The following is a 70,913-nucleotide window of genomic DNA, read 5'->3' as shown; positions in this document are numbered from 1 at the left end:
TAATTAGAAATAAGATTGTCTACCATAACTTCTCTCAAATCCCCCACATTAGTGGGAGATTTGTGTATTGGGTACAATGTGAAATTGGTTATAAAAACGGTTATGTCCGTAGCATTGCCCTTCTATTTTCTGAGAGGATTCTCCACTTTAGGTTGGACTTCTCAACTATTCTAAAATACCCTTACATACAGATCTTAAAACTCTAAAAAATGTTGAGCCTAAAATATTGTTTTGGTCTCTAAACTTTAGTAACTTTTGATGAAGTTTAGGGATGTAAGGGATTATGTTCGAGGTAAGGAATTGTCTAGCAAAGAATGAAGTCATGAATACTATCCTTTGGATCCAAAGCTCCCTTAAAGGCTTAGCATTGGGGAGTTTTACAACCCCCCCCCCCCCCCCCCCCCACCCCCCCCAAAAAAATTCTATTTTGGCCACTCAAACATCAAACGCCATTCATTATTCAGGTTCTTAAACCTAAAAAAATTTACAATCTTGCTACAATAAATTCCTACTTTTAAACATTGAGAAATGCTATGTCCACAACATTTTCACAATACTTTCACAACAAATTTTAAGTAACAGGTTGTTATTGGCTATTATTAGAGGGTAAAAAGGTAATTTAAGCGATGAATTCAAATTAGAACCAGTAACAATTTATCACCTATGATTTGTTGTAAAAAAGTTGTAGATGTAGCACTTCTATTAAACATTACAATTTCTAAAACTAAAAAAATTATATTTTATTATCTTCTCTCTCCTCATACACTCTCTCTCCCTGTCTCTACCTCTTTCATCTCTATCCCTCTCAGCCCTTTCTCTCCTTTCCATCTCAGCCTCCCTCCCACTCTCCTCTATCTCTCTCTCTTCTCTGCTTCCCTCTCACTCATCTCCGCCTCCATCTCTCTCCAACTCCCACTTATCTACGGTGGATTTGTGGGTTTGGATTTGTGGGTTTCACAGTAGATCTAACTTTTTTGTGAGTATTTGCGGTAATGATGGTAGTTGATGGCTATGGTGTGTGGGCAATGGTAGTGTGTTTGGTAGCGGTGGTTGCTGTGTTTTTTGTGATTGGTGGTAGTGGCCTTTGATTTCAATTTGGTTTTTGTTTTGTTTTTGTTTTTTATTATTCATTTAGGTTTGTAGGTATGGATATGTGATTTTGGTGGTGGTGGTGGTGGTGGTGGTGGGCGTTGTGGTTTAGTTTAGTTTAGTTTTTTTTTTTTTTTTTTTGGCTACGGGGTTTGATTTTGGGATGGGGATTGGTTGTTGTGGTGGTGGTTGGTTTTGATTGTGGGGTGAGGGTTGGTTTTATTTGTGGGTGAAGAGAGAAAGAGACAAAGAGGAAGAGAGAGAAATTGCTATGGGTGAAGAGAGAGACGATGAGGAAGATAAAGAGAGTGAAACGAATAAAAAAATTAATAGTATTAGATTTAATGTGAGGAAAAAAAAATATTAGGTAAATTGTAAAATAGTATTGTAAAATAGATAAAGTAACTTCTGGTTGTTAAAATATATTTTTATTTTAACAAACATATCTATGAATACTCTTTACTTCCTACCCAGATCCCACAAATACAATCTTGGACATAAAAGGATTTCGCTTCGATATGTAAATGTAACAACCTAAGATGAAATTGCAATTAACCAAAAAAATAAAATGAGCTATTGAGTTGAGGTTTTTTACCTTCTGGAATGGTTCCAAACTTGCGCGGATCATACGTATTTTTGTGTTTCTAGCATTATTCAAATTGAGCTTATTACTAATAGTACAATATAAACTAATAATTTTCCTTAAATATAAACCATTTTATAAAAAGTTAATGAAAATTAAAAGATTTTCCCCTTCCAAATCAATCCTCCTTTTGTACATCTACCCCAGAAAAGGCAAACTTGGGAAAGTTTCTTTGTTCAAAATTCCTAAAAGTTGTGCAGTCAATCAGAAGAGCAGGACAGAAGAGTCATGCCGTAAAGGAGTTTAACTTCCTATGTAACAAAACATTGTCCGTTGTGGTGAAGCCCTCCTTCTTGTTCGTAACATTTAAGTCAACGCCGTCAACACCTCTTATCATATTTTAAATAGGATGAAAGCTCAAGCTGATCATTGATGGCCGCCAAATGCACAAGCGTATTTCCTTCTTTATCTTGCTCGTCGAAGAAACCCTTAAACATGAAGAGCCGTCCTACCCCTGTTGTCCAACAACTCGTAGATATCTGGACATGCTTCCACGAGTTCTTCCTTTACTGCACGATTTCCTTCCTTGGCCGCAATGTGAAAAGCACATAAACCTTCCTTGTTTCTTTAAATATACAAGGGAATTGCCCTTTTCTAAAAGCAGCTTCACAAATTCCCGATTACCCATATGCGCGGCAATGTGTAAAGGGGTCCATCCTGAGTCATCACCTTGTTCAATTGTAGTCGTAGATGGACATTTTTCCATCACTTCCTTCACAAAATCTAAGAAGATAGGGAAACCATATCGCTCAAGTAAGTATATGTTTAGAGGTCTTTTTTTTTTTTTTTTTTTTTTTTTAATTTTTAGGTTACCGTTGTTGGAGAAGAGAGTGGGGTTTGCACCCATTTTCTCTCTATGTTACTTAATACCAAGATGGTAGTGCTGGACCCAAGATTATGGATGGGAACAAGATTAAAGTGTTTGTTTAGGATACACTTATAAACTAATTTATTGTTTATTTTCTTACTATTTGCAGATCTCACATAATACACTTATAAACTAGTTTATTGTTTATTTTTTATTATTTGTAGATCCTACATAAGTTACATACTTATTTTATTTAACTTTTATAGTTATTTTACTTTAAGCAAAATACTAGAATAAATCACGCCAAAAACAAAGCAGAACTTTAGGTTTGGGGGGCCAACATTACACAGCATAGCCAAAAAAAAGTTTCCTATAGGACCAAATTAATTATAAAAAATTCTTTAAAAAAAAATCCTTCATGAAGTACATGTAATCAATACAAAACCAAACAATTAAAGTGAATTTCCTACTCATGCTACTATTTATAAATATAAATACATCATAAAAGAGCATGTAACAATAATTTAATTTAACTTTTTTTTTTTGAGAAACTAATTTAATTTAACTACTCATACCACTATTATCATATATATTAAAATAATAACACTTAAAATGTAAATAAGCTCACCAAAAGTCATACATCTTTAGTTTTATATATACTAGTTTATAATTTGTGCATATGTAAGATGCAACACGCGCGCGCATACACACACGTGTATACATCTAATCAAAAGTTACATCCACTAGCAGAGCCAAGATTTCCCTTATGAGTGGCAAGGTTCAAAGACATGCAAAATAAAAAGTAAAATTAATTTGACAAATATTAATTGATAACAATAACAAAATAAATGAACAATTATATGCTAATATAATTGTCATTCACAATCTAATATAAATGTAAAAACTGATTTTATTTTTTCGTACCTAGAAATTGATATAGACTCGTTATTATGATTCTTTTCTCCATAAGCTAAATTAACTACAAATACATATTTCTTACTAGTTAAAATTTGGGTTTACAATAAGAAAAAATATAAAGTTTAAAAGTGTGAGAAAAAAAAAAAAAAAAAAAGAGCAAAGAAACGAAAAATTTTATTGGAGGGGCTACTTTCAGTGTTGTATAAAGTATAAGGACAAAGGTCGAACCTTGGTACAATGGTAAGTGTCATCCACCAAAAGTGACAGATCGTGATTTTAATCTGAGAATTAGCATTTCTAATTAATTAGGAATAAGTTTGCCTACCATAACTTATCTCAAATCCCCCACATTAGTGGGAGATTTGTGTACTAGGTACGATGTGAAATTGGTTATGAAAACTAGGGGTGTCAATATTCGACCCAACTCGCGAACACGACACGAACCCAACACGGTTTTTTCCGGGTTAGGGTTGGGCCTTAATGGGTTTGGGTCATAAACGGGTCGACCTGAAATCGACAAGATAAGAAACATGTCATAAGCAGGTCAACTCGCGTAACCCACAATACACACGTTTGACACGCCAATTTATTTGTGTCAAACCCAAAATGACCCACTTAACACAACCCGTTTAACTCGTATAACAAATAAATAATTATTTTATTTTATATTTGTCAAATACCTTTTATATCCAACATATATTTTAAAAATTAAAAATTCACAAATCCTAAATCTCTAAACCCTACAAACCCTAAACCTCTAAAATTGGATGAGCTTGTGGAAGATGTTATGAACTTGGACATCAACAAAGAATCTATGGATGATAATCGTGGTCATAGTCAAGATTAGTCTACTGTTTGCTCAAATTCTTTCAATATTGATACTTAGCATTTGGCGAGTTCCAAGAATATTATATTTTTGTTGAACTATGTTATTTTATTTTTATTAAACTATGTTATTTTGAATTTGGGTTGAAGTGTTGCACTTCTTTTGGAGTGTAAAGAACTTATTTCTAGATGAATGTTATATTTTTATTGAACTATATTATTTTGAATGTGGGTCGAAGACTTAAAGTGTATGCATTGGTTTTTGGGATGTAAAAAAATAATAATTTATAAATGGATGTTATATTTAATATTATACAGGTTGAAATGAGTTGTGTTACATTCGGGTCAACCCAACACGACTCGCTTATTAAACGTGTCAAATGGGTTGGGTCAGGTCAACCCGCCTTATTAACAGGCCGGGTTAGGGTTGAAGGATCCTGACACGATTATTAAATGGGTCGGGTTAGGGTTGAGCCATTTAGTCTAATACCCCTACCTCGACACGACACGAACCCGACACGCTAACACGAATTGACACCCCTAATGAAAACTGTTATGTCCGTAGCATTGCTCTTCTATTTTCTAAGAGGATTCTCCACTTTAGGATGGACTTTTCAACTATTCTAAAATACCCTTACATATAGATCTTAAAACTCTAAAAAATGTTGAGGCTAAAATATTGTTTTAGTTCCTAAACTTTAGTAAAGTTTGATGAAGTTTAGGGATGTAAGGGATTTTGTTCAAGGTAAGGATTGTCCAGCAAAGAACGAAGTCATGAACCATACTATCCTTTGGATCCAGAGCTCCCTTAAAGCATTAGCACTGGGGTGTTTTACACCCCTCCCCCCCCCCCTCCCAAAATTCTATTTTGGCCACTCAAACATCAAACGCCATTCATTATTCAGGTTCTTAAACCTAAAAAGATTTACAATCTTGCTACAATCAATTCCTACTTTTAAACATTGAAAAATGTTATGTCCACAACATTTTCACAACACTTTCATAACAAATTTTAAGTGACAGTTTGTCATTGGCTATTATTAAAGGGTAAAAAGGTAATTTAAGCGATGAATTCAAATTAGAACTAGTAACAACTTATCACCTATGATTTGTTGTAAAAAAGTTGTGGACATAGCACTTCTATTAAACATTACAACTAAAACTAAAAAAATTATATTTTATTATATTCTCTCTCCTCACACGCTCTCTCTCCCAGTCTCTGCCTCTTTCATCTATATCCCTTTCAGCCCTTTCTCTTCTCTCCATCTTAGCCTCCCTCTCACTCTCCTCTGTCTCCCTCTCTTCTTTGCTTCCCTCTCACTCATCTCTGCCTCCATCTCTCTCCACCTCCCATTTATCTCCGATGGATTTGTGGGTTTGGATTTGGGTTTGTGGGTTTTTATGGGTTTGGATTTGTGGGTTTTGTGGGTTTCATAGTGGAATTGAATTTTTTGTGAGTATTTGCGGTAATGATGGTAGTTGATGGCTATGGTGTGTGGGCAATGGTAGTGTGTTTGGTAGTGGTGGTTGCTGTGTTTTTTGTGATTGGTGGTAGTGGGCTTTGATTTCGATTTTTTTTTTTTTTTTTTTTTTCATTTAGGTTGTAGGTATGAATATGTGATTTTGGTTGTTGTGGTTTAGTTTAGTTTAGTTTTTTTTTTTTTTTTGTTTTTTTTTTTTGTGCTATGGGGTTTGATTTTGGGATGGGGATTGGTTGTAGTGGTGGTGGTTGGTTTTATTTATGAGTGAAGAGAGAAAGAAACAGAGAGGAAGGGAGAGAAATTGCTATGGGTGAAGAGAGAGACGATGAGGAAGATAAAGAGATTGAAACAAATAAAAAATTTAAGAGTGTTGGATTTAATGTAAGAAATAGAAAATGGGATATTAGGTAAATTGTAAAATGGTATTGTAAAGTAGATAAAGTAACTTTTGGGTGTTAAAATATATTTTTATTTTTACAAACCTATCAATGATTACTCGTTACTTCCTACCCAGAGCCCACAAATACACTATTGGACAAATATGTAAATGTAACAACCTAAGATGAAATTGCAGTTAACCAAAAAAATAAAATGAGCTATTGAGTTGAGGTTTTTTACCTTCTGGAATGGTTCCAAATGGGCGCAGAAGTCTACGATTAATTATTTCATCTTTGCACATAGCGGATTCCCACAAAGTGTGGAGAAATAGCATATTGACGACCCAAGTGATAGTTATTATGGCATGACCATATCTAGTTGCTTTTCCATATGTATCTATTTTCTTTGGGTAGAGCAAATGTTCCTTGTTAATGTCTGCATTGGATAAATCAAAATTAGTAGCTTTAGAAAATAATAATAATAATAATAATAATAATCATACTAGAGAAATAAGTTTTATACACCTGACCAGACATTACATCTAAACTCATTTTGATTCTTCTAATATATATTGTAGGGTCTCTCTTTGGCGCCCAGGCCCAACAAGTAGGTGATTCTGGCCCAAGGAGCCTTAGACAATGAATTTGTAGAGAGCGGGTTACAGAACTAGGCCCTAACGAAGTGAGTGTTAGTTAACTTTGGGTCATGCAATGATTGAACGTAAGAATATCTCCTTCATGTCCACTGGATACTCGGTCCGAGGAGACGTGTGGGTGCCCTTCTGTTCCTGATCAAAGGCTATGGTCTTTCTCTCTCTCTTCCATTCTTTCTTCCACTTTTTCTTGTCCCCTTCTTCATGGGGACTCCTTTCTCTTATATGGCCCCCTTTAAGTTATCAGGACCTTACACTTGTTGATCATCTGGACCTTCACTTGAGTGTCCATCCCATCGGACATTTCCCCTGTCTTTCTATGAGTTGTAGCGGCCAGAAAAGTAGCTGCCCTGCATTTAATGTGGCAGCTGTAGTCTCTCCCTTGACATCCTAGACTCTCCTCCCTCTCCCGGGCTTCTGGGACTTATCCCTGCCAATAATACTCGTTGGAGCAATTCTTTATTGTTAGTAGGATGCATGTCTAAGCCGTACCTGGCACGTCCAAGGAGACATTCCTCCTCGGACCGACTTTTAAATAAGTTTGGGCCTATAAGAATTGGGCCAGGGGCCCTTTTTGGCACCCACACTTTCTCCTCGGACTGGGTTGAACCCTATAGAGGGCCTAAGGCCCATTATTTGATCTGGGGACTTTACCCCTACAATAGCCCCTCAAAATTCCGGTTCTTTCCCTCTCGTCCAAGGAGAAAAGGCGGGATTTTGACATTTATGGGGTCATTTATTGTAAATTATTGTTTCACCCGTGTGGAGGTACGGCCCCACGTGCCTCGCTACTGTTAATGGCGTTTCGTAACTCACGAGGCGCTAATTATTGCACCGACAGCTTTATGTCTTTCTAATCCAACGGTGGGGCGCTACATCAACGGTTGATATTTTTCCCATTTCTCTGGGCGAGAGTGAGCCCGTTCAGTTTCTCCCTGCTATATAAGATTTTCGGAGAGACTTGCTTCCATTTTTTGAAAGAACACTCAAGCGTCCCAGAGCACTCCGGCATCCCTTTTTACACAGCATTTGAAACTCTACATACACTCCCTCGAAGATTCCTAGCGAGTTCCTCACCCGTAAGTGCTCATTTCCCTTCCATTGTCTTTCCCGGCATTCTTCCTTAAGTAAATCTTCTTCGCATCACCTAGGGTTAGTGGGATGGGTAAGCTTGAGAAACTAGTAGACTCTCCGGCCGGCATGGAAGGCTTCAGGGCTAAATACCGTATGAGTAGGCCTAGAGTATGGCTCTTTGGAAGAAATCTTAATCAAGAGAAAGACGGGGCAGGTCGCCATTCCAATGATAGCCTTTGTGGAGGGAGGAATGACGATTCCTATGGGGAGAATAACTAGGAATTATTTGCGTGGTCATAGGTTGGCCCCCCATCAGTACGCCGCGAACATGTTCCGAATCTTGGGGTGCATAGATGCTCTAAACAAACAGATGAACCTCGGCCTCTCATGGCACGACGTAGCTCACCTATATGAATGTCATAGCCTCAACGAGTCGTATTACCTGAAATCCAAGTCCGACAAGGTGAGGCTGATATCCTGCCTTCCCAAGTCCAACAAAGGCTTGAAGGACGACCTTTTGATCATCTTCAAAGCATGGCACGACGGTATTCACTGCCCAGTTAGGGTAGGAACACCAGGTGGGGCATTGTAGGGTCAGATTCCTTGGAGGGGATCTTAGTCTCGAGTTTTCCTTTCTTTGTTTCAGTTTTGGTTTTGCTTATTTGCCTCCTCAGACTAACGTAACCCTTCCTTTGGGCTTTGCAGACAAGGAGCAAACAACTCCTAGGCTAAGTTTGGTCAACGTCCAAGCACTCAATTTCCTCCTAAGGTCTGAAATCTTTGTGAGCGAGGACAAGCAACTGTGTGTTGCTCCTCTAATCTTGGACTACGAGCCCCTTTCGCTCGCTCTAGTGGACGCTGGTCAAGCCATCAAGGCTGGAAGTCCCCGATTAGCACGCATTGATGTCTCTATACCAGGTTTTCTTACTCGGAGAGACCTACCTCCCGTCCAGCTGCCTGCTCAGCGTGTTCTTCCTGCGAAAGTTGCCCCAAGAGAAGGAGCTGATTCCTCGCACTCATCCCTTGAGGTTCAGATTGACCAATTCCACTTCTCCAAGGAGGGAGAGGCGTCGGCCAAGCTTATAGAGCTCTCAGACTCTGATTCGGACATAAACCATGCCTCGGTGGCTCCCAACCTTGGTTTGGTAATTGCACAAGTTGATACTAGCCAAGAGATCGAGGAAAAAGGCATGGATCTGAAGCCAAGGTCTGGTTTCAGGGGCTTCTTGTCTAACAGAAATAAGGGGCAGTCTTCCAGGGATGCCCCAAAGGAATAGGCTACATCCAAGCCCCCTCCTCCTCTTCCTCCCACAACTGATCCAACACTACAGCCTCTTCCCAATTTGAGGCGGAAGAGGCCCGTGGAAGAATTAGAGGAGGGTGAGGTAGGCCCTCAAAAGGCTAAGCACCAGAAAAAGGGCAAAGAGCCCAAGGAGAAAAGAACTAGGTCCGTTGACAGCCGAGACGAGGTGGCTATAAGGAGGGAGCAGCGGACCTGGTCCCCGTGCCTCGAGTTGGATGGCGCCCTGATTTCATGGGACGCGACTCTGTGGGAGTCCCAACGAGGACAGGCGTCCTACCTGGCTGAGGCCCTGTAGCAGCCCCTTCTCTTGCCTCGCGATATGGAGGAACTTCGGGCTACTCAGCAACCGGACCTCTTTATGTCACTAAAGAGAGACATAGCTATGGTAAGCAAAGACTTCCATTATTCAGTTTCCTTATTCTGTATCTGTCTATTCTGTATATTCATTATTTTCTTTTAGTTAAACCTCCATTACTCCGATGCAGGTCACTCAACAAATTTTTGTCGCTGAGGAGTGGGCCAAGAAGGCTCGCGAAGATCTGAACACTAAGGCTCAGTCCCGCCTCGCTGCTGAGAAAGCTGCCGACGCCTTTAGGCTGGAAAAGGATCGCCTGAATAGCGAAGTGAAGGATGCACAAAAGGCTCGCGCTAGTGCCGAGGCCGGACTCAAGACCACAACCAAGCAGGCTGAGGATCTGCGCCAACAGCTTCATCTGTCCGAGATAAACCTCGCGACTGAGAAGCAGATGGTCTCAGACCTCAAGGCTGAGCTATTAAAGGCCAAGGAGGCGGCTCGCGTGGCCAGGGAGGCGACCGAGGCTGCGGTGGCAACCTCATATGAATTTGGAGTAAGGGATACTGAGGTTAGGCTGACCGAGGAGGTGGCTACCATATGTAGGGATTACATTACTATGTCTTGGGGGGTAGCCTTGGATCGGGCGGCAGTTCCAGCGGACTTCAATCTCAAGAAAGTTGAGAATATCTTCTTTCCAGAAGATATTCGTGAGATTCCGGACTCGGTTCCTCCTGAGGAGCCCCTCCCTGTGAAGGTCACAACCTCGAATCCCCATATAAATGAAGCTGAGGAGATGCAACCGATTGCAAAGGACAAGTCGCCTGAGGATACTCTCACAATTAGGGATGTTGTCGCGCAAGCCAAGGAGGCTGTTCCCGAGCCCAAGGCTGCAGATGATCAACCTGAGCCATCAGCCCCTGCAAAGAGTTCTACTCAGGACCAGGCCTTAGGACATTAGTGTAGGACTTTATTTGTAGCTGCCTTTTTTATCTTTTACATTTTGTTCTGCTAAAGTTTGTAAAAGAACGCTTTTTGGACTTCAATGAATGATGTCATTTTTCTTTGAATTTTGTTGCACTGCTTCCTTTTCTGCTTTCACCATGAATGAATTTCTGTTATGCTACTAACTGTTGAGAACCAAACGTTATTTGAGTTTTAAACAATGTGGTCAAGCATGAATGAATGTGTAAGAAAAATGATAGTCAATAATTAGATAAGACTGCTTCGAGGTTAATTTCCCCCAAGCCTGTGGTCCGAGGAACTAGGTAGGACTTAGGTTCTGTTTAACACTTAGAGAAAATTGCACAGTTGTTAATTTCCCCCAAGCCTGTGGTCCGAGGAGCCAGGCAGGACTTGGGTTCTGTTTAACACTTAGTTGAAGTTGCATTCTAGTTAATTTCCCCCAAGTCTGTGGTCCGAGGAGCTAAGCAGGACTTGGGTTCTGTTTAACACTTAGTTGAAGTTGCATTCTAGTTAATTTCCCCCAAGTCTGTGGTCCGGGGACCCAGGCAAGACTTGGGTTCTGTTTAACACTTAGAGAAAATTGCACAGTTGTTAATTTCCCCTAACCCTGTGGTCCGAGGAGCCAGTCAGGACTTGGGTTCTGTTTAACACTTAGTTGAAGTTGATTTCTAGTTAATTTCCCCCAAGTCTGTGGTCTGGGAAGCTAGGCAAGACTTGGGTTCTGTTTAATACTTAGAAAAAATTGCACAGTTGTTAATTTCCCCTAACCCTGTGGTCCGAGGAGCCAGTCAGGACTTGGGTTCTGTTTAACACTTAGTTGAAGTTGCATTCTAGTTAATTTCCCCCAAGTCTGTGGTCCAGAGAGCCAGGCAGGACTTGGGTTCTGTTTAACACTTAGTTGAAGTTGCATTCTAGTTAATTTCCCTCAAGTTTGTGGTCTGGGGTGCGAGGCAGGATTTGAGTTTTGTTTAACATTTAGAAGAAGTAGTTGCACAGTTGTGTGGCGCCAAGAATTACGTCTTTTATTAATAATAGTACATTTTCAGGTTATTTACATTCCAAGGGCGTGGCACTACACGTTCATCCAAATCTTCTAAAAAGTAGGCCTCTAGGCCGGCTATGGAGGTGATACGATATGGGCCTTCCCAATTTGGTCCAAGTTTTCCCCACGCAGGATTTCTCGCAGTGCCTAGGATCTTCCTCAATACCAGATCCCCGGGTGCCAGGGGCCTTAGCTTCACCTTGGCATCGTAACCTTACTTGAGCTTTTGCTAATAGTAGGTAAGTTGGACCATTGCACTTTCCCTTCTTTCCTCGATGAGGTCCAAGCTCTTTTCCAGAAGTCCGTTATTAGTACTGGGGGCAAAATGCGCTGGTCCTCTGTGTTGGGAAGTTTATCTCCAGAGGAATAACAACCTCGACCCCATAGGTCATCGAAAAGGGGGTTTCCCCTATGGACCTACGAGGGGTGGTGCGGTACGTCCACAAGACGTGGGGCAACTCTTCTACCCATCTTCCCTTCGCGTCGTCTAACCTCTTTTTTAACCCATTCACAATGGTTTTGTTGATGACTTCATCCTGCCCATTACCCTGCAGGTAAGCCGATGTGGAGTATCTATTGGCAATTCCCAACTCGCTACAATATCTTCTGAAAGTTTTACTATCAAATTGGAGACCTTTGTCCAAGATCAAGGTGTGAGGGATTCCGAATCTAGTGACGATGTTTTTCCAAAAAAATTTCTTGGCATCAATGTCTCTAATGTTTGCCAGCGGCTCAGCTTTGACCCATTTTGTGAAATAATCCATGCCGACAAGAAGAAATCTTTTGTTCCTCGCTGCTTTAGGAAATGGTCCTAGGATGTCTAGGCCCCACTGTGCGAATGGCCAAGGGCTGGACAGCGGATTAAGGGTTTTTCCTGGCTGATGTATATTCGGGGCGAACCTTTGGCACTGGTCGCACTTCTTTACAAATTCTTGCGCCTCTTTCTACATGCTCAGCCACCAATAACCTTGCGTTATGACCCTATGGGACAGGGATCTACCCCCCGTATGACTTCCGCAAATCCCTTCATGTAATTCCTCCAGGATGAGTTCAGTGGCATTTGGGTGCACACACAGCAAGTATGGTCCTGAGAATGAGCGCCTGTACAGTTTGGAGTCCTCGGACAGCCAGAATCGAGAAGCCTTTCTTCTAATCTTGTCGGCCTCGTTCTTATCTTCTGGTAAGGTGTCATGCTTTAAGAATTGTACTAGAGGATCCATCCAGCTAGGCCCTGCCCTAATGCTATGAACCCGTACTGAGTTGGTGCTCGCCATCATTGGGTGGTAGAGATCTTCTACGAGAATAACCTGAGGAAGTGGCTGTGTCGAGGAGGTGGCAAGCGTTGCAAGAGAGTCAGCATGGGTGTTCCCGCTCCTGGACACGTGCACTAGATTGAAGTGACAGAAATGGGCCCGCAACCGCTTGACTTGGACTAGGTACTCTTGTATTCTTTCATCCCTCTCCTCCAATTCCCCATTTACTTGTCCCACAACAAGTCTTGAGTCCGAGAACATGTTCACGGATTTTCCACCCAGTTTTTGGATCATTGACATTCCTTCCAATAGTGCCTCATACTCTGCTTCGTTATTCGTGGCCGAGAAAGACAACCTCAAAGATTTTTCGATAGTGATCCCCTCAGGGGAGACCAAAACGAGCCCCACCCCTGAACCCCTTTGGTTGGCCGAGCTGTCAATGTGTGCTTTCCACCAACTGGGCTCTTGCTGAGAGATTGCGTTGATCAGTTTCCCGTCAGGGTTTAGTGTCCCTCCCTCTCCTTCTGGTGTTGGCTCTGCAAATTCAGCTAATAGGTCCACGAGAACCTGACCCTTCACAGCGGTGCGAGGCATGTACCTAATGTCGAAGGCGCCCAGAATCGTCCCCCATTTTGCTATTCTACCCATGTAGTCGGCACTCCGGAATATGGATCCCAGCGGAAGTTGGGTTAGTATAACAACAATATGTGCCTGGAAATAGTGGGGGAGCTTTCGCGTGGCTTGTACGATTGCCAAAACGGCCTTTTCGAGGGGGAGGTAACGAATCTCTGCCTCGTGCAGCGATTTGCTTACGTAGTAGACGGGCCGTTGTGTGCCATTGTCTTCTCGGATCAGCACTAAGCTTACTACGTGAAGGGCTACAGCAATGTAGGCAAATAGCATCTTGTCGGCCTTAGGACTGGACATAATTGGTGGCCGGGTCAGGTATTCCTTAAGCTGCTGGAACTCTAAAGCGCACTCTTCCGTCCACTCGAAGCCTTTCCACTTATTTAATAGGAGGAAGAAAGGCCTGCATGTGTCCGCCGAGCGGGAAATGAAACGGTTTAAAGCAGCAATCATGCCAGTGAGCTTTTGGACCTCTTTGGGGTTCCGAGGAGGCTGCAGGCTATGGATAGCTCTAATTTGGTCGGGGCTGACTTCGATGCCTCTGTGGGTCACCATGTAACCTAAGAATTTCCCTGATCCCATCCTAAATGAACACTTGGACGCGTTTAGGCGCAGCCTGTACTTTCTCAGAATTCGAAAGACATCACAAAGATCTCTAACGTGGTCGGGCACTAATTTGCTTTTTACCACCATGTCGTCTATATAAACTTCGATGCTCTTACCTATCTGCTGTTCAAACATCCTGGTCATCATCTTTTGGTAGGTTGACCCAACATTCTTTAAGCTAAAGGGCATTACTTTATAATGATAATTTCCGACGGGGGTGACAAAAGCCGTTTTTTCTTGGTCCTCAGCAGCCAGGGGTATCTGATGGTAGCCTTGGAAGGCGTCTAAAAAACTCATTCGAGGGTGTCCCACGGTCAAATCCACCAATCGGTCTATCCGCGGCATGGGGAAAGGATCCTTCAGGCAGGCCTTATTTAGGTCCGTGAAGTCTACGCAGACCCGCCATTTCCCACTCTTCTTTTTCACCACAACTGTGTTAGCCAATCATTCGGGGTAGAATACCTCCTTGATAGCTCCTGCTTTCTTCAACTTTGTAACCTCCTCTCTCATGGCATCTGCATGCTTTTTCGACGGTCGCCGAGGAGGCTGCTTCTTAGGCGTTACGGCAGGGCTAACATTAAGGTGATGACAAATGAAATATGGGTCAATCCCAGGGGCCTCATAGGCGTCCCAGGCAAACACGTCCACATTCTGTCTGAGAAAATCAATTAGCATCTCCTTCTCTTAGGGCGGTAATTCTGAGCCAACCTGAAAAAACCTCTATAGGTCTGATCCGACAAGAACTTTCTCCAAATCCTCGCAACTCGCTTCCATGGTTGGTCCCCCACTACCCGAGGCTGGGCCAAGGTCATTAATTGCTATAAGTCGTTCTCGGCTGAGGTGAAGGGCTCACTATTCGGTCGTCACGAGATTGCTGACACTATGCATTGTCGGGCCATCACCTGGTTTCCTATTACTTCTTTCACTTGAGCTTCTGACGGATACTTCACCTTTTGGTGTAAGGTTGATGACACAGCCCCTAGGGCATGAAGCCACGGTCGGGCCACGATGGCAGTATAGGGGGAGTATGCATCTACCACAATGAAGTCCACCCCCACCACGTCCGAGTCTGCTTGTATAGGCAGCCTAATGATGCCCTTTAGGGTGACGGTTTTTCCTTCAAAGCTGACCAAAGGGGAGTCATATGCCGTCAGGTCCTCTAGCTTCAGCTTCAATCCCTTATACAAGTCGGGATACATTACTTCCACGGCGCTGCATTGGTCAACTAGCACCCTCTTCACATCGTATCCCCCAATTCTGAGCGTGACAACTAAGGCGTCGTCGTGGGGTTGAAGGGTTCCCTGTTTGGCCTCATCCGAGAATCCGATTAGGGACGTGGCCATCCCTCTAGCCCTCTTGGATTCCCTGTTGTCAGTTTCAGCTAGGAGCCTGCCCTCCGACATTACTTTGAAATGATTGGAGCCGGTCCTTCCTAGTGCAGCGAGGATGACATTTATTGTGCCAATAGGTGGCCTCAATGTGCTTTGCCTGGTTTCAACGTTTGACTGCTCTTGCCATCCAACAGGGTGATGCAATAGATGTCTCAACTTCCCCTCTCGGACAAGTCGGTCCAAGTGGTTTTTCAGATTCCTCCAATCGTCGGTAGTATGGCTCGACTCTTGGTAATATGCGCAATACAGATTCTGGTTACGTTTCGAGGGGTCACCTGCCATCCTGCTTGACCATTGAAAGAACGGTTCATTCTTCACCTTCTCTAGGACCTTAAGTAATGGTTCTCGGAACATAGCATGGATTGCCTGTACCGCAGTGGATCCAGACTGCTCCGAGTAATCCCTTCTCGGCCTATTACTGTTGTTAAAGCAATCCGACCTGAAGTCCCTCCTCTCCTGAGGGACAAACTTCGCTTTGCCTTTCCTCGTCTGTTGGTCTTCCTCGACCTTTTTGTACTTGTCAATTCTGTCCATGAGTTGGCGCACATTAGTGACTGGTTTCCCGGTTAGGGACTTTCTTAAACCATGCTCTGTCGACAGGCCCCTCTCGAATGTGCTAATGGTGACGTCATCGTAATTTCCCTCTATCTCATTATACATTTCCCAATACCTGTCCGAATAGGCCTTCAGTGTTTCTCCTTCTCGCATGGACAAGGATATGAGGGAATCTAGGGGCCGAGGGACTCTACTGCTGGTGATGAAGCGGGAACCAAAAGCTTGTGTCAGCTACTTAAAGGAATTTATGGAGTTTGGCTTGAGGCCATCAAACCATCTCATCGCCATAGGTCCCAAGTTGGACGGAAACACTTTGCACATCAACACCTCATCCCTAGAATGGACGGCCATCCTCTGGTTAAATTGGCTTACGTGCTCTACTGGGTCCGTCCGACCATTATATATGGCAAAGGTTGGTTAGTGGAATCACCGAGGAAGCTCAGCCCCCTCTATCCTACGCGTGAAAGGTGACTGGGAGATGCAGTCCAGGGCTTTACTAATGGCATCGTTTGCTAGGCCTTGGTAAGATGGGCTTTTGTGGCTGCGTTTGTGAGGTTGCTCTTCCTCATAGGAAAAGGTTTCACTTGGAGGGGTTCTTAATCTCCGCCTGTACTCATTGTCCTCCTCATCACTAGTATCCGAGCCGGGTGAAGTATGTTTTCGTTGCGCTCAGCGTAACTTCTTCTTCAAGTTGTCGATTTCTTGCTGTAGAACCCTGTGATCGTTTCGCTTATGGGATGCGTGACCTTTCCCTTTCGAGCGACTTCTGCTCGTGTGGGAAGTGTTTACACTACCCTCTCGCTGCTTATCTTGATCTTTCTCCCATTTGAGGTTCAAAAAGTTGTCTTGCTGTTGGGAGTCTGTGTGTTCGGTTTGGCGCGGACCTGATCCTTCCATTTCTAACAGTTTCACTTGTCGAGGCACGAGTTCTCTCCACAGACGGCGCCAATTGTAGGGTCTCTCTTTGGGGCCTAAGCCCAACAGGTAGGTGATTCTGGCCCAAGGAGCTTTAGACAATGAATTTGTAGAGAACGGGTTACAAAACTAGGCCCTAACAAAGTGAGTGTTAGTTAACTTTGGGCCATGCAACGATTGAACGTAAGAATATCTCCTTCATGTCCACTGGATACCCGATCCGAGGAGACGTGTGGGTGCCTTTCTGTTCCTGATCAAAGGCTATGGTCTTTCTCTCTCTCTTCCGTTCTTTCTTCCACTTTTTCTCGTCCCTTTCTTCATGGGGACTCCTTTCTCTTATATAACCCCCTTTAAGTCATCAGGACCTTACACTTGTAGATCATCTGAGCCTTCACTTGAGTGCCCATCCCATCGAACATTTCCCCTGTCTTTCTGTGAGTTGTAGTGGCCAAGGTAACACTGTTCGTCTGTCTTCTCCACATTAATGTGGCCAGAAAAGTAGTTGCCCTGCATCTAATGTTGCAGCTGTAGTATCTCCCTTGACATCTTAGACTCTCCTCCCTCTCTTGGGCTTGTGGGACTCGTCCCTGCCACTAATACTCGTTGGAGCGATTCTTTATTGTTAGTAGGATGCATGTTTAAGCCGTATCTGGCATGTCCGAGGAGACATTCCTCCTCAAACCGACTTTTAAATAAGTTTGGGCCCATAAGAATTGGGCTGGGGGCCCCTTTTGGCGCCCACACTTTCGCCTCGGACTGGTTTGAACCCTATAGAGGGCCTAAGGCCCATTATTTGATCTGGGGACTTTACCCCTATATATATATATATATATATCTCTGTGTGTGTCTATATTTTTTATTACTTTATTTATTTAAAAATAACTTATATAAAATCAACCATATCTATTAAAAAAAACCGTATATAACCAAAAGTTTGATTCTTTCTAGATTTTCAGAGGTGCCAAGGATATTAACCATTGAATTCTTTTAGAACCATAATTTTTGTTTAACAAACGTTTGCAACAACTCTGACATGATAAATTATGAATGAATACTTATCGTTTTTTCTCTACAATTTACTGTTAGCTATATCAAAACTGTGGAAAAAGTTGTGATTCAAGAGTTGTGCCCAAAATTTTCTCTTAGCCATTTGGTTTAATCTTTGCCCGGCTTTTTCCCATTTTCGTGGGGTAGCATGCCAAAGGCATTTGTGACTAATAGACAAAACTTTTTAGATTGAGTAATCTTAAAAAGATTAAAAAAAAAAAAAAAAAATCAGTCTCTTTAAAAATGGTTAAAATGATATATTATGATTGATGTTGATAAAAATGAAATAAAAGGACACATACTTTATTAAACACTTTGCCACAACTTGTATACGTGTTAAGTGGTAAGTAAATTCCTTTTCTGAGTTTTATCTAAGTACCAGTAGTTGACCTATGTGTAAGTAATGTACTCTAATCACAAGTTGACACATGTATAAGTTAAGATAAAATATGCGATCGTGAAAGAAAAGTAATAAAATTTTAATTGTAGGTTTATATATTTAACAAAAACGAAATTGTTTATATGAAAGTAATGAAAATTTTTTTGTACCCAGATAATTATTTTAGCGTTTGCTTTTCTTTGTACTTATGTCAATTTATGCCCGATAAGGCTTATAAAAACTAGGTGTCCGTCTAATATCCCGTTTTGAATCTAATTAAGTACAAACTTTTCCAAGATATAGGTTTTTCTTTCTTTCTTTCTTTTTTTTTTTTTTTTTTTTTTGGGGGGGGGGGGGGGGTTAAAAGAATCTAAGTACAAGCTTTTCGAATAGTTCATTTTTAAAGAATTCAAATAAATAAAAAAATAAGTTGTACCAAATGGCCACTATATAAGCTTGGCTTTTTTTTGTTTTCTTTTTTCTTTTTTTTTTTTCAAGTTTTAAACTTGGGCCAAACCTAGTCTGGCTTGGCTTCGTTTTTTCTTTTTTCTTTTTTTAATTTAGCTTCAAAATTAATCCAGCTTCCTTATTTTGGGTTCTTTCCAAGTTTCGAACTTGGACCGAACCTTGCCTTGGTCCGCTTTCAGAAATCTCCAACGGCCCAAGAACAGTTGGGCGTTGGTGAGGTTATGTATTGCCAATCCGTTGCCCCTACGTTGAACAGTGGTTGCCACTTGCCACGCATGATATGCAACATATTTTGTAAAGTGTAATGATAAGAATATTATAAATTTTTTTATTTTTTATAATAAAATAGATAATAGTCATTTTTCTTTTGTAAAATGGAAACGTTAGGGATATAATTTATTATGGTTAAAATGGTTGGAACACCATAATTTTCATATGGAAAAAAATTATAAAAAATTTGTATCACCCTACTTATTATTTGTAAAATTGATTTGCTAAGATATACTATCCACATAAGGATTTTCCTCAGTAATAAAAGTGGTTTTTTTTTTTTTTTTGGTTAGATTTAGAGTGCGTTTGGCATAGATTATTGTAGGGCCGAGAAGCTTATGATCTGGCCCACGCTCTATCCGGGCTCAGGGCCCGTACCGAGGAGGTAGTGTGCCGAGGACGAGTGATCAAAGGCCAATGGGTTAAGGGGAACAGCTGAGGACGACCCTGTCCTCGGCACTCCGAGACTTTGATGAGAAGAGCAACGTCTTAGTGAAGGCTATCCCCAAATAGTCCCCTGAAGGGGATGCGAGTGGAATAGGGCCCACATGGAGGTACGGTGCGAAATAGGTTCAAGGAAAATACGTCCCCTCCACATTAAATGCACAGGCCAACGTCCTGATCATGTTAATGAGAAAAGACGCTTGGACGGTGTAATTTCGATCCTCGCGACTAAACAGAAAAGTAAGAGGGGACAGCTGATGGGACAGGTACAGAAGTAAGCACCTGCCTGACCAACAAATGGAGGGATAGGATCAACCAAGAAGGACTATATAATGTAAAAGTTAGTGCGCCATTAGAAAGGCTGGGAAAAATGGCCAAAAACCAGAGCCTCCCAGCCCGCCTCCAGGAGAAAGACTCCAGGGGCGAAGACGACTTAACCATGTATGAACACCACGAAAAACCCACCGTCTGGTGACTGAAGCCTAACCTTTCAAACCCACGCTCTACAAATGATATTGTTTGGGCCTTTTTACGTGCGAACCCGACACAGTTACGGTTCTTTACGAAACGTGTCCTTACAATTGGCACCGTCTGTGGGGAAGGTTTGTGTGTTGGCATAGGCGGTAGGTCGAGAGAGTTCCTTTGTCATTTCTAACAGCTGGTTATAGAGTTCTAGTGTAAAGTTCCGCTAGGGGCTATGATTCTTGATTAGGGGCTACGCTTGATAGCGTCAATCACATGGATGGTTCTAGAGGCTTGGCCGAGGAGCTAATTCCCCTAAAGCCAAGGTCCCACGCCAAAAAACTGAGTTTTGGACAGAACCAAGGTATTGTATGATCCTCGGACTCAAACCTATGGGGAAACCAACTACGTAAAAGAGAAAACTGAGTTTTGGACAGAACCAAGGTATTGTATGGTCCTCGAACTCAAACCTATGGGGAAACCAACTACTTAGATGAGAAAACTGAGTTTTGGACAGAACTAAGGTATTGTATGGTCCTCGGACTCAAACCTATGGGGAAACCAACTACTTAGATGAGAAAACTGAGTTTTGGACAGAACTAAGGTATTGTATGGTCCTCGGACTCAAACCTATGGGGAAACCAACTACTTGGATGAGAAAACTGAGTTTTGGACAGAACTAAGGTATTGTATGGTCCTCGGACTCAAACCTATGGGGAAACCAACTACTTGGATGAGAAAACTGAGTTTTGGACAGAACCAAGGTATTGTATGGTCCTCGGACTCAAACCTATGGGGAAACCAACTACTTGGATGAGAAAACTGAGTTTGGACAAAACCAAGGTATTGTATGGTCCTCGGACTCAAACCTATGGGGAAACCAACTACTTAGACGAGAAAACTGAGTTTTGGACAGAACAAGGTATTGTATGGTCCTCGGACTCAAACCTATGGGGAAACCAACTACTTGGACGAGAAAACTGAGTTTTGGATTATTGACTTATGGGGAAACCAACTACTTGACTGTTTTTGGACAGAACAAGGTATTGTATGGTCCTCGGACTCAAACCTATGGGGAAACCAACTACTTAGACGAGAAAACTGAGTTTTGGACAAAACCAAGGTATTGTATGGTCCTCGGACTCAAACCTATGGGGAAACCAACTACTTAGACGAGAAAACTGAGTTTTGGACAGAACCAAGGTATTGTATGGTCCTCGGACTCAAACCTATGGGGAAACCAACTACTTAGATGAGAAAACTGAGTTTTTGACAGAACCAAGGTATTGTATGGTCCTCGGCCTCAAACCTATGGGGAAACCAACTACTTAGACGAGAAAGCTGAGTTTTTGGACAGAACCAAGGTATTGTATGGTCCTCAGACTCAAACCTATGGGGAAACCAACTACTTGGATGAGAAAACTGAATTTTGAACAGAACCAAGGTATTGTGACTCAAACCTATGGGGAAACCAACTACTTGGATAAGAAAACTGAGTTTTGGACAGAACTAAGGTATTGTATGGTCCTCGGACTCAAACCTATGGGGAAACCAACTACTTAGATGAGAAAACTGAGTTTTGGACAGAACTAAGGTATTGTATGGTCCTCGGACTCAAACCTGTGGGGAAACCAACTACTCGGATGAGAAAATTGAGTTTTGGACAAAACCAAGGTATTGTATGGTCATCGGACTCAAACCTATGGGGAACCCAATTACTTTAAAGGAACCTGGGCTCTAAGCAGGACTTAGCTACTACGCATGACATCTAAAATGGTGCCTATGTCTTCATTGAACAAGAGTTAGAAATGAATCCGAAGCTCTGCGGGTGCAGGTAAGCTAGGGTTTTGAAACATGATGTTAAAATGTATCGCATGCGCAAATATTCAAACATATTAAGATAAATTAGTTCAGAATTCATAAACAATAGTAAGTCTCGACAAGGGCAACTGACAAGTAACTAGAAAGAAAAAGGAAGAAAAAGATTTCATATATACATATTCAACAGGTTCAAACTACCAATAGATTACAAAGTTTTCAAAATGAAAAAGAGACAGGTTAATTGTTAAACTGAAAACAAGTACGGAGCCTAGCCAAGGGTTCTATTTCTTTAGTTTTGCGTCGGCCACGTCCTGGGAAGGCGAAGCGGAATCAGCTTTGGCACCCTGGAGGATAGCCCCTTTTGGGGAAGGCTGAACAGGGTCAGTATCGGTATTCTGGAGGACCACAGCAATGGGAATTGCCTGTGGGGGCTGGGCAAGTGTGGCTGGCTCCTCAGCACTAGACATCTGAGAGCCAACCACGGGCTCAGCAACCTCTTTAGGTGCCTCAGGATCCGTATGCTGAGATGTTTTTTTCACATCCTGAAATTCTCCCTCTTTGAGCATCTTGCCAGGAGAGTCGCTGACCTGTAAGTCCTCCGACTGAGTGACCCCTTCCTCGGGTTGGTCACCCGTAGCCATGGAGCTGGAGGAAGTGGCCTTGCGGATGGCTGTAGGGTAGAATATGTTTTCCGCCTTCCACAGATTAGATGAAGCATCCACCTCAACTCGCTTCAATGCCTTTTCCCAAACCTGGGAGCAATAAAACCTGCATACTCTAGGAATCTGGGCTTTAAGGGTGGCTTGGGTTTCGACCACCCCCGCATTATAACCATCATCCTCGGCCGTTTCCTTGGCAACCTCTGCCTCATTTTGGGCAAACTCGGCCTCTTGCTTGACCCTTAGGGCTTCATCATGGGCATATTCCGCCACCCCTTTGTCGTGCTCGGCCGCGGCCAGCTTCTTATTTAAACCCTCGATCAGATCTTTGGCTATTCGCAACTGATCCTCGGCTTCAAATAGACGCTTTGTTTGGTCCTCGGCCTATTTTTGAGTGCTAGCTAGGCCCGACGAAGCGTTATCCCTTTCGCGAATAGCAGCTGTTAGGTCAGCCTTGACCTTGGTGAGTTCATCCTCAGAGGCTTGGAGAGTCTTCGAGGTCGTTATGCGCTTGGTGCGTTCATTCTCGGCTGCCTTACTCTTATTGTTCACCTCTTCCTCCATCCTATAGATGGCCTGGAGAGCCTGGTAAGGGAAATAAACGCATAGTTAATAACGGACCAGGGGCGAGAATTAATAAAGTTTTAGGTTTCAAGAAACCTTACCATGCCCAAGTACCTCTTAGTACTGAGGAAGACCTCCTGCATCCTCATTTTTCTCAGACCATCCATGTCAGTAGGGAGTAGCATGGTTCTCCCTAGTGCATCTGCCACGTAGCCACCCTCGCCGTTTCCGGGGTCCCTCATAGATGCAGTTTCCAATAGCAGACCCCCGTGAAGTATTGGGGCAGGAAGCCAAGCACTCAGTAAGGACTGGGCCTCAATCCCCTTTCCCTTGCCTTGAGAGGATTGGACTTCAATTTCTTTGCCCTTGCTCTGGTGTCCAATCTTTAGTTGTTTAGTGCGCGGAGCCTCATCCTTCTCCTTAGAAGGTTGGGATTTTCCCCCGTCCGTGGCTTCCTTGCCCTTGGGGCTCCTCTTTCTCTTTGAATCAGTGCCTTCAGGTTGAGGAGGCCGAGTTGGTTGGGAGGAAGCAGGAAGTTCGGGGCGGGGGGATTGTGGCTGTGACATGGTGGAAGATGACCTGGTCTGGATAATCTGAGGCCGAGGTGGTGGGGAAGGAGCATCGGGTTGTGGCGTTCCCTGCGTATCCTTCCCAGGTTGGCCCTCGAGGAGTTGGAGAAGGGGGGTCAGGGGCTTTCTCTTGAGTCCCATTTCAGCTTGAGAAGAGGTGTCTACTGACGACAATTCTGCTTCGGACAAGGCTGGGTCACCTATGTCACCAGAAGGATTCTCGGATTGGAGGGCTAGGTCAAATACCCCAAAACCTTCCTCGGGCCAATCTAGCTCGCCTTCGTCCCCTGCTACTTGATGAGACAAGGAGGGGCCCACTTGTGGGATGTTCTTGGGGACAGCTGGTTCTTGGGAGATTAAAAATCCTGTCTCAACCACGGTAATTTTTGGAAGCCAAGGATGGCTGGCGCTGATCACGTGCTTTGCGTCCGCAAATGACTTCTGAACAGGAGGATATCCTAGTATTTTGTGAGCTGCTCAGACTTGACCATCCCCGTCATTTACGAAAACTGCCGCTTGTAAAACGGTCTCCAAGTCCGCCCGGTTGACTAAGTGAAAATGCCGTTGGTAGGCGTTTGGATCTGCAAAAAGAAAAGCACGCATGCATGATTAGTTACCAAACAACATTAGATTAGAGTGGCATTAAGGCTCATCGCCCTTCCATTCCCACTACCCCACCTGGTTCTCCTTCTGCTATGGGGCACGGATTGCCATCGTGCCATTCACCTGAGATGATAAGAAAATCCTTGTTTAAACCCTTGTTGGAGTCAGGGAGGCATTGGATTAATCGAACCCTTTCGTCCCTTGACTTCATGTAAAAGGTTTTCCCCTTCAACTTTTGGAGATTATAGCACCAGTTCACATCATGGTGGGTCAGTTTTAACCCCATCTTCTCATTTAAGGCGTCTATGCAACCCAGAATCCTAAAAACGTTGCCGGCGCATTGAGTGGGGGCTAATCGGAAGTGCCTGAGGTAACCCCTCGTTACCGGCCCCATAGGGATTCTCATGCCCTCCTCTACAAAGGCGAGGACGGGAATTACTACCGCACCCATTTCCCTCTTATAATGCCACTCCCCCATCTTACAATGCCTCAAACTTACGTTGGGAGGAATCCTATAATCGACGATGAACTTATTCATCGCCTCTTCAGTATCTACTAATTTCCTCAGTCTCAATTTAGCCATCTCTATGATTTACTAAATAAAACCAACCCGTGATGGGAGAGGAAAGGGAATCAACGAAAAACAAACCCAGAAAAGAAAAAGCACGAGTTAATGGAGGTAGGGAACTTACATAAAAGAGGAAAGACGCTTCGGATAGGCTTTTTGTGCTGGAGATAGACTTGAATTTGGACGAAAATTCAAATGAACCCAGAAAATATGCACTAGAACTCTTAAGTGCAAAACTGAAGAGACGGATCCGTTCCAAAAAATCTCTTATACTTTCTAGGGTAAACTGCACAAATTTTCCCGCCCATAAAGACCAAGGGATCACCACCGTTCGATCTTCATCATACCGTAGAACGTGGGAAACACAAAACCGCCCGTATTTAATGAGGCCACGTTTCGCCTTCCAAGGGCTCTAGGAACGTATCTAGGGCAGATAAAAGTCTCGGGAACCGATAGGTGATAAGGATGGACAGGCATTGGCAGGTGTGTGACGTCACCAAAACCCTCCTATCCGTCTGAGGAGTCGGATAGCAGGATTTTGAGGGGCTATTGTAGGGCTGGGAAGCTTATGATCCGGCCCACGCTCTATCCGGGCTCAGGGCCCGTGCCGAGGAGGTAGTGTGCCGAGGACGAGTGATCAAAGGCCGAGGGGTTAAGGGGAATAGCTAAGGACGACCCTGTCCTCGGCACTCCGAGGCTTTGATGAGAAAAGCAACGTCTTAGTGAAGACTATCCCCAAATAGTCCCCTAAAGGGAATGCGAGTGGAATAAGGCCCACATGGAGGTACGGTGCGAGATAGGTTTAAGGAAAATACGTCCCCTCCACATTAAATGCACCGGCCAACGTCCTGATCATGTTAATGAGAAAAGACGCTTGGACGGTGTAACTTCGATCCTCGCGACTAAATAGAAAAGTAAGAGGGGACAGCTGATGGGACAGGTACAGAAGTAAGCACCTGCCTGACCAACAAATGGAGGGATAGGATCAACCAAGAAGGACTATATAATGTAAAAGTTAGTGCGCCATTAGAAAGGCTGGGAAAAATGGCCAAAAACCAGAGCCTCCTAGCCCGCCTCCAAGAGAAAGACTCCAGGGGCGAAGACGACTTAACCATGTATGAACACCACGAAAAACCCACCGTCTGGTGACTGAGGCCTAGCCTTTTAAACCCACGTTCTACAAATGATATTGTTTGGGCCTTTTTACGTACGAACCCGACACGGTTACGATTTGTTACAAAACGTGTCCTTACAATTATTTTTGCCAACTTATTTTATTATTTAACTTTTTTTACTACTATTTATGAGTTTCACTGCACTTTTTGGTATTATTTACAGGTCTCATTGTACTATCTTAGTTAACTTTTACCTTTATCTACCGTACTTTCAGCAAAATATTTTCAATTTCAACAAAATAAGCAGATCCCAAACAGACACTTATTCTCACTTTTTATCCTTAAGATATGTTCTACAGCTGCATCTTTCTTTTGTAAAACATTTTAAAAAAAAAACCGCACCACTAATCCCAGTCCCAAAAGCTTTTATCCCAATAGTATATTTTTGGCAGATTCTATAATAAAAACTGGTAAAAATAATCAATACCAAACACACACTAAATGTGTTCCAAAAAGTTATAAACACTACAAGTAAAATGAGTTGTTGCGGCGGACCTATTGCGGCGGGTGCAAAATCTGCGCTATAAGTCATTTATTGCGGCATGCTTTGGGCCTGCCGCTATAGAAGAGATCTATTGCGGCGGGCCAGTTGTCCCGCCGCAATAGTTCTAGTATTTGCGGTGTACTGTCATTGGCCCGCCGTAACAGACCTGTTTTAGCGGCCCAAGCTTAGATATAGCGGCGGGTCATTGAACCGCCGCAATAGACCCTTACATTTCTCCCACCACGGCCTAAATTTTCCCTCAGTTTTTTTGCCCCTTTTCATTTTTAGCGCCTTTTCGTTTCTCCCCCACACACACACTCTCTCTCTTTCTCAGGCACTTCGAGAATCTCCTCACTGTCTCGTCTCTACCACTACCCACAACCACAGCCATCACCACCCACCACCACCACCACCACCACCACCACCACCTAACCCACAACCACCAAATCACAAACAAAAACAAACCACTGTAAACCCAACCCAGCAAACCCAACCCACAGCAAACTCAACCCAGCAAACTCACAGTCACCACCATCCACCATCACCCACCCACCTGCCACCACCATAAACCCCAACCCAAAATCAACCCACCACTAGCCACCACCACTAGAAAACAACCACCAAATCACAAAACCCAGCCATCACAAATCACAAATCACAAAACAACCACCATCACAAAGACAAAATCCAGCCATCACAAAATTTCACCCACCACCAAATCCGATCCACCACCAAACTGTGACCCACGACCCAGACCCACCATGACCAAGTGACCCACAGTGACCGCCGAAGCACTGTGACTCGCCCCCATGGGAAATCGGTGAGAGGGAGAGAGAAAACGAGCAAGAGAGGGCCACAAACAACCCCACAAACGCTTCTCTCTTAGCTCCGCTAGGTATTCTTTCATGTCCGATCCATATCTCTGAATATTTTTTGAAAAAAAAAAAGAAAAAAAAGAAAAAAAGAAACAGAAAAGCTTTCACAAAGATAATATAGAAAAAGCTTTAAAAGCTGCGTTTCTTTTGAAGTTGAAAGAGAAATTTCATTTTTGCATGTTTGATTTTTTTCCTTTTCGTGTGTTCTTCCAAACAGAGCCAGAATTTTCTGTATGTATTGTTTTTCGTGTTTTTCATGTGTTCTTTTTGTTAAAGATCTGAAACGATAATGTCTTGTTAATGATTCTTAACAAATATGCATGTTTGTCGTGTCTTTTAGCCTCAGATTGACAAAACCCACGTTTTGTTTTAGCGTTTTATAATGATTTATATTGTTGTTTGGAATATTGTTCTTATATTATATATTATATAAATTTGTCTCTGTGTGTGAATCTTATAAAAAAAGTGTTCTTTTGTTTGTGTTCTCATGTTGTGGACAAAACTATGCTGTATAATAATATATTATATATGTCCGAAGTTACCCTTTTTGTTTGATAAAAATATATATAAAATTTTGGGGTGTGTAATATTATTGAAATCAATAATATAATTGTTGTGAGAGGGTATATGAAGCTTGGTTTTTTTAGATTGTTGATCTGTGATTCTATGATGGGTTGGCCTATTTTGATATTGCTATTTATTCTTTCGTAAATTTTGGTGTGTGTATAATATTATCGATATCGATATAATTGTTGTGAAAGGCTGTTGGAAGCTTGCTTTTTTAGATTGTTGAGTGGTGATTCTATGATGGGTTGGCCTATTTTGATGTTGTTATTTATTCTTTCGTAAATTATGGGGTGTGTATGATATTATTGAGCTCAATATAATTTTTGTGAGAAGTATTTGGAAACTTGTTGCTTAGATTGTTGATTGGTGACTATGATTTGTAGTCCTATTGTGGACCTTATTGTTATTAATGTTTGTGAGGGTTTTTTTGTTATTATTTGTGCTTATTAATGTTGAATAGATTATAATATAATCCCAAGAGACGCCTTGCATTATTGTATATGCTGCGAGAGATAAGTAAAAGTTTCTTTTCTCTTGTCTGCTTTCGCAGCTCTGATTTTGAATCAAAATCAATTAAAAATCACTTTCAAATTTTTTTATTCCATTTTTTTGCTTTAGGGTTATAGAGAGAAAAAGTTTGTTCAGCCTCAGACCAATTGCTTCACAATCCTGAAAATACCTTCTTCAGGTATCTCTCTCTCTCTCTCTCTCTCTCTCTCTCTCTCTCTCTCTCTACTTTTCTTTCAATTTTTTAAGGTATTATAACATTGAATTTGTTTGTACTATTGATTTGTGTAAGCTTTTCGGTTTGAGAAGATTTTAGCTGTTTTTGTTTGTGTGGATGCAGTTTGACCATATGGGTTTTGTTTTATTATGCAATTTGGATGTGGGTTTGTGATTGTTTCTCTTTTTCTAGTATTGGGTTGTGAGAATTGCTAATTAAAATTTCACTTCTTTAGTGTGTTTTGATGTTTCCTTTTTTACATGTTGTTGGGTTTTGTTGTGTGAATGAATGATTGTGTTGTTGAGCTCAAGTAGTTGGGTGTTGGGAGCTAAGTGCTTAGATTTTGATGTGGACATTATGGAGGGAACGGAATTGTTGTACTTTTAAGGACGTAGAAAGCACAGGGACTCAATTGATAGCAACGTTTAATAGTAACTCCATTGGAGAGTTTATAGAGTCTTTGCCTTTTTCTACATACTATTTCAATATAATTCTTTATACTTATTGGTGTTCAATGCACCTGAAGTAGTTTTTTGTCAATAGAATTATTATTTACCTCTTAAAAAAGAAAAGAGAAAGGTGAAGGGTGAGGTCTTAGCTTCAAGATCCATTGGCTGTTTGTGTAACTTACCAATAAAATAACTAAAATTTTATGTCGTAGTTTCGAATTTAGAATAGCCCATTCACTTGGAAAATCTGCGTATCTTTCTCATGCATATTTATGTGTCTGATGAAAGCATGAAGTCTATGTCATTATATCTAGTGGTAAACTAACTATATGTTGGTATAGAATGGTGTGATATCACTTAGGCATATCATTAATATATATATATATATATATTGTGTCAATATCCTTCTCTCTCTGTCTTTCTTATTGTATAAATATTAGAACAAAACAATTCCTTATAGAAGGATCTATGCACTATATTTGTTAAATTGAAACTGCTGTCCTTTTTTTGGGGGATGGTGGGAGCATGTCATAACAACCTCTGAGTTCTTGCTGTTTAATGTTGAAATGGTGGACTACTTTACTTTCAATTTTTTAGCTGGTATCTATATAACTATTGATTTATATTGTTTTTATTTCCTTGGATTGGTGATTGTGGAGTGAAACTGGGTTCCATTAACCAGAGACTATAGCCATTGAAGATGCTGTCAGAGTTCTATTGCATGGTTTAGGGGAGGATATTAATAGAGAGGGTCTCAAGAAGACTCCTTTTCGTGTTGCCAAGGCACTTCGTGAAGGAACCAAAGGTGCTTTTTTAAACCTTCACTTTGTTAAATCTAACTGCCTCTGTAGTCTATTTTTACCATTAATTATTAGCTATTCTTTTCTACCTATTCCTTATAACATTTGTACATAAAAATGTTGGTTAGAATAATATTATAGAACACAATAGAATTTGAGGGGTTTTTTTTTATATAATTTTTGTACACATGCAGCTGTATTATGAACTCTCAATTAAAGTACTTACTTTTTATGGATTTTCATTGAGGCTGTCATTTTGCTTTGCCAGTTTGACTTTCCCTAAATGACTTACTTTTTGCCATGCATTAAAGTGATTGTGTTTGAATTTGTTAAATTTGTTGTATATTTAGGTTGGTTTATGGCAATAGGTTGAAGAACTTACTAAAAAAGGAATGAGCAAAGCAGTTATAGTTGGTGGCATAGTTAGAGTAGAGTTTTTTTTATTTTTGTGGGTCCCAAAAATTAAGTTTATAGGTTTATTTGGTTTGCATCAATCGGGATTGATATCTTTTTTTTTTTGTTTTATTAAGTGATTATGTTTTCTGTTTCTTTTGTCCATGTTTGTGTGTTTTACTGTGCATATGTGATTTTTTTTGGTTGTTGCTCTTTTTTTTTTTTTTTACTTGAGATGTGAGTTGAAGTAATGGTCAAATTTATAATTATTAAAACTATTATTATGATTTTGGAGTGTCCTGCTGGTATAAGGATCCTCTCCATTTGAAATCCATTTCATGATTCATATTAAATGTGCAAATCTATAGGTGTATCTAGTGTCGTGTCATTTAAATTTGCAATTTGTAGTTCATACACCATTAGATTAAGGAAATAAAACTTTAACCATGAAATGGACTTTCTTGAATGAAATGGAGAGGATCCTGAGCTGCAGCTGACTTACTGGCTGTATTTGTATAGAATTTCGGTTGTACTATGATCTCTGTCATTTGGTAAAGTATAAAACTAGATTCCAAAATCTTCTGCTTATCATAAGCTCATAAAAGAAACAACCATGATAAGCTAAACAAACATGATAATGGTGGGCTTATCATGGGCCAGCCCCCTCCAAGATGTGTATTTGTTTACCATAATTAATTGGTGCGAAAATGAAATGGGGTTTTACTTAGCTGAAATGGAGATCGTGGTATAATGGTTATTGTTTGGTATTGTTTAAACTTTACATTGACATATCAAAATTTATTTTTGGCATCTTATCTTGATGGGGATTTGAAGCTACTGATATGTGTTTTTAGTCTGAAAGTAGGGATGAGCCAATGATTGGCAGTCTGTTTCAGCGGAACCTGAGGTCATATATGCCTTCATCCCTTCCTGTTGAGAATAAGGACCAACTGGGTTAATAAATCTGTTGTCAAGCAATGAACTTTGAGTTTTTTGGTGGATAAATATTGAAAAGTAGAATAGGAACTTTCTCTTTTTGTTTAGCCTTTTAGTCAAGCAGGGATAACATGATTGCTGTTATGTGCAGTGTTACCTTTTGTATCTTGACTATGCATTGATAAGGCTTGTGTTTATTTGTGTGAGTGACACCCAGGTCTAGTTCTCATATATGGGGAACTCTATCCTGTTTTTTTGTTTGTTTAAAAATAATTTTATTATCTTTTAAAAAATGATGGTGTCTTTAGGCCTGAAGTCCTGAAGAAAGTAAAATTGATAGTTACAATTGAAATGGAAAATAATCAATAAAATCTACAATGGAACTTATCTCACTGTGACCCAAAACTCGTGAACATTCAAACAAAATTCTTAGGAACTACAATTTTAGCTGAATAGCTGAGGCATCTACACCCTCAAAAGTTCGCTGGTTCCTTTCCTTTAACGAAGTCTGCAAAAGGCATAAAGGTACTAATTTCCACCTGTAAGAAGAATAATTCCCAAACTACTTCCTTCATCTAGAAAGTAGTTGATGTAGAACGTATAGGTGAATAGCAGGAATTAAAAGAACAAAACAAAACCCTAGACTTTACCACCTTAGGGTGTTTGGCATCATCACCAAACATAGAACACAAATCAGACAATATCTTCTTATTTCAAAATACACTACTACGAAATATCTGGGGAGCCTCATCACCAAACATAGAACACAAATCAGACAATATCTTCTTATTTCAAAATACACTACTATGAAATATCGGGGGAGCCTCTTCTTATAGGCTCCAAATTACAACCATAATAAATGCCACCAAATTTGAAGATACAGAAGTAAAAAATAAGGGCTACAAAGATCAATTTGAAGATACTGACACCAAAATTAAGGGGTAGTACATCCCCTTAATTTTGAAGGTCTTAATCTTTCAATCATAATCTCTCTCTCTCTGAGTGTGTATCAAAAAATTTTCGTTAGTTGTAACTTATTTATGAATTTCAATTGCATTGTTAATTCATTGAAATGATAGATTATGTCTCTACCTCTTGTCGCTACTAGACTATCATATGTAACTGTAACTAACTTGATAAACAACTATAATTCATTAATTGTAAAAAATGAGTTTGACTTAACTTTTAGATCTTTATTTATTCTTCTTGTTTTAAGCAGAAAGAAATGTAGGAAACAAATGAGTTTGACTTAACTTCCAAATTGTTTTAGAAGATTTTGTCCAACTTTAATAAAGCTTGTTGAGTGTGCTTTGGTATCTGGACATTTCTGCATAATCACTTTGTTTGGATATCATTTTTTTTTTTTAATCTTTTACCTAGTAACGTAGATCCTTCTTGAATTTCCCGTGCCTAATCAGTGTCAAATAAAAACTGCATCTTTGAGTTCGAAGTTGGTTTTTTCTTATTTCTTTCTCCTAATGTGTACAAGAGAATTGTCTAGTAGTGATGAGAAAAAATATAAAGCACTGAAGCGGGCAACTGAAAGGGAGATTTCTCAAAGTGTTTTTGTCATCTGTTGCACATGTGTTGGTGCTAGAGATCCTCGATTGGCAAATTTTAGGTTCCGTCGGGTTGAAATGTATCTAACATGTGGAAGTTTGTCCAGGATTCACTAGTTTAAAAACTTACTCTTTTTAACTTTTTGTTTTTTGTTTTGCTGCTATTGGTATTGTGCATTTGGATCATTCACAGTGGTTTTATTTTTTTGGATTTTTCTATTCACTGATTTTTTTGGAATGTTTTTCTAAAAAGTTAACCTCTTTTTAGCTGAGAAGCTCTCTAGCTTTTTTGGCTTTTAGTGTTTGACAAATTGCGTTAAACAATGCTTTAAAGTGGTAGATTTATAAAGCATGATTAGTGAATTGTAGAGTTTTTTCAATAAAAGCTTCAAATTTTAGCTTCTTAATCATGAAGGTTGATGTAGTTGAGCTTTAAACTAGTTTTCTAATGGGGAGGGTTTGGGAATTGGGATAAGCGTAGGTCTTAGTTTTTTTTTCTAAAATACATTGAAAATGTTGTTACTATTAGTTGTATGCATAATTTATATGTTTCTAATATATTTCATTCTTCTTTATTTAGGTTTTTTATTTATTAGTGCTCATTTAGATGGAGAAACAAATTTTTATAAATTTTTCCCCTTTAAGAAAGAAACCAAATAGAATTCTCTTTTTTTTTCTTCTTATTCTTTTTTTTGAGAGAGAATTTGATTGGGAGGCATTGACTCTCTGCCTCAACAACACATGATGAGCCAATCTAGCCAAGGACTATAATATAAGCGAGTGAAACTTCCTCCAATCACAAAACATTGTGATTTTGTATTATGGGTCCCAAACCTTCACCTTGATTCTCATTGGTGCGTGTGGTACACAAACACATGGTTGAGAGTGGAATTTTCTTACAAATTGGCTTGGGAAAAGATAGAAGAAGAAAAAAAAAATGCATAATATAGTATAGTATAGAGTTTTTTTAAATAAAAGAGTGTCAGAGGTTAGGGTCAAGTGAACGTGCAGTATTTGAAGCACAGATCTGGATCCACTCAAAGCACCAAACTCAAATTAAACAACACAAAATCAGTACAATATACACAATACATCACAACACACCAACACTTCTCTCACTCACTGCCACTCTTACCAGTCTTTTGTTTTTATACTTTCAAAGGAGAGAGAGTGTGTCTGTGTGAGGTAGTGTTTAGAAAGAGAGAGAATCTAGAGAGAGAGAGTGCTTAGGTAACTAGCTTTCAGCTTCTTCACTGCTCACTTAATAGCCCTGACCCCAAAAAACAAAGCAGCAGCAGTGAAGCGATTGAATGGTTATTCTCTGCTCCAGCTGCTGCTGCTAGACTCTGCAAACTAGCATACGAAGAAGGCGGTGGTTTGGCTTTTGTAGTAAAGATTGACACTTTGATTGCTATTATTTATGTTTGAAGAGGGAAAGAGAGAGAAACAGCAACAAGAAAGTACCTTCTTTCATGGGTAAGCCTAATATTTCTCTCATAATACCCCAAGAGCTGGCTCTTTCAACTTTCAACTTTGAAATTGGAAAAAAAAAGGATGAGAAAAATGTAAAAGGGTTTATACCTACACGATGCTATTTCTTGCTCCTTTAGTTTCTGAAAACTTTTGCTCTTGTAGTTTCTTAACAGAGAAATTTAACCACCAAGTCATTTTTTTTTTTTTTTTTGTTTGGTTTCCTTTTGACAATACTATTCCACAATCATCATGGATATACACACTTATAAAAAGAATAAACACATAAGCACTGTAGCTTAAACTCTTCCACCATAGGGTCTTGGTCTTCTTGAAACGCTTCCAACCCCAGCATGGATAGCAACCGTGTAGAACAGTTGTGTTGCACTCACAATTATGGTGATGACTTCTAGAGTCCTCTGCATATTATAACACAACAATATTATAATTGTCCTTAATTTTATTTTTCTCTGGTTATAAAATAAAAACTTCTTACCAGGTTTGAATCTGTCCATCCATGTTGAATCTCTTTGCGTGTCAATCTGTAACATTCAGTTCATTATTATAAATTGAAAGAATACAAGGAATATAAAGAGAAACACAAGTAACACTGCATGTCCTTATGCTGTAATTTCATTTTGGATGCTATTAATGAGATTATTAGTAATTTCATTCAAAGAGATTATGCTGTAATTTCATACCAAATTCTTTTATTTATTTATTTATCATTTTGGTGCAAATATACTAGCTGCTGTGGGTGCTAGGGCTACCACTTCCATCACAACAAATCCATTGTGTGCTATTAAGACCAGACTCTAGGTAAGTTGGGTGTGCTTCTGTTTGTAACGCCTTGTCTCCTTTCAATAAAATTATATATATATATATATATATTATTCTGTTTGCACTCATGAGTTTGTAGTTGAAGCTGTTTTATATTTCATCTTGCATAACACAAACTTGTGTGTTGTTTCTAGATATGCTTCCTTTGTGACTCACTCTCAGCTGAATTGCTTTGAAGTGAGTCTTGTTTGAAGATTAACTTGGGTTTATATATATTCTTTTCTTGTTGGCAGATTGCAAAAAGAAGAGGCACTATAAGTTCGTGTAATCAAAGCAAGTGAATTTGGTGAAAGACTTAAGGTTCTCTCTCTCTCTCTCTGTTTGTGGTGGGTTGTTGAATTGGGGCAAGCAGGTGGCTTGCATGGAGTAACAAGGTGGTTTTAGCTGATATTGGGAGTGTTGACTGTTTTGTGTAATATTAGATGATTGTTGTTGAGTTGTTTTTTTTTTTTTTTTTTTTTTTTTTTTTTTTTTGAGTTTTAATTCATTTTAAGGGCTTCTCTCTATCTTTTTCATACGTGGAATGCTAAAATGGAATTGCATATTTAAAGAGATGTCCATTCCTAAAGAATATTGCTAGTAATGATGTTATAGTTACCAAATGTATTGATAACTTCTCTATGCATTTAAATTCATTGTTTGATTAGGAAGATAGCTAAAAGTGAATTATTAAAGATGATTTGTTTCTTAAATGAAAGTGAAATTGTGTAAATGAAATGTATGTTAACTCTTGGTTTGTGTTTTCATGAAATCACATTTTTAAATTGATATATTTCAATTTGATGTTAGCCAATACACATTTCTTTTTATTGTGGGGTCATTTGATTGTTGGATTACATAGCAAACTCCATTTTATTGTGGAAATGTTATTCTTACTGAGTTGAGGCCTTTATGTTTAGTTCTTTTGTTATATTATAGCATACCTAGTGGATTGATATGACTTCCTTTTTTTTTTTTTGGAGAGGTTCATGTGATGAGTTGCTTGTAGAATGTCAATTTTCTCTTGAGGGTTACTGGTTGTTGTGGCAAAGTAACACCAACAATTTCGGCACTGGTTATGGTGAGGGGGACACTTGCTTTGTGTGCATAATTTTTGCATCATTCTGGGTTTTAAGATTGTCTCCTTTACAAGATTCCCAATGGAGAATTTATTGTTCTACCGTCAAAAAATTGAAAGATGACGAAATTTTAAAGTGATATCGTACTATATGAAACAATAATCATAATGTAATTTTTCTTTCTTTCTTTCTAGTGGCACCATATCATCTTGACAATTAGGCAACTTATCAATCTTATATATTGACATAAAGTGTAAAGATATTAATTAGATATTAATTAGTGTAAAGATATTCTTTCTTGTTATGCCTCTGCTTTGTAACTTCAAAATTTCAAAACTAGGAAGCTACAAAGAGAGGTGGTCCTCCCATAAAAGATCAAGACAAACTATAATGGTCAATCTAAAAGATCAAGAAACATTTCTTCATTTAACTTGTTCCCATTTTTTACCTTGGTAATATTTTTTTGTCATTTTATTTCATTTATACGCACTTATAAAGTAATCATACTTTGTATGTAGGATGCTCCTCTGATTGAACAATCTCCAGCTCTCTTCAAATCATCAGCCGCATCTCATCAACCAAGAAGCTTATAAGTTTTATCTTGGAGTTCTTGGACTTTTTTGTGTACAAAGAACTATAGAAGAACAACCGCATTTTTTCAAGTCTTGAAGGATATTTTTAAACACTTCGGAACTTTGATTATAGTATTAGATTAATTTCAGCGGTTGTTTTATTCAAATTACCACATCTTTTTTTTGTTAATTTTAAGATGGTTATGGACAATGTTATATATTTGATAATACATTTCTATGTTAATATTATGTTAGTTTCAAGACATTTGTGGTGTTGTTAATTAGTTACATTTGTGGTGTTGTTAATTAGTTACATTTGTGGTATTATGTTAGTAGAACTAAAACTATTATAGGTTCTTTGTAATAGGATTGTGATTTATTTATTTATTAGCAAACTGCGGTTTTAAAATGCGCTAAGAAAAAAAAATACCTATAGCGGCGGTCAAAAAGCGCTGCTAAAGGTGTACATTTTATGTTTTAAATGAATACCTATAGCGGCGCTTATTGTCTGCTGCTAAAGGTTGAAACATATAGCGGCGTTTCCACCTGCCGCTAAAAGTACAATTAATCTATTTCAGTTGACTATCTATAGCGGCGCCTTTTGCCTGCCGCTAAAGGTAGACACCAATAGTGGCGGGCATGACCCCGTCGCTAAAAGTCAATTCCACAAATTTTGATCACATATAGCAACGATTTTATACCCGCTGCTAAAAGATACATCTATAGTGGCGCTTTTTGTGACCGCCGCAATCGACCTATAGCGGCACTGCAACACTGGCAGGATAGCCCACCGCAATAGCACCCCCGCTATATGTCAAATGTAACTTTAGTGGCGCTTTTTGGGGCTTTTTTTCTATATAAAACAAAAAAACAAACAAACGGAGACAAAAGTACAAAAAAGCCAAAAACCATTTTGCTAAGCAAACATGTCTAGCTTTTATCCCAATAGAATATTTTTGGCAGATTCTATACTACATGTGTGCCAAAAAGTTATTAATTAGCTTATCTGTATAAAAACAAAAAACAAAAAAACAAAAAAACAAAAAACAAAACAAAACAAACTGAGACAAAAATACAAAAAGCAAAAAATTATTTTGCTAAACAAACACGTCTAAAGTCTAGAACCTCTAAAGAAGGACGATTGATTCGAATGCTATGATATTCTAGGCCCATTTTAAATCCTTCGTAACCTAGCTAGCCAAAAGATGTACTAATTAAGTAAGAATAATTGTAGGGACACATCCAATCCCAAACACACCCTTTCTTACTGGTTCCTCGATGAAAAGAATTATAAAATAAAAAATAAAAAAACCACCCCCTCATAAGGGTAAAAAACTACTTCACACACGGTTTCATAAGGGTAAATGTGTGTGTGAATGCATTGTATGCGGTTAACAATTTCTGTCCACACCTGTTTAATTGAACTCACCAATTTTGATTGATATATAAGTTAGTGAAAAAATATTTAAGAAGCAGGCTGGATTGAGCAGCACTTACAACAATTCGTGTGAAGGACAAGTGCATGCAAGATATTCATGCCGTGCCTTCCAGCATAGGAGCAGTTGTCTAGAGCTGCACTTGGGATATAACGAGCCATCTTGTAGTTTTCTCTATCCATGGCGAGGAACAGTGCGGATTCTCCAGCATTATTTACATGTTTAGCCAGTTTTGGATCCTCCTTCATTAGTTCTCTTACAATCTCAAACTCATCATCGCTATCATATTGTACAGCAACTTGCAAGGCAGGATCCCCATCCTCATTCACCATGCTCAGAAGTTGTTGACCACCTGCTTCAACATCCCGCTGATCTTTGGCCTTCTGTATTATGAGCTTTACTGTTGAAGAAGCTCCCGTCCACCTCACAGCAACATGTAGCGGAGTATTGCCTTTGGAGTTTTTTTCATGCACAAGGCTTGGACGTAACCTAACCAACTCTTCCACAATATTAAATTTTTCGAATTGCAATGCAACGTGAAGAACAGTGTTCTTCTCGGTTGTCAATTGGAGAAGGGTACTGGGATCTGTCAACTTCTCAAAGAAACTTGAGTTACCAATGGAAGCAGCTCGGTACACATCAGGATTCATTGTGTATTGCCTTCCTTCTTCCATAGTTGGTTATCAAATGGTCTAGTAGTGTGAAAACATAGAAAAATGCTATAGACTTGTAATCAAATTCAAAAAAAGAATGCTTATAAATAAAGAATAATGTTAGGGATACATAGAGTACCACAACTTGTGGCCTCATCATCCGTGCACACTGCAGATTATATTTAAATAAATAAATAATAAATATAAACAGAATAAGATCTCAAGCTAAAAGAATCAAGGATGCCATATCTCAAGCTAAAAGAATCAAGGTCTCTAAAGGAAAGATGCCTTATAAATATATACAAAATTATTTTTCTTTCCGGGTCGAACAACTCGGGATTGGGGAATAGGTGTCATTGAGCTACAGGCCTAGAAGTGCCTCAGAAAAAAATATTATACTCGTTTCTTTCCTTGATTTGGGAGACATGCGTTAATAATAAACAATGTACATTTTTTTTTTTTTTTTTTTTTTTTTTATGTACATTGTTTATTCATATTATCAATTTCACGTTTTGTATATGTACATTGAATGGCGGACTCCACAAGTGTGGAACCCATATGAGAACATTTTTGTGCAATCCATTATACAAAATATCACCTCCTAATAAATAACTCATTTCATTGTAGAATCTCAATATTAGGGGGAACCAAACTTCCAAAGGTAATTAAAGACAGAACAAAAATAAGGAAAAATATTGTTTCATACTTGTTGATCTACGCTCTTAGTAGACATAACATCCATACTAACATCCATACTTTTACATGAGTGTTCATATTTTTTCAAGAATGTTCAAATTTAGTACATGAGACTAATGCATGTAACATTCTATTCCAATAAGGGTGGAGCCCAAAGAGTGTGGAACCCATATGAGAAAATTTTTGTATGCAATTATTATACAAAATATATCGCCACCTAATAAATAACACATTTCATTGTATATTCTCAATGTTAGGGGGAACCAAACTTCCAAAGGCAATTAAAGGCTGAACAAAAAGGAAAAATATTGTTTCATACAGGGGCGTAGCCAGGAATTTTTACATGGGGGGGTCGATTCGAACCATGAAGGTTGAAATCGACGACGATGAGTATCATCGTTGTATGGATAGTTTATATTTTTAGGTTGATATGGACCTTCTTTGAGATAAGCTCGTCGAATTTCATCTTGTTTGTTGATAGGGAATTCACATATTTGTTTATGTGATCCTGGATCACGATTTATCTCTTCAGATTGAATTCTTGAACATTCGGAGGGGTCAGGGTGTTCATCAGGCATTGAAGTATCAACATTTGTTTTTACAGCCATAGGTGTCCTAATTTCTGAATTGCTAACATTTTTTTTCTTAAAGAATGCATCAATTGTTTTTCATTTGCTCAAATTCTTTTAACTTTAAGAATATGACTCAAAAATAAACCTGAAAAGAAGTTTAAAAAATAAAATTTTAATTAGAAATTTTTAATTAGTTATATGGATGTTATTCATTCTCAAGAAAAAACAAAATTTTCACTATAATTTAAACATACAACCCATTTTTAATACGAGTTTAATTAATAATAACCTCTCAAACAAAAACAAAAATTAAACACACGAGTATTGGTACACAACATAAACCAAACAATTTAACGACACCCACAGCCACATCCACAGCGACATGATATCTAACTAATCAAAAATAGGTAATAAATCAAAACAATTTTATCTTAGAAACTTTGTCTTCACAAAGTGCAAAGATGGGTCACCCATGTGGCAATACCTACTGCCTCTGCCTGACTGCCTCCAACTTTAGATCTTCCCTTCAAGACTCATCACAAACAATCTCCCCATGCCTTCAAACATGTATTTCTCTAAAAATCTATGAAAATATAAAGAGCATGTGAATATTTAGGTGTAGATAGTTGAGAAAATCAAAAAAAGACATTAAAAAGAGATGAATGTCTAATGCTTAAGAAAGAGCAAAAAACTCACAAGTCACCAAGTTCCAAAACTAAAGCTGATGAAGAAAGAAAAAATTGGTCAGGATTTTTTTTTTTTTTTTTCCAGATTGTGAGTACAGAGGACTGGAGTTTTGGGGGCTGGGAGGTTCGCAACAGTACCAGTGCAAATGAAAGTGTATCAAAGAAGACAAAACAAAAGAATAAGAAGTAAAGAAAGGGATTCCGTGGGTCAGTGGGTGGATTTTTTGAGATGAAGAGAGTGAGGTTTTGTTTTTAGTGTTTGGACTTGAGTGGGCCAGCTTGTTTTATTTGGAGTACATAAGGTGATAAGGCCTGAAACTATAGCTGAGCTTGGGAGCATATTTGAGCTGGGCTTGGTAGAATAGTTGAGAATTGGGCATGGGGGGGCCGGCTGTCCAATTTTGGGGGGGCCCAATTTTTTTTTCTACCTACTCTAATGGAATAATTTTTTTTTTTGCAGGGGCCGGGGCCCCCCCAAGCCACTACATGGCTCCGCCCTTATGAAGAGGAGAGGGTTGTGTTATAAGAGAGAACTTCAAAGCCACTACGTTAATTGTACCTGGCGTTAATTGTAGCTATTATTACTACAATGGGCCTGGGCTTGAAAATGGGCTTGGGCTTGCTATGAACTCTGATTTAATTTGTATAAAACCTTTTGTTAATTTTAAATGCCAGCCCATGTTTTTGCAAAAATACTCTATTAGAGTACCACATGGTAGGATCTCATGCACCCCCGCATGAGATCTCTGCTTTTATATATATTGATTATATATGAAAAATGCAACATATTTGGTATTGCATTTGAGGAAATACATGAATTATTGATATGGAAAAATGAGCATCTTTTATTTAATCTATGATAAGGAAATCTTGGATGTTATGGTATATTAGAAAATTTAAAGATGCTTATCTTGTCTTGTTATGTGGGAAATTGTTAGAAAATCTTTTGACAAGAATGAAGTTGAAAACCTTACAAACTTTGTGGAAGAAAGATTATTTAAGGTTTTTTTGAAACTACCTAGTTATAAACTATGTATTTGAAAGAAAATGTATAATTGTGAGCTTTATGGGGTTTTAACACCATGCCATGTGTGATTTCTTAGTGATCACTTGATTTGGTTTCCGTAGTCTTTGTGACAATAGAATCAAATCTAGGTTAGTGCCCATTCACTTTGGATGACGCGTTCTTCCCTATTGCCCATGGGGGGAAGAGGTTCCTTGATTGTTTGTGGGTGAGACTGCTGTCCATGGGGCCAAGAGACCACATGTAAGAGAGGTCCTATTTGACGCGCTCTCTTTACTGCCCATGGGGGGAGAGAAAAAACTTGAGGGTATGGGTGAGGTTGCTGTCCATGGGGCCAAGAATTTACATACCAAAGAAGACAATATCATGCCAATTGTGAATTGGTGAATCCCTTGACTGGTCTATGTGATAGTGTGGTATATTTGTGATAATTTATCTTTTATTAGATACTATGGTTTTGGAAATTATGTTGTTGATGCTCACAGATTATAGTGTATATTTTCAAGGTATTTACTTTGAGAAACTTTGTGTTTCATTATTTAATCATTCTTGTCATATTATTATTTAGAAGATGAAACTTGCATTTTTATTTTATAAATTTTTCAGAGTATGCAACAATCTTTTGAGACAACTTTTTGGTGGCTAATAGTAGTTAGACTAACTATTGATGGAGGCTGAACTTTGCTAATGGACATATTAGATGTTGTACATCTTAGAACAAGCTTGACTCATTCTTTTGTGTATTATAGTGGTTGTGACTTTATTCCCACTAATGGGACAAGCTGTTGATATGTAGTTATTTATTCAGACCTCTATTCTTTTGTAGTCATTGGTCCTTGTAATTATTGCTTAGAGCTCTGACTTACTTTGAGAGTATATTCAATGGAATTATTATGATAATTCTTGATATTGGTATTGGATATGATTTATGTGGATTGGATTGTCAAAGGAAAGGGGAAAAAAAAATCTACAAGTACTTTGAGATGTCTTTCTCATGCTTTAGACCCTTTGGGGTTTGGGGCGTGACATATATATATATATATATATATTGAGTTTGTATCTGATACTAATTGTGTATATTCTTTTTAATTTTTTATAATGTTATTTGTGTGAATGGGTACATGTATAGTATAAATATAAGTTATATAACCTAACTTTATATAATTTCATAATTAGGAAATTTAATGTGTTTGTTACATGTTTGTGTATTGTTATCATGTTATTATAACTATTTGTTATGAAGTTAATGATTCAAAATAAATAAATAAATAAATAAAGTTATTGATTATTCAAACATTTGATTTGCTTCTTGCTCACTTATCATAAAATCAGATAAAATCACAAGAACAGGAAAATATTTTTCATATATTTGACCAAACTACTCTCAAATATATTAGCTTCTTGGTCGTGCTCACTTTTAGTCACTAGCACCCTTGCACCTTATCTTGTATTTGACCAAGCTACTGTCAACTTTGTACTTTTTATTTGATGCTTACTCGCTCTCACCAATGCCTTTTCCTTCCGTAGTACAAACGAAAGGGAGCATCTAGATTTATACGGATTTTCTCACTCCACTTGTGGCTCATTCCAAAGTCAAGTGGAATAGAGAAAACTTAATGGTTAAGGTGGATTCATGATTGGCCGCCACAAGAGAATGGAGACCATAAAAATGACTTTATGTGACTGAAAATGAGAGATGTTATGTTTTCAATATATTTACAATACTTTCACCAAAAATTTTAAATAACATGTTATGTTATTGGTTATTATTAGTTGCCAAAAAAGTAATTCCAGTAATAAATTCAAAATGTGATGAAAATGTTGCGAACGTAATTCTAAAAAAAACATATGAATGAAGTACTGGATAGTAATGCTGCAGTTTTTGCTAAGACAGCAACGATTGAGAGATATGCTGATTGATCGTGAAATCCTGGCTGGGTGCATTCTTTTGAACGCAACCATGGATCCAAATTATACTTCAAAAATGACGGCCTTCTAGAAGAGAGAATGTGTGTATCTTCTTCAGTCTTGGAGTTCATTGTTTTCAACACTCGTTAATTTTATTTTATTTTATTTTTATTTATTTATTTATTTTTTTTTTCCTGGGTAAGTGTTTATGCAGGGGCTAGAACCCTTGAGCTTGAAGTCACTAGGATGACTAGGTACCACTTGGGCCAGCAGGCCCTGTGGTTCAGCACTCGTTAAATATACTTGGTCTATAACCGTTTCAATTAACCACGTGTAATTATTAGATTAGGTGATCCACTTTTATACTTTTTATAAATAACTATAAGTACAAAATTTAGCTATAAAATTGGTTGTAACATAAGGTTATAACTTTCTTTAATAATATTAACATTACTACGTATTTTGAAAATCTAACTGTTGAATTGTATGTTCATTATACTCTTAATTCATATGTCAAATTTTGTATTAATTGGAAATTATTTACTATATAATCTAATAGCTTATACATAATTTTAAATAACAAAAACTTGCAATTTAAATAATTTATTGATAACATAACTATTGATCTTTTATTTTCTAGAAATTTTGCAAGCATGGAAGATATTAAAAAAAAAAATGTAATCCAATAATGAATTTGTCAAAATTCACTTCTAATAAAAAGATATTAAATAAGGCTGTAACCTTAAGTTACAACTAATTTTGTAGTTAAACTTTATCCTAAATATAATAAAGAGGTTATGCTTAGTTGCTTTAAGCTTATAAATCAACCATTCTAAGATTCTATTCATTTTCCTTCAACTTTTCATATATATATGACTCAAAATCAATATTATGCAAAGAGCCTCTTCATAAATTTCTTAGAAGTATTTTCAAGTAAATTATGTATTTGGTCCTTAACATTTATGCTATGTGTCAATTTGGTCATTAACCTTTTAAATATGTTGATTTAGTCTCTAACTTTTTTGGCATTGGGTCAAAATGATCTCTACTGTTAAGTGATGGATGAAAAATGCTAATGTGACTAATGGACAAAAAATTATATTATTTCATGCCACATAAATTGCCACGTTGGCATAGTATTAAAAATTTTAATTCAACTGTTAGTTTTTTAAGGTTATGCTGAGAAAATTATGTTTCACACCTCATTGAGATTCCTTATGTCCACCTCACCCCGCTAGATAAATTAAGCATATGCTATCTAAAGAAAAGAAAATTGATACACAGAATTGAAAATAAAATTATCCTCAATAAATATTAATAACAATTCCTATTGTAAATGTCATTCAAAATCTAATATAAATGTAAATTTTAGTTTGTTTTTTCATACCTACTTTTGTTTACTCAATTGGAAGATTTGCAAAATACACCTCAACACGAGTCAGTCTAGAATTTAAATCAAAATCATTATTATGATTAGGTTCTCCATAATCTCAATGAACTACAAATATATATTTCATTATTATTAAAATAATGAAAACAAAAATAATTACTTCATAGTTAATGACAATCAAATTAAGAAACTAATCTCTCTTTTTTTTTTGAGAAACTTATCTAAATACATAGGAGTTATACATGTAAGTTGAATTTTTTTTTTTTTTTTTAAATTAACATAAAAGTGTTAAGAATATAGTAATAAATCTGCAAAGTTGTATCCTCACTAACTTGAATGTTCTTAAAAGTAATGCAGAATTCAATATTTTTCTTTCTCTACTATTTTAGTTAAAATTTGGGTCTATAACAAAAATATAGAGTATTTAGTGTGATTTAGGAAGAGAAAAAAGTTAAGAGATAGAAGAGAAAAAAGATTAGTGGAAGTAAGGGTTTTAGCGCGATTTAGGACATAAGTATTTTTTTATAATTATGTGGGACTGATGCCTTTAGAACATTTATTATTAAATCATTTTAGAAAAGTTTTAATATTGCTTTTATGGGAAATATAAAAAGATTGTCAAAGAAATTAATTAATTCTTTTTTCCTAAAAAGTTTCTAAAAAGATTTTCTAAACCAAGATCCACATAGTTGTAGTGTGCCTTTGTGTTAGAACCTCTTTCCCTCTCACTTGTGTGTGTGTGTTTGTTTCTCAAAAAAAAAAAAAAAAAGAATGGGTAATTGTCTCACATTATTTAAGAGTGTGTGTTATGTGTAGTATAACTTGCTCCACTATTCCTTAAAAATTATCATGATTTTTGAGTGGAGTTGTAGTGTGTTTTTGTGTTAGAACATCTTTCTCTCTTCCTTGTGTGTGTTTGTTTCTCAAAAAATTAAAAATAAAAATAAAAAGAGATAAAAGGGATTTTAGGTCAATAGTCAATGCTTTGAGTAGGATTTGGAATATTTTTTGGACCAATATATTTCAAACTTGTCCCCCTTCTAGAACAGTAATTAATGTTGATAGTGAGAAGTGTAAGCTGATTAACTTGGCTGCCAAGAAAATGAGCCTATATGGACTAGTAGTCTACTATAAATGAGAATCAGAACGCACTCAAGATATCCTGCCAAGAAATTTGAATTTACATTGTGTCTCGAGAACTCCTGACAGCCTGCCCTTTCTTAACATTTCTGTTGCCGGATTCCGGCAAACTTTGCCGGAATTCTTTTCTTAGAAGTTTAAGACTTCAACCGGTTTGGTGTTATTGCTCCTTTTACTCCCAATTTAACACTCACAAGTAAGTGATCGAAACTGTTCTTATAAGAATTTTTTTTTTTTTTTTTGGGAACCAGAACATTAAGTTGTTAATGTCTCTTATAATTGTGTTTCTTTAGATTATTATGTTGTTTTGCTTTTGTTGAACCGTCAAAGTCAAGCATACATAGATGATCAATGCAACTACTCTCCTCTTTGATTATTTTGCTTTCTCTCTCTCTCTCTCTCTCTTTTAGAGACCTGTATTAATTCAATGGCTAGCCTGTGGTCAAGGAACACTGAGGTTAAAAATGAGTCTAACGAAACTATGGTGGTGAAAGTGACCCGGGATCCTGGCAATTTTAAAGTCAAAGAATTTATAATCCCAGCTGGTGATTACATATATATGTGCTACAACGATTTCGGCATTGAACATAATCCAGATCGTCCTGTCAATGTTAGAGTTTATGTGGGAGATGAACAAAAGTTATATGTAAGAGCATCCAGAATAAGGGACAGTGGGAAAATTGTATTGGGCTACGAGAATGGCATGGTCACCTCCACTTTTATTGACATATATATGGTTGCCAGGATCGGGTAATTTTCTAGATTACAGCCTTGGAATTTGATTAATGTGTGTGTTCTTTTTTCTTTTTTTGATAAAAAAAGTTCATTGCTTACTTGCTTTATTATGGTTTCACAGATTAATTATCAAGATGAAAGGTGCAACAAAGAAGATTAAAAAGTTGTTGGGGAAATAGTTAAAAGGATAACAGATGGGAAAGGTTAGGAGGACATTGGAGAAACTTTGAATGTATATATGTATATATAATTTGGTCATAGAGCCCCCTTCTGTCCAGTCTGCCCTGTTATAGATAGAATGGGTTGTGGACCTGTGTTGTACAGATATAGAATGTTCATTGATTTCTATATTTATTGCGATTACTTGGAAGTCATTTAATTCACACTAGACATAGAGGTGATTTTATTTATACTTCCCCAACGCTTAAATGAGTGTGGCATCAATAAGGAGGTATTGTTGTAGTCTGTAAAAAAGCACAGAAGAACCTAAATTCACCTTGGATGTAGGCCACAATACCATGGCACCCGAAGGAAGTTGGGAGGAGTTTCTCTCTTGCTATGTTCGCATCCTTCAGTACCCAAACCAGCGCATTACAAAGGTGTAGCATGTGAACAAGAAGTCATACGATTTTTGTGTATTATGAGATCGGATGATGCACTTTACACAGGTTGCAAGATAAGTAAGATGGGTGTGAGAATGAACACTGTTGGACAAAATAGAGCTAGCAAGTCAACATTTCAAGGAGGATTAGAGTGCCTGATTATGTGTTAAACTTAAACCAGAGTGTTACATATGTACTTCCTAAAATCTCATCTATATATATATATATATATGGATCCACAGAAACTTCATAAATTTCATAGCAATTTTTTTCTACGAATTTGTGATTGTGGAACATATCTTTTAGGTCTAACTTTGCATGCTTCTGAAGAAATCAACACCGTTCTCAATAGTTTTGACATTTCCTCTAGTGCACTAGAGTAAGGTGGCATAGACAAAATGTAGCTGAAGTACCATTCAAGAGATTGCATCAACCATGACAAAATGTTCCAGGCTTATTTGGCTCGAAAAAATCAGCCTCGAATGACAAGTGCTAATAATATCCAGAACAAGGGAATAGCAAAAAAAGTATGAGGCAGCAATTATAATCCTGATCAAACTATTGTATCCAAAAAGTGTTATTGATTGGCAGTTGGCCTTGATTGGACTCTCCCCAATTTTAATGTCCCCAACTAAAAGTAAGAGATCTGGACTTGTGACCATAGATTTTTCAAAAAGCCCCGATGATTAACCACCAAAGTTTCTGTCCTTACCAGAAAAAGGGAAATATAAATGAAAATTCTCTCTACTGGTCTCTACTTTGTAGAAAAGATGAATATTTTGTGACAGTGAGAAAGAGACAAAAAGGTCAACAATGAGTTTAAGGTTTGATTAAGGAATTTTTTTTCTAAATAACAATAAATATTAAAAAATTTAGTTAATTGTCACATTTTAAAACAATTTTGAAAACTAGCATCTCGAGTGTCTAAAACTCGAGTTCCAAGATAAAAATCGAGTTTTTAAGTCTCGATTTGTAAGTGGATTACGTTAAAGTTGGAAAAAAATCAGGCTGAAAATCGAGTTTTAAAAACTCGATTTCCATTAATTGAAAAAAAACGCCGCTATAGGGCTTTAAAACGTCACTGTAAGGATTAAAAACGCCACTATAGGTGAAATTTTTTTGCATGGAAATCGAGTTTTAAAAACTCGAGATCCAAAACGAGTCTTTTGGACTCGAGTTATAATATGGATCTCGAGTTTCTAAAACTCGAGATGTTAGTTTTCTTAATTATTTGAAAACGTGCCTAACTTACTATTTTGAATGGCTGAAGGAATCTGATATGCACAATTCCTCTTTGATTAAGTCTATTATCTTCCTTTTAAGACTGTATACTACATGAATAATTAAATCATTCATCTTCCAGAGGATCATGCAATGCGTGCAACTCAAAATATTGTTAATACCATAATAACAATATTTAATTAGTAGAAACAAAAATAAATGAGGTAGCTATACCAGATAAAAGCATGAACATCATTAGTAATTTATTAAGTGTAGTGCTGTAGCCCCATGGTTCCCAACAAGGCAGGCAAGCACAACTGGATGGAGGAGCTTTGCCTTTTGTTGTAACATAAGAGATGGTGTGGATGTCGCTATTGCATATCATATCGATCATTGTCCAATTCAATATGTGTTATCTTCTGCAAAGATACTCCTGTAACTTTAGAAGCTTAAAATAATTGATATTGAATTGGGAAGCTGACATGATGGAGACACTGCATAAACAATGCTGAGAGAGTGTCTAGATCCAAATCAAAATCATGTCACAATTCATTCATATATAAAAATAATGAGATTCCTTATGTCCACCTCACCCCCACCATATATATTGAGAAGATTTTAACTAAAGCAAAGCAAATTGATACACACAATTTTAAATTCAACTGCAAGACGTCTTTCTTGTTTTAGGAAAACATGGCTGCATCTCCTGTCAACCAAACCTCCCTTCATCATTTTCGCTCCAAAAGTTTTCCCACAAGGGCACACCCGCTCATTTCAGAATTCAATGAACAATTGAGCAGAGTGAGAGGTTCTGAAACAACCTCTTCATCATCAACATCATTAAGCCAGAAACTCATTGGCCTTCGAGGTTTGCATGACTGTGTTGAAAACTTGCTGTTGTTGCCATGCACTCAAGCCTTAGCTCAAGAGCAGCATCAGAAATGGTTTAATGAGCTATTGGATGGATCTCTCAGGCTCTTGGATGTGTGTGGTATTGCAAGGGATGCATTGTTGCAAACAAAGGAATGCGCACGTGAACTTCAATCCACCCTGCGCAGAAGACATGGCAATAAAATGGAGCTTGCGAGGGAGGTTGAAAAATACTTGGCCTCAAGGAAGGTTGTGAAAAAGGCAATGCAGAAGGCCTTAAAGGGCATGCAAACTAAGTTGAACTGTAAGAAAAATGAAGATCTAGCCATGGTGAGCTTGTTAAAAGAGCTAGAAGCTGTAACTTTCCTGGTCTTTGAATCACTATTGACCTTTATAGCTGGACCAAAGTTGCAATCCAAATCAAATGGTTGGTTTGTGGTTTCCAAGCTGGTGCACCAAAAAAAGGTAGTCTGTGAGGATGAAGAAACAGATGCAAATGAATTTGACAAGGCAGATTCAGCATTACAATCTCTCAATAGTCACAAGACAAGCAAATCCGATTACTCCATTCTTGTTCAAAATGTGCAGAACTGGATGGGAAAGTTGGAGTCAAGCATTGAAGATGTTGAAGAGGTGCTTGAATGTCTTTCTAGGCATCTAGTCAAAACCCGAGTTTCCTTTCTCAACATCCTCAACCACTAGCCCTAAAATCATTATGGGCATGAATTTTGTCTGTAAATTTTTACATGATAGACCTTCTCTTTTTGTACACATTAATGAATGAAATACAGATATATTGTGTCTTCTACTTCTATGTCAATTCACTCTCATTAAAAAATAATTGAGTATTCATTCCTAGCACAAGAATGGTTCAATTTTAATAAATTCTAGAATATTGGATCTCACAAAATACCACGTAAAAGTTTAAGTCTCAATACCTCTGTACAAAATTTGGTAATAAAAATATAGTAAATGAAATTTGGTGCCTCAGGATGTTTTAACATTCTAAACTATGGGTTCCCTTGATATACACTGTGCATTAAGAGGATGCAGGGCTTGAATCTGGTTGAGGACCAAGCTCCTCCACTTAGAGAGCTGGAACAGAAAATCAGAAAAGAAAAACAAAAACAAGAGATATAAATGTTCTGACTGTTTCAAATAATTTGATTAATACACATTTAAAAACATTGACACTCACATGGTTTACTTGAATTTTGTATGCTTAAGCAATCAATAATCCTGACTGTCTCCCTTTGAGAGACAACCCATGTTATTAATGAATCAGCCTATAAAATTTTCTGCATTATGAACAGAAATGGAGAAGTCTCTTATGCAGATCTTGCCTATCTACGGCACAACAATCACATAGTCAAGTCAATAATATCATTAAGAAACGAACTATCATATACAGGTGTATGTGATTTAACTTATAAAATCACACGAGTACTTCCCTTCATGACATAAAAGTTTGATCATTGATATATAAAATATTCAACATACGTGTGGTAACAGCACCATGTTCTCAAATAAGAAATAAGCATTAGCCATTCTAACAATAGCTCAGCTTGAGTTTCTGGGAGACAAGATGGTTATGTCACTTGTGCGCACATGTATTATAAAATTACTATAACTGTGTAATATATGTTACATTAATTACAATCAGGTTGTCTTGTCTGCTATATCCATTAAATTCTCATTAGAAATTCATAGATTTTTAAAATCTAGTTATGTTAATTATTTACCATAATTGCAAACATATGTATATGCATTTCTTTCAAAATTCATATGCATACTTATATTGTAAGAAATATATGAATCCTTATGGTTTCCAGCAGCAAAGATTAATAATTTGCGTAGTACTACTGAATAAAGAAAGGTAGGACCATAATATTGGTGGTTAGCACAGTAAAAGGGAACATGGTAAAAGGCTTTTCTTGATGTGAAACCCACCTTCCTTCCAAGGATGTTTCCTTTTATTGTACTTGACCAAGTTTTCAATCCGTGAGAGATTATCTATTTATGAAAACAAGTGACAATGCAGTCAGGTCTATCATAAATGGATACACCAGCAAACAAATGGGGCATCACTCTCTCAATAATTTCTGCAACATCTGGTTTATCTGTAATTGTTTTACAAAATTATATAAGACATAATATCTTATTATCAGGTGGCACTGCAATATTGTCTCCCATAAGTTCATTTCCCAGCTTCATATATAGCATCATTGGTGGCATAATTATTTATCAAACATTAGGTCATCTAACTTCAATTGCAATTTAATAACTTCATATTTTATCAATCATTTTCTAATTCAATATGTAGTGTTATCTTCTACAAAGATGTTCCTGTAAGTTAAGAAGCATAAAATAATTGGATGTTGAGTTGGGAAGCTGGCTAGAGGGAGACACTGCGTTGACAATGCTGAGAGAGTGTCTAGATCCAGATCAAAATCATGTTACTACTCATTGAGATTTGAAAATATTGTGATTCCTTATGTCCACCTCACCCTATCATATATATTGAGAAGATGTTAAATAAAGCAAAGCAAAGCAAGCCAATTGCTACACAAGATTGTACATTCAACTGCAAGAAGTCTTTCCTGTTTTAGGAAAACATGGCTGCCTCTCCTATCAACCACCACTTTCGCTCTAACAGCTTTCCCACTAGAGCACACCCACTCATATCAGAATTCAACGAACAACTGAGCAGACTGAGATGTTCTGAAGCAACCTTTTCATCATCAACATCATTAAGCGAGAAACTCATTGGCCTTCAAGATTTGCATGACTCTGTTGATAACTTGCTCCTCTTGCCTTTTTCACAAGCCTTAGCCCAAGAGCAGAATCAGAAACGGTTTAATGAGCTGTTGGATGGATCTCTCGGGCTCTTGGATGTGTGTGGTATTGCAAGGGATGCATTGTTGCAAACAAAGGAATGCACTCGTGAACTTCAATCAACCCTGCGTAGAAGACATGGCAATAAAATGGAGCTTGCAATGGAGGTTGAAAAATACTTGGCCTCTAGGAAGGTGGCAAAGAAGGCAATTAAGAAGGTCTTAAAGGGTATGCAAACTAAGTTGAACTCTAAGAAAAATGAAGATCTAGCCATTGTTAGCTTGTTAAAAGAGCTAGAGGCTGGAACTATCTTGGTTTTTGAATCACTCTTGACCTTCATATCTGGATCAAATTTACAATCAAAATCAAGCGGCTGGTTTGTAGTTTCCAAGCTGGTGCACCCCAAGAGAATAGCATGTGAGGGTGAAGAAACAGATGGAAATGACTTTGAGAAGGTAGATGAAGCATTACAATCTCTTGTTAGTCACAAGACAAGCAAATGTGATTACTCCATCCATGTTCAGAATGTGCAGGACTGGATGGGGAATTTGGAGTCAAGCATTCAAGATGTTGAAGAGGTGCTTGAATGTTTGTCAAGGTGTCTAGTGAATACCCGAGTTTCCTTTCTCAATATCCTCAACCACTAGCTCAGAAATTATCGTGGGCAACCATTTTTGGCTGTAAATATATACAAGTCGATAGGCCATCTCTTTTTGTACAAATACACAAATGAAAAACACATATTTTCTCTTCTACTTTTAAGTCAATTCACTGCCTCCAAATATTTTCCCATGTCACTATTGAATTATATTCTAAGAGTATTAATTCCTAGTTCAAGAACGGTTCAATCTTTATTAATTCTAGGATATCGGTCTCACAAATTACCTCGTAAAATTTAAAATCTGAACTCAACTGTACAAAATTTGGTTATAAAAATATAGTAATTGGTCATCTCACTAGCTGAGTACATAGAACTTGTGAAATTAGTTAACAGAATTTGAGTCATTGAATTTTAAATTTGGTGCCTTAGATTGTTTTAGCTCAAGGAATGGAACATAAAAACAGAAAAGGAAAACATGAAATCCTAGCTGTCAATATTTTGATTGTCTTAAATAAATTGATTAATACACAACTAGAATAATTGTGACTCATATGGTTTACTTGAATTTCTGTGCTTAAGCAATTGAAAATCCTGACTGTAGGGACAACCCATGTTTTTAATGAATCAGCCAATAAAATTGTCTACATTATGATCAGAAATGTAGAAGTCGCATATGCAAATCTTGCCTGCCTATGGCACAAACATGATGTAAATAAATTATTAAGTTGTACGTGTGATTTTAGACAGCTGTTGCTGCATGTGGACAAAGTGAAGGTAAGAAGCTCCAACATGGTAAAGATATACTAAATACTAAACATTGCCACTAAATATGGGTGAAATTATAGCTTCATTACAAATAACAAAGACCATGACATACTCTTATCTTGTAAACTTGATAATTTTCAGGCCGAAAAAAGAGTATGGAAGAATTTGATACACGTATTTATAATTAAAAATCTACAGGAAGTAAGTAGTACCAGGATGACCAACACTTAATACACTGAAGAAAATTTTCCAGATTTTAGGAATTACTGCCTGATTGTAATAAACATTATTTTTCATTGCATGAAACTAATAATTTAATAATATTTATGTGTGCACAAGGGGTACAGACTATCTGCCTGAAAGGCAGGCGTGTAGGTTGGATATAATGGCTATTTCCTTTTCTTGTCATTTGTTATATCGTATATTTTAAATAAATGTAAGAAGATTCTCTTCTGATTTTTGAATTTAAATGTGATTGAATGTGAGTTGGAGAGCTGGTGAAAGTAGACATTGGAAAAACATTGCTGCAATAGTGAGTTAGAGTGCAGGTTCAATGCTTCTAATATGTAGTGTTATCTTCTTCAAAGATGCTCCTGTAATTTAGATGCTTAAAATAACTGGATATTCAGTTGGGGAGCTGGCAAGAGGGAGACACTGCATAGACAATGCTGAAAGAGTGTCTAAATCCAGATCAAAATAATGTTACAACTCATTGATATTTGAAAATATTGAGATTCCTAATGTCCACCTCACCCCATCATATATATTGAGAAGATGCTAACTAAAGCAAAGCAAATTGATACACAAAATTCTACATTCAACAGCAAGACGTCTTTCTTGTTTTAGGTAAAAATGACTGCCACTCCTGTCAATGAAACCTGCCATCACCATTTTCGATCCAACAGCTTTCCCACTAGATCACACCCACTCATTTCAGAATTCAATGACCAGTTGAGCAGATTGAGTGGTTCTGAAACAACCTCTTCATCATCAACATCTTTATTCCAGAAACTCATTGGCCTTCAAGATTTGCATGACTGTGTTGATAACTTGCTCCTGTTGCCTTGCACACAAGGCTTAGCCAAAGAACAGCATCAGAAATGGTTTAATGAGCTGTTGGATGGATCTCTCAGGCTCTTAGATGTGTGTGAATTTGCAAGGGATGCATTGTTGCAAACGAAGGGATGCATACATGAATTTCAATCAACCTTGCGCAGAAGACATGGCAATAAAATGGAGCTTACAAGGGAGAATGAAAAATACTTGGCCTCTAGGAAGGTGGTAAAAAAGGCAACACAGAAGGCCTTAAAGAGCATGCAAACTAAGTTGTACTCTTAAGAAAAATGAAGATCTAGCCATGGTTAGCATGTTAAACGAGCTAGAAGTTGTTACTGTCATGGTCTTTGAATCACTCTTGAACTTAATAGCTGGAACAAAGTTGCAATCAAAATCAAGTGGCTGGTTTGTGGTTTCCAAATTGGTGCACCCAAAAAAAATAGTATGTGAGGGTAAAGAAACAGATGCAAATGAATTTGACAAGGTAGATGTGGCATTGCAATCTCTCATTAGTCACAAGACTAGCAAATCCGATTACTCCATCCACATTCAGAATGTGCAGAACTGGATGGGGAAGTTGGAGTCAAGCATTGAAGATGTTGAAGAGGTGCTTGAAGGTTTCTCTAGACGTCTTGTCAAGACCCAAGTTTCCTTTCTCAACATCCTTAACCACTAGCCCAGAAATCATCATGGGCATCAATTTTGTCTGTAAATTTGTACAACATTATAGACCTTCACTTTTTGTACAAATACATGAATGAAATACACACATTTTGTCTTCTACTTCTAACTCAATTCATTGTCTTAAGTAAATATTTGCTAGTATCACTTTTGAAATATGAGCAGTGATAGTTATATGGTGTGTACGGGATGCACAGTTGAAATCATGTTTTGAACACACGATTTAGAGTCTGTGTGTATAGTTGGGTGCAAGACAATGTGTGTAACAATATTTTTCCTTGAAATATATTCCAAGAGTATTCAATCCTAGTGCGAGAATGGTTCAATTTTAATAAATTCTTGGATAGTGGACTCACAAAATGCCTCATAAAATTTAAAATTCTAAGTCCACTATACAATATTGGTGATAAAAATATAGGAAATAATAATCTCACTAGTTCAATCCATTACTACTTGTGAAATACGTTAAAAGAAGGAGGAGGTTTGAGCCTTTGAAATTTGAATTTGGTGGACTAGACTGTTTTAGCAATCCTGCCTATGAGTTCCAATTTCTACTTGCCCTAAATTAGGGAAATGTTAATGGATGTTCTAAGGGCATTTTTTTATTAACCATTTCTAAAATCTTCTTGTGAGAAAAGAAAAAACCAATTGACTTTTTTGACAACTTATTATATTTCCTATGAAAGTGGTATCAAAAATTTCCTAAAATGGTTCTTTAAAAAAATGTTCTAAGGGCATCCGTTAACAGGCTGAACACAAAAACTGAAAAGAAAAAACAAGACACTAGAGAGTTGTCAATATTCTACTTATCTCAAATAAATTGATCAAAATACATCTAAAATCATTGAGACTCTGACTCTCATGGTCTACTTGAATTTCATATGGCTAAGCAATTAAAAATCCTGCATGTCTATCTTTGAGGGACAACCCATGTTTTTAATGAATCAACCTAATAAAATTTTCTACATTATGAACAAAAATAGAGAAGTCATGTATGCAGATCTTGCCTGCCTATGGCAGAACAATCGTGTTACTATCACATATAATAACCAATTAAATCATTAAGCAACATGCTAGCGTTTACAAGTGTACTATGTACACGTGTGATTTAACTTATAAAATCACACGAATACTTCCCTTCATGACATAAAATATTGTGCAATAATATATCAAATATTCAACACCCGTGTGTTATCTGCACCAACTTCTCTAATAAAAGATAAGCATTAGCCATTCTAACAACAGCTCAGCCTGAGTTTCTAGGAGACAAGATGGCTGTGTTACTTGTTCACAGATGTACTATAAAATAACCACGACTGTGTAATATGCGTTACATTATTTACAATCATGTTGTCTCGTCTGATAAATCATCCATTAACTTTTCCTTATCATTTCATAGCTTTTTAAAAATCTTATATTTATCATTCCATAAAATAACATGAGTCGCTACAAAATAGCTTGAAACCGGATCCATTCATAATGGTTATTGTTTGGTAATTTTGTGTCGGGGAGACATTGAGCAAACATTGGCAGGCACAGCATTTAGATCCAAATCAAAATCATATTAGGACTCATTAATATCTAACAGTGAGATTTCACATGTCAACCTCACAAATAATATATATTGAGCAAACTTGAGAAATTAGGTAAATTTTAAGACTAAGTTTTACATAAAAGAATAAGCTATAACCATGACCATCAATTGTAATTTATTAAGTGTCGCGCTGTAGCCTTCTGGTTCCCAGGAAGGCAGCAGGCAAACTGGATAGACAAGCTTTGCCCTTTGTTGTGCTAGAAGGGATGGTGTCAACACTGCTAATGTGTTGCATATTTAACGGATTATTTTCCAATTCAATATGTAGTGTTATCTTCTGCAAAGATGCTCCTCTAAGATAAGGAGCATAAAATAATTGGATATTGAATTGAGAGCTGGCAGGTGGGAGACACAGCACAAACAATGAGAGTGTCTAGATCCAGATCAAAATCATGTTACAACTCACTGATATTTGAAAATATTGTGATTTCTTTTGTCCACCACACCCCATCATATATATTGAGAAGCTGCTGAATAAAGCAAAGCAAATTGCTACACCAGATTGTACATTCAACTGCAAGAAGTCTTTCCAGTTTTAGGAAAACATGGCTGCCTCTCCTGTCAACCAAACCTCCGTTCACCATTTTCACTCTAACAGCTTTCCCACCAGAGCATACCCGCTCATTTCAGAATTCAACGACCAAATGAGCAGATTGAGATGTTCTGAAGCAACCTCTTCATCGTCAGCACCATTAAGCCAAAAACTAATTGGCCTTCAGGATTTGAATGACTCTGTTGATAACTTGCTCCTGTTGCCTTTTGCACAAGCCTTAGATCAAGAGCAGAATCGGAAATGGTTTAATGAGCTGTTGGATGGATCTCTCAGGCTCTTGGATGTGTGTGGTATTGCAAGGGATGCATTGTTGCAAACAAAGGAATGCACTCGTGAACTTCAATCAACCATGCGCAGAAGACAGGGCAGTAAAATGGAGCTTGCGAGGGAGGTTGAAAAATACTCGGCCTCTAGGAAGGTGATAAAAAAGGCAATGCAGAAGGCCTTAAAGGGCATGCAAACTAAGTTGAACTCTAAGAAAAATGAAGATCTTGCCATTGTTAGGTTGTTAAAAGAGCTAGAGGCTATAACTATCTTGGTTTTTGAATCACTCTTGACCTTCATAGCTGCGCCAAAGTCGCAATCAAAATCAAGCAGCTGGTTTGTAGTTTCCAAACTGGTACACCCCAAGAGAATAGCATGTGAGGGTGAAGAAACAGATGCAAATGAATTTGAGAAGGTAGATCTGGCATTAAAAACTCTCATTAGCCACAAGACAAGCAAATCTGATTACTCCATCCATGTTCAGAATATGCAGAACGCGATGGGGAAGCTGGAGTCAAGCATTCAAGATGTTGAAGAGGTGCTTGAATGTTTGTCTAGGCGTCTAGTCAAGACTCGAGTTTCCTTTCTCAACATCCACCACCACTAGCCCTGAAATAATAATGGGCATCCATTTTTGTCTGTAAATTTGTACAAGTTGATAGACCTTCTCTTTTTGTAAAAATACATGAATGAAAAACACGTTTGCTCTTCAACTTCTAAGTCAATCCACTGCCTTTGACAAATACTTGCTCATGTCACAATTGAATTATATTCTAAGAGTATTCAAATCAAGTGCATGAATGGTTCAATTTTTTTATAAATTCTAGGATATTTTTCTCTCAAAATACTCGTAAAATCTAATATCTCAAGTCAACTGTTCAAAATTTGATAACATAAATATAGTAAATGATCATCTCACTACCTCAATCCATAAGAACTTGTGAAATTAATTAATAGAAGGAGGTGGTTTGAGTCATTTAAATTTGGTCCCTTAGAATATTTTAGCAATCCAGCCTTTGGGTTCCAATTTCTGCTCCACACACAACGCTGTCCATTTAGAGAATGCAGGGCTTGAATCTGGTTAAGGGCCAAGCTCCTCCACTTTAGGCAGTTGAACATAAAAACAGGAAGGACAACAAGACATCAGAGCTGTCAATATTCCAATTGTCTAAAATAAAATGATGAATACACATCTAAAATCATTGAGAATCACATGGTTTAATTGAATTTTGTGTGCTTATGCAATTAAAAATCCTGACTCTAGGGACAACCCATGTTTATAATGAATCAGCCCAATAAATAAAATTTTCTACATTATGAACAGAAATTGAGATGCCGCATATCCAGATCTTGCCTGCCTATGGCACAAAAATGATATAGCAATCAAATTGACTAACCAATTAAATCAGTAAGCAGCATACTAGTGTTTACAGTAAAGTTATACATGTACATATGATTGAAGACAGAAGCTGCAGCATGTGGATAAAGTGAAGGTCTTTTGAAATTCAACTTGGAACATATATAAATGCTAAATGCGGGGGAAATTATAGTTTCACTAGAAATAACACAGACCATAACATACTCAATCTTGTAAGCACAATAATATTCAGGACAAACATAGAGTATGAAAGAATTTGATACATGTGTATATAATTAAGAACCTACAGGAAGCAAGTAGTACCAGGAAGACCAATACTATATACAGTGAAGAAATTTTCCAGATTTCACATTGCATGAAACTGGTAATTTAATGATATTTATGTGTGCATGAGGGGTACAGACTACTGTCTGCCTGGAAGGCAGGCATGTAGGCTAAATATAATGGCTATTGCCTTTTCTTGTCCTTTGTTATAACATATTTTTAAAGAAATTTATGAAGATTCCATTGTGATTTTTGAATTTAAAAGTAATTGATTGTGAGTTAAAGAGCTGGTTAGAGGAGACATTGCAAAAACATTACTGACATAGTGAGTTGGAGAGCAGGTTCAATGTAGGTCAACACCACTCCTGTCTTGAATATTCTGTGGATTATTTTGCAACGTATTGTATATATGATTATCTGATATGAAAGTAGTACTGTGATTTTAGAGTTTATATAATGAGTTGGAGAACTGGTGAGAGGGAGACATTGTAAAACCATTGCTGAGTGTGTGTTTATATCCAGATCCAGATCCCAATCTCAATCATGTTATGACTGATTGATATTCCAGGAGGATGAGATTCCTCATGTTCCCCTCAACTCAAAAAATATATATTGAAGGGAGGCCACTGCAAGTTGCTAAACCAAATTGTACATTCAACTGCAAGGCCTATTTCTTGTTGAAGGAAAACATGACTGCCTCTAATTTCAACTCAAAATCCCATCAACACACTCGCTCAAACAGCTTACCCACTAGAACACACCCTCTCATTTCCGAATTCAATGACCAATTGAGCAGATTGAGAGATCTTGAAGCAACCTCTTCATCATCAACGTCAATATGCCAGAAGCTAAATGGCCTTCAAGATTTGCATGATTGTGTTGATAAGTTGCTCCTATTGCCATTCACACAAGCATTAGTCCAAGAGCAGTGTGAGAAATCAGTTAATGAGATTTTGGATGGATCACTCAGGATCTTGGATGTTTGTGATATGGCAAGAGATGCCTTGTTGCAAACAAAGGTATGCACACGTGAACTCCAATCAACTCTGCGCAGAAGACAAGGCTATAAAATGGAGATCATGAGGGAGGTTGAGAAATACTTGGCCTCAAGAAAGGGAGTAAAAAAGGCAATGAAGAAGATCTTAAAGAGCATGCAAATTAAGTTTATTTACAGGAACACCGAAAATCTTCTCATTATTAGCATGTTAAAAGACCTAGAAGCTGCAACTCTCATTGGATTTGAATCCCTGTTGACTTTTGTTGGTAAATCGAAGTTGCAAACAAAGTCAAGCAGCAGGTCTTTGGTTTCCAAGCTAGTTCACCACAAAAGAGTGGCATGTGAGCGTGAAGAAACAGATGCAAATGATTTTGAGATGGTGGATGCAGCATTGCAATCACTCATCAGTCACAAGCCAAGCAAATCTGATTTCTCTTTGCTTATTGATAATGTGCAGACTGGGCTCGGGAAGTTGGAATTAAACATTCAAGATCTTGAAGTGGTGCTTGAATGCCTTTCTAGGAGTATTGTCAAAACTAGAGTTTCCCTTCTGAATATCCTCAACCACTAGCCCGAAAATTGTCATGGGCGTACTTTGTCTGTAAACAATTACAAAATCATACAGTTTATATACATGTACATGAATCAAATTTATTTTCACTTCTGATTCTAAAGCTATTCATTGGCTTAAAAATTTTCTCGCTTATTTCTTGCTGCTTAACTCTCTTCCTAGATCATCTAATTTTAGTACAAGATTTTATTTAATTCTTGAATACTTGATATTAAAATACTCTTGTCAGCTTCCAATTTTGGCTAGGATAAAAAATATGCAGATAAATCTATTTTAAATAATCTCACATTTTTGGGATGTCCAATAGTCAAGATCATGAAAGGCTTGAACCTGGTTAAGGCCAAGCTTGACCACCTAACTGAATTTACACAATGAAAGAAAATATTATTTATTTAACAGTTAAAGACAGAAAGTCTTAAGGCAAACAATATTAATTTATAATTGATATCAGAGCTGTAATGATTCCGATTTTCTTTGGGAAGTTGAATAACAAAGAACTAAAATTAATTAGATTCACATGCACTCTCAAATCTTCTTTCCCTATGAATTTAAAAAACTTGAATGCCTTTCTCTGGGGGACAGTCCAATTTTTTATTCATTTAGGGAATGATTAATTTGTCTTTCTACAATATGAAACGAAATAAGTAAGTTACATAGCCTACCACCCTTTCAATCATTGATAAAAATTGCTCTGCTTGCATGCTTACATGTAAATAATAGGATGGTCCCCTGGAAGTTACATGAAAGTAATTAAAAGTGGCAGTTGGGCAAAAAAAAAAATTAATTCTTGGGAATTTTAAGGCCAAATCAAGAAAAAAGAAAAGTCTGAAAGAAAATGAAACGTATATTTGCAATATTTGGAACCAACAGGAAGCAAGGAGTATAAGGTACAGTCTGTTTTAAGAACAAAAACAGACGGTTATATCTAAACATCAAAGTTCAAAAGGTACAAAAATCTGAAAGTTCACAAAGAACATAGATACATCACTAAATTATCAACTCCTAACACCCTGAAACCAAAAAGCCAAACCTACTCCCCTTTTTGTTATGAAATGAGAAAGGGATATCTCAATGAGCTCTAGTCTGATGCTCCTTAATCTCTTTAATATCTTGTTCAATACGATTTAGGCGGGGCAGAATCTGATGCAAGCAAGGTAGAATCTGCTGCAGGAGATCCATCATATCAGATAATGTAGGTTGTGCAGCACCAAATGTAGACGGTCTGGACTCAGCAGCCATAGCATCTGCAATCTCATCAATATCTCGATCTAAGTCATCATCGGAATCACAGACAATCTGGTTAGAACGTTTTACATGAGATGAACTGAGCTGAAGTGTACTACTCCCAGTGGCAAATAAGGGCTTTGCCAGAGCAGCTTGAGCACCAGATGTAGACAGTTTGGACTTAGCAGCAACAACATCATCAATCTCTCGATCCAAGTCATCATCAAAATCAGATTCAGATTGCCTTGCACGTTTAGATGAGGGCTTTGCTAGAGTAGCCTGAGCACCAGATATAGATGGTTTGGACTCAGCAGCAACAGCATTAGCAATCTCATCAATTTCTCGATCCAAGTCATCATCAGATTCAAAATCACTTTCTTTTGCACGTTTCATGTGAGAGCTCAGTTGAAGTGTATGACTCCCAATGGCAGATAAGGGCTTTGCCCGAATGTCCTGAGGACGAATGGGAACCATTTTGGCTTTAATAAGTTGAGTAATGACACAAGGGAAGGGGAGTACAGTACGTGACGACTCAAAGGCATGTATGATCACTTGACATATATGTCTACAAATGTCAATGGGTACATCAGTGATGAGGGCATACAACAATTGAGCCCTAGGTACATTGAGTGTATGCAAGTGAGCAATAGGAAACAGGTTGGTGCACATGATACGGCTCAGCCACTGATATTCAGGGATAAATGATGCAGATTTAACATTAGAAACCCCATTAGGCCAAATGGTTTTTTCTCCACAGAATAGAGTCAACATATCTGTTTGGGATGGCGCAGTCTCAGCAGTGTAGGGATATGGAGACTCCATGACTCGAGGAATTCCTAAAACAGTGGAGACTAAATCAGGAGTGACCTCAAATCTGATATTCCGAACCGTGACAGAAAAAGAACCATCCTTTTTTATGTCATGGATGTTTGAGTAAAACTCATGTATAAGGTTCATGGGCGGTGCAGGAAAACCAGAAGTCAATGAAATCCATCCACGAGACTCGAAAACACGAGGAATGCAAGTGAATTGGAGTTCAGACAAGGTGACATCACGTTCCAGATAAAGGCGGCGTTTGGAAAAGACACCGTGGTACGAGGTTTGGGCATCGAGGTCATTGGATGCAGATACAGTACGCCTACTGCGAAGGGCCATAATGCACCTGTGATCAGTCAATGTCATATAACATGAGCTAGATGTGATTATGCAAGGTTGCTAGACTCTAAGCTCAAAACACATGAGTTTAGAATTTTGTCAAACACTTGTCGTATATTACCAAAAGAGGGAGCTAGAAGTTTTCTTAGATTATCTGATTCAAGATTATGGCACGTGGGGTCGTGTATTCGCGGTTCACTCTTCAGGTGTGGTCCAAATAACACTGCCCGAGTTCCACGACATAAAAAAATTTATTAAAAAAAAAATACCAAAAGTGAGAATAAATTAATGCAACGATGCTTGAAAAAAATCTCACATTGAATGATAAAATACTATCTTTAAGTACAAAATGCAATACCCATAACACAAAGCCTAAGATTTGAGCTTTGAATGAAAGAAATTGGAAGTACTGATCCATTCTAAATCCTAGAGTCTTAGAAAGAAAATAAGGAGAGAAAGAAAGATTACCTGATGATATTGGGTGAAAAATCGTAGCAGAAGAGATGGGATTGGAGATTTCTCACCGGAAGTTGAAAAAACAAATGGGAAAGTGGCAGTGTTGTTTTCGAGCGAAAGCGTAAAAGAAAGGAAGAGGAGCCATTTTTGGAATAGGCAAATTCCTTTATATACACGCTGGAGCGAGTTTGGTTAGACTGCTTTCTATTTTTGGGAAGCCCAGATAGACTATTCATGTCTGGCATATTTTATAGATTATTTTGAACCATATTGTATAGGATTTATATATATTGATTATTTTGCATGGGAAGCATGCTGCGACTTTGAATTTAAAAGTAATCGTAATCTTGTTGTGGCCTATTAATAATTTGATATGTCCCATAAAAATAAATTTTGATAAGAAAGGGATGACCAATTGAGCAGATTGAAAGACAACTTATTTAATGTCGAAGTCAATATGTGAGAAAAGGAAATTCTTTTTTATATTGTAAAGTATAATATAAATTTACATGGTAGACAAATTAAAAATGGAAATATTGTACATGTGGGGCTAGAGAATTTATGATCCCGACCTACTTTATATTAGGGCTCAAGACCCGAGTTGAGGAGAAACATTGCCGATGACATATAACGAAAGTCCAAATGGCCTAGGGATATAGCCGAGGACGATTTTTTCCTCGGCATCCCAAGGCACTCCTAGAAGAAAGGACGAGCACGGTATAAGAGCGGTGTATGAAAAAGCTAAACACCTCCGCATTGAAGGGGAAAGGACTCATGAATAGTGTGGTGACAAAGGACAAGGGAAAGACTACCATTACTGCAATTAAGTACTATGTGCCTAACAGAACAATACTTTTCAGTTTTTACAACCACTCCCAACCACTTTGAGCATGGGCTGATAGGACCAGTATTAACCCTAGAAAGCTGAACCTACATGTAGATGTTGGAGGGAGGGTAAAGGCTAATATAAAAAGGAGAGGGAAGCAATCCAGAAAGGGGGGGCTGGAGGAAGGTCAAGAACTAGAGCCTCCCAGGCCGTGCTGAAATGAAAATCTTCTTGGGTAAGCACGGTTCACCCTCGTTCAATAACTGTGAACACCATGACCAACCACAGTCCGGTGACCAAGACCTAGCCTTTTAGCCTACTCTCTACAAATTTATTGTTTAAGCCTTTAACGTCGAACCCAACACACCAATTTGGGATCGTCACAAATTGAGTCCTTACAGTACACATTTGGAAAAAAATAGTGAATATTTTACACTTTTTACAATTGTGTACAATTTTTGTCACATTTTGTTAAATTTACATTGTAAATACAATGTAAATATATAAGGGTTCATCTGTCCATGTCAGAAACTAAATGGCCTTTAAGATTTGCATGATTGTGTTAATAAATGGCTCCTATTCTATTGCCATTCACAAAAGCCAAAGGTAAAGAGCAGCAAAAGAAATTGGCCAAAACTTCGCAAAATGAAGGTTCTTAAGAGAAAGTGATGAAACAAAGCAAAAATGAAGAAGAGGGGGTAAACATTGCCTCAAGTAGTACAAGCGGGAAAAGCAAACCATGTCACTTGGTTTTCCCCCCACTACACGCTTTACCTTTTGGCAACTACCACCCAAATATTGACAAGTGGCATAGCAGTTTGGAAATCGAAGAGTCACTCCATATCTCATTTAATGCCTAGACAGCTACGTTCATCAATATCAAATAAGAAATTTCGGAGCGACCCCCGATATTCTACCTTGATCTCATCCCATGAAGTAAATGAGCATGAGATCATGGGGCTATTGTAAGGAGATGGTTTCACTTAGGGCCCAAACAGCCTTGGGCCACTTGGGCCATGGGCAAAATAAGCCCAACACAAGCCTTCGAGGGCAAGCCCCAAAGAAAAAGTCAATGTCGAACCTCGGACAACAAACTGAGCAATATATCAATTTGAGTTTGAGGACATGAATTTGACTAAAACCCCATTTGAGGATAAGACGGTTATCGAGCAGACTAGGATGAAGCATTATCCGAGCTATGAAGGAAGGGTTATGGGACATATGAGATCGTCTAAGGAAGCTCCCTACTTGATACAGTCGCATTTATTATAGAATGAGTAGCCTGATAGTTCAAAGAGCCCCAAAAGTCTCCATTCATCATGAAAAAAACAAGAAAAGCCTAATCTTTGACAAATCATTAAGTAAAAATGTATTAAAAAGTAATTATATTTTGTAATCATATTTAGATTTTGGAATCACACATGTAAACAGAATTGCATACTATAATTGATTATAGCTTCGAAAGGCCTAATTGATTCATAATGAGATTAAAACACAAAGTTATGACAATTAAATTTAAACATTTAAGTTTTTTCTTTTTTGGTTTGTTGGAAAATAATTTCAACATAAAATAATTTCCAAAAAAAAAAAAATCAAGTTTTTAATTGCGCTAGCTCTTGAAAATGTTATGGAAAATATATTTTCCACTACTCTTTCACATTTTTTCATCTTTCAAACACATATAATAATAAATAAATAAAAGGAGATTTTTAGATTTTTTAAAAAAAAAAAAAAAAAGTGATCAACTATTGGTGCTGGTGACTGTAGTTGGTGACTAGGGACTTGGAACATTAGTGGGCGGTGGTCGTGGTTGGGTGGCTAATAGTGGGTGGTGGGGTGTGAAGGTTAGTTGATGAATTTTGGGTAAGTCGGAAAATGAAATGATTGCAAATTGTTGAGGACCATTTTTTTCGACCCACGTGACATTATTTCATTGGCAACCCATGCCACATCAACATGTTATTGATTTTTTGGATAAATCCATTTAAAACCCAAAATAAGCTCATATCTCATTCAACTACATGGATTGAGCTCACATGGCCCACAAGATCCTTACTTTAAGAAACGGATTCATGGTCCACATTTCCTCTTCATCAATTGGGATCATAACCCCACGACATCATCAACATCAATATATGGATTGGGTTTAAGCAATGAATTAAAGTTCACAGCCCATATTACCTCTCTTACACTCATGACAAGCGGCTTCTTCAACAAGAGCCCATATTTACACAAAATAACAACAAAACCCGAGGTACGTCATCTCATTTTCGGCTTATGACCCAAGCTCATAAGTCTCTTTAGGGAAATTTTGGGAGTCATGGTTTGGAGGGCCAAGAGGTATATTCAATAAAACTCCAGTGGTTTAAAGTTGATAAAAGAAACATGTTGCTTGACATGTCTTCTCCAACTCCTTAAGCTCTGACCAGTTCGTGTGTAGCAGGTAACATATGGTAAGCATCTCTTATCACATAGCATTTTAAATGATAAAATTCCCCATTGCTCTTTTCCTAAAACTTAATATTCATCATGTGATAAATACTCAATATCTTTAGCCATCTAATTGATGGGTAACTGTTTATTCAATCCCCAACTGTTGCTATACAAATTTAGAAATTTCATTATATTATCCTACATAAATCTCATTACTTCTTTTAACTAAAATCCAACTCAAACACATGGCTTAATCTGATTGGCTATCTTTAATCTCCAACTATATACAAAATATTCATGATATCTCTAATACCTAGCTGCTGTCTGCCACAATCAAACCATATATGTCTCTGCCAGAACAGAGTATTAAATACTCTTCTTGCTCATCAAGATTATGTCACAACACAATGAGACCTTGATCAAATCTCTAAAGCTTCCTTAGCCTTCAGCCAATCCTTCTATTACTTGCTAGAAATGTGTTGTAATGGAAACTTGGACCAAAAACACAAACACCCGATAAGGAAACATTTCCAACTGAACCCCAGCAGTGCATTCAACACTTGACACTTGGTTTGAAGTGATATCATTAGCCATTTAATGCTAAAATCCCAACAACCAGCTGTTATACCCAAAATAGCAAGATACCCTTGAAAGAGATCTTACCATTTTCAGCCAAATCCATGAAATGACCTCTCCAAAGGTTTGAAATCACCCATCTAATCTCATGGCTTCTACCCAAAACAAACAGCTGTCTTATGACAACTGTTACAGCTATCTCATGAGAGTTGTCACAGCTTTTCTTGACAATTGGGACAACTTTTTCATGATAGCTATTACAGCTTTTCCTAACAGCTGGGACATCCTTTTTCAGAACAATTGTGACAGCTGACCCAGCAACCTGAACATTACTGATTTTTCCACATTTGGCTAAAACCCAAACCAACTATTGAAACTACCTTTCTCTTGCTAAAATACTTTCCTTTTCTACTACTTTTTCCCCAGCAGCTCTTACCCGAAACAGCAAGAACACCTTAAAGCTAAACATACCATTTTTGGGCAAATCTTAAGATGGATTCTCTAAAGATTCATTGCTAGTTGGGACAGATTTTGGCTGAGATTATTTGCTAAGATACCCCTTTAAACTCAACTCTAAAGGGGACCCTTCATCAACACCTCAAAAGGGACACCAATGGAGAACAACTCTCTCATAAGCTTCCCTATTCTTTCTCCCTTTAATTATCTTCTGAAGCTCTTAATAAGATTCTAAGTTTCTGAGTTTTTTAGTTTCTAAATTAGGAACTAAACTCTTCAACCCTTAGCTCATAAATGTCATTCATAAGCCTTCATACAATCCCAGCAACTTTGCTAAACACACTACAATACTATTACTCTCTTATACTCATTATCTCACTCTCCATATTCTGAAAATACATATATCTTGCTGTTCATATCTCTAAACATCTCTTTCTTCACTTCTCCTACACAATCTCATACACACATACTACACCATTACATATAAAACATCACAACTCTTCTAAGCTCCACTCTTATACTCTCTCACTCTGAAGTTCTACTATTTTGCTGCCCATAAACACACCTCAATACTCTTCTATACCTATCTTACTGCTCCTATCTCCAAATACCTAAGCACATCTCCATGCTCTTCTCTTACAAAATCTTTCTTCTTGGAAAACAATTTCTACAACTTCTCCAACAATTATAATCCCATATTTTTATTATCTTTAACATTTATATCTCTCATACTTCTATATATCATACATATTACAAATACTACATTCGACAAAACATCTATATCTTTTATCATCTCCATACTTCTCAAGAGATATTAAACACTCATACTAAAAACCCTTTTCATGGAAGGCATGAACTTCTATTACTAATGCCCTTTTCCTAGAAGGCACCAAGATTTTATATCAAAGTCCTTCTCTTACAAGACACAACTACTTCTTACAAAAATCCTTCTCTTACAAGGCACAACTACTTCTTATATAAAGCCCTTCTTATAGAAGGTAACACTATTCATAACTTCACAACAACTAAAAGAGCATTGTCAAAGGGAAAAACTCATTTAAGTGCATGATAAGAGGGGCAAGTTTAACCAGTCCCTACACACAGCTAGACATACTCTCTTTCCCTCCAGTTGCACCCATTTTTCCCTTTCAATCTTGAAGTTATCATGGCAAACTGCCTCCCTACCGCTGAGGTCATTCTGCTCGGATATTATCAACTAACAGAAGTTGTACAGCTGGGCTATAAACCATACAAAGATAAGTGACTTTACTTCCATATCTTTAAATTTACATATTGATTACATGATTACTTCACATTTGAATACATATTACTTTATTCCAACTACTATTACAACTATTAACCAAGGCTTAAACTCATTTAAATGCATGATAAGAGGGGCAAGCTTAACTAGCCTTTATCGTTGGCATTCTGCTAGAATCCTATCAGCTCACTGATGTTACACAACTGGAGCTATAACCCATACAAAGATAAGTGACTTTACTTCCATATCTTTAAATTTACATCGTTGAGTACATGATTACTTTACCTCTAAATAAATTACTTTATTTCAACTACTATTACAACTACTAATCACAGCTATTATAGCAAACACATATCACATATTTATTCAACCATTATCGTGATTCTTAGATTTTGGCTTTGATAATTTTGTAGGCTTAAAAATATGCCAGTAGCTGTTGGACCATGTGGCCCAATGTTGAGTTCCGAACGCAACTCCCTAAAAAGAACTCAGGCCTACTAAGGTCATCCCTCCAACGGACCACACGTGGCCGAGGAACCGAAAAAGGCCCCCGAACACAAATGAAATTGTAAATGTTAAAAAAGAAGAAGAGAATTTTAAATAAAAACAATCATGATTGATAATTGATGGTGGTTGGCAACTGGAAACTGGGGACATTAGTGCGGGATGGTGGTTGGCCAATTGGGCGGTGGGGGGATGGAGTGTGGAGGTTTTGTCGGTGAGTTTTGGGTGAGGTGGAAAATGAAATGACCACAAATGGAAGTGTAAAACATTTTTTGCTAGACCAATTTTCGGTTGGTTTTTATTTTATAGTTAATCAAAAACAATTTTTGGTTGACCAATACTTTTAGTCACTCCAAACACCTACAAATGAGGAAAATATTTTCTAAAAAACAATTTTTGTCGAAACAAACATACCCTTAATACCCTGACTCCCAAAAAATAAGTGTATGTAACGAGATGAATTTACAACTGAGCATTATTATTTGTTGGATTTCTTTTATGCTGCAAAAAATTTTCAATTACAAAAATAAATTCTTGGTTTAGTTAACATATAGTAGAGTTATTTATTCTTAGCTGAACTCCTAATCTTCAGAAGACAAGTAGATATTTTGGGAAGTGATGAATTATCTTATTAGTAAACAAGTTTTATTTGCAAGAATTCACACACTTGAAAAACTGCTATTGAACGCAACATATAACTTAACCATTATGAGAATAATGAGATTCGACATCTTAAGTCTTAACTTCAAAAAATTGTTTACATATTTTTTAATAGCTACAGTGGCTAGTAAGGACTATAAAATCAATAAGTTACCATTTTGGTTATAGAGTGCTTGTAATTATCCTTACAACTGCGAGTAAAATCCGGAACAAGGAAGATGGCCTGATCCTTATTAAACTATTGTGTCCAAAAAGTGTTATTGATTGGAAGATGGCCTCAATTGGAGTCTCCCAAA

The 70,913-nt window shown here is 37.8% G+C and overlaps 11 protein-coding genes and 2 long non-coding RNA genes across 13 annotated transcripts in view; 10 read left to right on the top strand and 3 right to left on the bottom strand.

Moving 5' to 3' along the window:
- LOC115980438 (putative pentatricopeptide repeat-containing protein At1g56570) overlaps positions 1-9,145 on the top strand; it is a 10,918-nt gene extending 1,773 nt beyond the window's left edge. The window contains exon 3 of the mRNA XM_031102687.1: positions 8,970-9,145. Within this exon, the coding sequence (XP_030958547.1) occupies positions 8,970-9,145 (176 nt within the window). The remainder of the gene's footprint in view (positions 1-8,969) is intronic.
- Positions 9,146-12,415: 3,270 nt separating this feature from the next.
- Positions 12,416-13,804, bottom strand: LOC115980437. The gene has a single exon (XM_031102686.1). The coding sequence runs from the start codon at positions 13,802-13,804 to the stop codon at positions 12,416-12,418; it is 1,389 nt and encodes a 462-aa protein (XP_030958546.1).
- Positions 13,805-14,820: 1,016 nt separating this feature from the next.
- Positions 14,821-16,056, bottom strand: LOC115980436. The gene has a single exon (XM_031102685.1). It carries the CDS (start codon positions 16,054-16,056, stop codon positions 14,821-14,823), a length of 1,236 nt encoding a protein of 411 aa, XP_030958545.1.
- A 10,729-nt stretch (positions 16,057-26,785) lies between these two features.
- Positions 26,786-34,917, top strand: LOC115979256. The gene is made up of 4 exons (XR_004089008.1): positions 26,786-27,226; positions 28,392-28,461; positions 29,606-29,751; positions 34,853-34,917. It is a non-coding gene; the product is annotated as an uncharacterized LOC115979256 (long non-coding RNA).
- Positions 34,918-35,174: 257 nt separating this feature from the next.
- Positions 35,175-36,823, top strand: LOC115979257. Its single transcript, XR_004089009.1, has 3 exons — positions 35,175-35,244; positions 35,907-36,004; positions 36,521-36,823. It is a non-coding gene; the product is annotated as an uncharacterized LOC115979257 (long non-coding RNA).
- A 9,488-nt stretch (positions 36,824-46,311) lies between these two features.
- Positions 46,312-47,593, top strand: LOC115979117. The gene is made up of 2 exons (XM_031101082.1): positions 46,312-46,829; positions 46,936-47,593. Exons 1-2 carry the CDS (start codon positions 46,507-46,509, stop codon positions 46,991-46,993), a joined length of 381 nt encoding a protein of 126 aa, XP_030956942.1. The 5' UTR covers positions 46,312-46,506; the 3' UTR covers positions 46,994-47,593.
- A 1,737-nt stretch (positions 47,594-49,330) lies between these two features.
- LOC115980435 lies at positions 49,331-50,209 on the top strand. Its single transcript, XM_031102684.1, has one exon. The coding sequence runs from the start codon at positions 49,331-49,333 to the stop codon at positions 50,207-50,209; it is 879 nt and encodes a 292-aa protein (XP_030958544.1).
- A 1,913-nt stretch (positions 50,210-52,122) lies between these two features.
- Positions 52,123-52,989, top strand: LOC115980434. Its single transcript, XM_031102683.1, has one exon. The coding sequence runs from the start codon at positions 52,123-52,125 to the stop codon at positions 52,987-52,989; it is 867 nt and encodes a 288-aa protein (XP_030958543.1).
- A 1,571-nt stretch (positions 52,990-54,560) lies between these two features.
- Positions 54,561-55,046, top strand: LOC115980433. Its single transcript, XM_031102681.1, has one exon. It carries the CDS (start codon positions 54,561-54,563, stop codon positions 55,044-55,046), a length of 486 nt encoding a protein of 161 aa, XP_030958541.1.
- A 19-nt stretch (positions 55,047-55,065) lies between these two features.
- LOC115980432 lies at positions 55,066-55,440 on the top strand. Its single transcript, XM_031102680.1, has one exon. The coding sequence runs from the start codon at positions 55,066-55,068 to the stop codon at positions 55,438-55,440; it is 375 nt and encodes a 124-aa protein (XP_030958540.1).
- Positions 55,441-57,584: 2,144 nt separating this feature from the next.
- LOC115980431 lies at positions 57,585-58,463 on the top strand. Its single transcript, XM_031102679.1, has one exon. The coding sequence runs from the start codon at positions 57,585-57,587 to the stop codon at positions 58,461-58,463; it is 879 nt and encodes a 292-aa protein (XP_030958539.1).
- A 1,724-nt stretch (positions 58,464-60,187) lies between these two features.
- On the top strand, positions 60,188-61,066 carry LOC115980429. Its single transcript, XM_031102678.1, has one exon. It carries the CDS (start codon positions 60,188-60,190, stop codon positions 61,064-61,066), a length of 879 nt encoding a protein of 292 aa, XP_030958538.1.
- Positions 61,067-61,898: 832 nt separating this feature from the next.
- On the bottom strand, positions 61,899-64,124 carry LOC115981983. Its single transcript, XM_031104449.1, has 2 exons — positions 63,914-64,124; positions 61,899-63,452 (listed from the first exon to the last, which is right to left on the bottom strand). Exon 2 carries the CDS (start codon positions 63,443-63,445, stop codon positions 62,135-62,137), a length of 1,311 nt encoding a protein of 436 aa, XP_030960309.1. The 5' UTR covers positions 63,446-63,452; positions 63,914-64,124; the 3' UTR covers positions 61,899-62,134.
- Positions 64,125-70,913: the final 6,789 nt, after the last annotated feature.

This window comes from Quercus lobata, chromosome 3, assembly GCF_001633185.2.
Source record: "Quercus lobata isolate SW786 chromosome 3, ValleyOak3.0 Primary Assembly, whole genome shotgun sequence".
In the NCBI taxonomy this organism is placed as follows: Eukaryota; Viridiplantae; Streptophyta; class Magnoliopsida; order Fagales; family Fagaceae; genus Quercus; species Quercus lobata.
The sequence above is the reverse complement of the archived record's forward strand: the minus strand, read 5'-3'. Positions and strand labels throughout refer to the sequence as shown.

Coding starts and splice junctions, on each gene's coding strand:
- LOC115980437 (XM_031102686.1), bottom strand. CDS start 13,804: ATGATTGCTGCTTTAAACCGTTTCATTTCCCGCTCGGCGGACACATGC.
- LOC115980436 (XM_031102685.1), bottom strand. CDS start 16,056: ATGCGAGAAGGAGAAACACTGAAGGCCTATTCGGACAGGTATTGGGAA.
- LOC115979117 (XM_031101082.1), top strand. CDS start 46,507: ATGGCTAGCCTGTGGTCAAGGAACACTGAGGTTAAAAATGAGTCTAAC. Junction 46,830..46,935: donor TATATGGTTGCCAGGATCGG/GTAATTTTCTAG, acceptor ATGGTTTCACAG/ATTAATTATCAAGATGAAAG.
- LOC115980435 (XM_031102684.1), top strand. CDS start 49,331: ATGGCTGCATCTCCTGTCAACCAAACCTCCCTTCATCATTTTCGCTCC.
- LOC115980434 (XM_031102683.1), top strand. CDS start 52,123: ATGGCTGCCTCTCCTATCAACCACCACTTTCGCTCTAACAGCTTTCCC.
- LOC115980433 (XM_031102681.1), top strand. CDS start 54,561: ATGACTGCCACTCCTGTCAATGAAACCTGCCATCACCATTTTCGATCC.
- LOC115980432 (XM_031102680.1), top strand. CDS start 55,066: ATGGTTAGCATGTTAAACGAGCTAGAAGTTGTTACTGTCATGGTCTTT.
- LOC115980431 (XM_031102679.1), top strand. CDS start 57,585: ATGGCTGCCTCTCCTGTCAACCAAACCTCCGTTCACCATTTTCACTCT.
- LOC115980429 (XM_031102678.1), top strand. CDS start 60,188: ATGACTGCCTCTAATTTCAACTCAAAATCCCATCAACACACTCGCTCA.
- LOC115981983 (XM_031104449.1), bottom strand. CDS start 63,445: ATGGCCCTTCGCAGTAGGCGTACTGTATCTGCATCCAATGACCTCGAT.